The sequence below is a fragment of the Molossus molossus genome, unplaced genomic scaffold, assembly GCF_014108415.1.
Source record: "Molossus molossus isolate mMolMol1 unplaced genomic scaffold, mMolMol1.p scaffold_m16_p_19, whole genome shotgun sequence".
Taxonomy (NCBI): domain Eukaryota; kingdom Metazoa; phylum Chordata; class Mammalia; order Chiroptera; family Molossidae; genus Molossus; species Molossus molossus.
In genome coordinates, this window is record NW_023425354.1 from 15,153,951 (window position 1) to 15,225,417 (window position 71,467).

Genomic DNA, 71,467 nt, shown 5'->3' on the forward strand with positions numbered 1-71,467 from the left:
TCCAGGTCATAAAGTTGCCATCTGCCAAAAACAATCCTCCCTCCACACTGGCCTTCCATGGCTTGAGTCAGTTCATGGATACATACTGAGCTCTTCAGTAATCCAGATACTCAAAGTATTACCGCTTCGGGGGCTCATGTGGCAGGGTAAGACACTTTCTTCTGACATGTAGATGGATTGATTCCTGAGGATAGCCCTATAAGCCCACTGCCTCTCCAGCCTACATTAGTTGAGTGGATTCATTGAAAGAAATGAGGTCTTTGTCCTCAAGAAACTTGTGATCTGACCTGGAGATGGATTATACATGGAAAGCCAACATTTCCAGGAGGTGAATGCTGAGGCACAGAGAATGATAAAGACAAGAGGGTGGAGAGGCTGCAACAGGATGGGTGGTCAGAAATCCGGCTAGAGGAGGGGTTGGGTTCTGAGCCAGCTTGGAAAAGGGGACCGATCACTTCAAGGAGCCAGCACAGGTCCACAGGTCTGAGAACACACAGTGTATTTGCTCACCGTGAGTAGGATCGTGACTTGAGCCCATGGTTGGGCAAGCAAGCAGAGGCTCCAGGTTAGGGAGTGGGAGGTGGGCTGATCCAGGAAAGATGCGTTCCAGGCCAAGGAAGCAATAGCAAGGATTATGGTTCCTGAGTAGGAGACATGCATAGGGTGGCATTTTAGGCAGGTGAATTTGAAGGCAATGTGCCTGGAGAGGCAGGTGGGCCAGGGGGAAAACACTGAAGGCAAGAAACTCACTCAGAAAGTTCCATGACGACCACTAACAATCAAATCCTGGGCAAAGCCCTTCATTCCCCTTCTCATTTAACCCTCCTTCAACATGGTGAAATACCTAGAGTGGGCATTATAGTCTCCATCAAACAAAGAAACGGCGGCTCAGACAAATAAATGGATTTGGCCAAAAAGACCACATTGAAAAGTCACACTCAGGCTCGGTGTATCAAATCCTGAACTCAGTGGTCCAGGAAAATGGGGAACCAAAAGGAAGAGACAGACACAAACAAGGAAGGCCCCCTGGGGGTGAAGTATATTTAGAGGAAAGCAGAACTCATTTGACCAAACCTCAGAAGTTTTCACACTTAAATACTGATCTGGTCCAACTGACGCTGAAATGCCCAGGCTGGGAGTCAGCAAGGCCTGAGTTTAAGTCTTCGTTGGCCACTAACCCACTGTGTCACTTGGGGCCTCCGTTTTCTCATCTATAAATTATGACACCTGCCACAAGGGACTTGTAAGGGATAAATGAGATCATTAGAATTAAGAGCCCAGAGAGACCAATTTCTCAATCAGTCCCTCAAGTATAAATTAAGCCAACCCATTGCCCCATGTACCCATGATTAACCAGGAGACCACCACCCTCCCTTTGCAACTTCCCCAGCCTCCTGTTATCTCTGCCTTCCTCAGACCTCCTCTCCTTCCAAGGATGCCCACACACCCACCCTGATCCATGTGACCTCAAGGAGCAGGGGGCTCAGAGGCATCTCTGCAGCCTGGCAGAGGGTTTCCTAGAAACTCTGTTCTGAGCCCCACGAGCGCCTAATGACCATGGGAATCACTTAGCAAGAGGAAGAGCCAGACCTTTGCCCTGGCCCTGCTCACTAGTGATGGGGTTAGATGGGGTTAATCGGGAATTCTCTTTCCCTGCTCACGGCTGCTGGTGGGGGGCCAGCTCCCCAATGACCTGGGGACACATTAGTCAGTGATAAGTGGGGCTTTCCAGCCCCTTTTATCGTGTTTACAATACACTGGCTCTTTTTGGACAAAACACTGCTCCCCCCACCTTGCTCCTGGCTGTTATGGCTACATGAGACAATTTGCTGATGGACTTTCCAAGGAGGGCAGCTTCCTGGGAGACCCCTCCTCACCTCCTGCAGCACCCGGGGCAATATCCCCTCCACCTGGTGGGTCCCGCTAGGGACCGCAGATGCTTGTTTTTCTCAGCTCATTGCAGCCCCTGAGTTCAGAAATGTCATCCTTTCTGTCTGCTCAGCTTTAATCGAAGGGGTTGGGGAGAAAACCCAGAGGCAGTGAGATTATGTTTCTCTGTCTTTGGCTGAGTGACTAGGGGTTTGTTGCTGTTCAAAGTGGGTCTAAGAGGAAGGATGACACAGTAACTACCTGAAGGGTGGTGTGTGACTTCAGCCTGGACCTAGTTCCCATCTCTCACCGTCAGCTTGGGAAAGAAAGCAAGTCAATTTCTCTGAAGCTCAGCATGTTTGTCTAGAAAACCAGGATGGTGATGCCTGTCCTGCCTCCCACCACCTGGTCATTAGCACAGAATGAGAAACGGTTGTGAAAGGGCTTTAAAAGGAAGCATTTTGTTTAGCACTCTGCACTGATTTTAGTGACAACACTTTCAGCAAGAATGGCTCCACTGATCAGGCAGTGTATAATTGTCTGAAGGTCAACTTTCAAATAATTTTGGGCTTCAGAAATGGCAGGAAGGTGGAATAGTTAGGAGAGTGAGTTGATTAAATGGAGTCTATTTCAGGTCAACAGATATTTAACAATATGTACCAGTCACTGAGCTAGATGCTGGGGAAATGCAAAGATGAAAGATACGCCCAGCCGGTGTGGCTCGGTGGTTGAGCATCGACCCATGGACCAAGAGGTCACTGATTTGATTCCTGGTCAGGGCACATGCCCAGGTTGTGGCCTCAATCACCAGGAGGAGGTGTGCAGGAGGCAACCAATTGATGTTTCTATCTCTCTCTCCCTCTCTCTCTAAAAATCAATAAAAACAAACTTTTAAAAAAAGAATAAAAGATACATTTCCTGTCCTCAGGTTAGTGGACAGAGAGTTGTGACACCTGTGAGATATGCTGAGAGGGAGCACCAGGTACCAGAGGAGAATGGGGGAGGAGTTCTAACCCTTCCTGGGTGTCAGGGGTGCACTCCAACAGAGGTGAAACCAGAGTAAGACTACGAAGAGTGGGAGTTAATCAGGCTTGAGGCAGAAGAGAGGGTGTTTGGAGCACAGGGAACAGTGCATGCAGAGTGCATGCAAAGGCCAGAGGACACAAAGGCCCTTGTGAGAAGAGCTGCAATTCCTCTAGTTAGGATGGGGGAAATGGCCGGGGATGCAGCCAGTAAGCAGGGCTTTGACTGCCAAATGTGTTTCTTAGGCACCAGGGAGCTATTAAAAGACTTGACGTATATATGACATCAAATCTCTGTGTTAGAAAGATCTTTTGGGCAACACTGAAGAGGATGATTGGAAAGGGAAGGGAGTGGTTGAGGAATGATGAGAATCTTTCAATAGGCTCTCACGGTTTAGCTGAGGAAGTAAGACATATTCACAACTGACACCAACTGTTCCAGGTGGCGCTTGAGCATTGGCACAGGTGGGACAGACAATGGGACACAGGGGGTGGTCAGAAGGAAATAGGAACATAAGGTATGTGAGAGGGGGCGGAGCCCAGGGCTAAGGCAGTGTAAGTAGCACTGACAGTTTGGTAGAAGGGTTAAGAGAATTAGCCTATTCAAGTTGCTCAAGCTGGCCAAAGAGACACAACAGATTAATGCAGGTTCAGAGATATGAATTGTTTCCTCAAATTGGACAGACCAAAAAGACTCTTCAGAAGGATGTGTTCCCAGTTTATCAGGCTATAAAGGGAACAAACAGGTTAACTATGAATAGATCTGTCAAATCCTGGAACTGTAAAACTGTGGGGCATCTCTTAAAAAAATTTTTTTTTCTTTATTGATTTTAGAGAGAGAGGAAGGGAGAGGGAGAGCGAAAGAGATAAAAACATCGATGAGAGAGAACATCAATTGGCCACCTCCTGCATGCCTCCAACTGGGGATTGAGCCCACAACCTGGCACGTGCCCTGACTGAGAATCAAACTGGTGACCTCTTGGTATATGGGTGGACGCTCAACCACTGAGCCACACCAGCTGGGTGGATCCCTTGAAGTTTAAATAAAAGAAGAAAGCATGAAGTCATCATAGTAATTTCCCTGAAATATTCTTGGTTCCATTACTTGAGGCTCAAAGCCCTCCAGAAAGTCCCCAAGGCCACAAGGTGGAGGCAAAGCGTTTTTCCTGTCTGCAGTATGACTGCTTCACCATTCCAGCTTCATCTTCCTCTATGGCAGAAATCATCTTCTCTAGCCAAGAAGAACCATACAGACTGCCTCTTGGGACTAGCCACACCTTCCCAGCTTTACCTCTCTGCTCACCAGGAATGTCCTATGCCTGCCTCTTCATATGTCCTAATCCTTCTTGTATTTTAAGGTCCAGCTGAAACCCCATCTCTTCTGGAAAGTCTTCCTTTATCATCCATATTCAAAGGGATCTCTTCCTTTTCTGCATTCTAACAGAACTTAATTGTCTTTACCACTCACTCAATACACAGTCATACCTTCTCTTGCATTGTTACCTTTTGATAAGCCCTGAACCCCATCTCCCCAATTAAATGTTAAATATTTTGAGGTTGGGTATTTATTGCTGCATAACAAACTACCCCAAAATTTAGTGGCTTAAAATATCATGAATTTTACTATATCTCTTGATTTTGTGGGATAGGAATTCAGGCAGAGGCTCAGCTGAGCAATTATTCGGTTTGATGTAGAGTCTGCAGAGGTCACTTGGTGGGATTTAGCAGGTGGATAGACTAGTACAGAGGGTACAAGATGTCTTCATTTACATTTCTGGTGCCTTGGCCAGAAGATTGGGCTCGGCTGGGCATGTTGACTGGAGCACTTACAGACATGGCCTATCCAGCATGGTAGCCTCAAGGCAGTCCAGTTTTTTCCAAGATGACTCAGGGCTACCAGAAGGAGTGTTCCAAGAGGCTGGTTAGAAGCTGCAAAGCTTTTTATGACCTGGCCTTGGAAATCCCAGACTTTTATTTTTGCCACATTTTATTGGTCAGGTAAGTCACTAAGACCAGCTCAGATTCAAAGGGAATGGAATTAGATTCCACCTCTTAATGGGTGCAATAGCAAAGAATATGAGACCATCTTTATTCTACCATCCACTATTGTCCTGAGACCCAGAAAAGTAGAGTCCCTGGCCCAGGTCTTGGGCCTCAGGGGTCCCCACACTTTAAAATACTATTTTTGAATTTTTTAAAGCCCCCCTGCAGTGGTTGGGATTGTCGCAGTCTGTTTCTTCTCTTCAGAGTACTCTCGAACCCTCTGCCTCATTCATGGGGTTGGCCAGGTGCCATGAAAAGCTTTCAGGGCTCATGCTTATGGATTGTCTAGGGCAACCTGGCAAGCAGATTGCTTCTACTGGCCAGCACAGTATTTTTTTTTTGTGGCATTGCACAAGATTAGGCCACCAGAATGGTACCGCCATGCTAATTTGGAACACTTGCTCTTCTCCAGAGAACTGGTTCTTTCTATCAATTGTAGTACTTATTCTATCTGATAATATAGCTGGAGGGCATGAACAGCCCTCCCAACAGACAATGAGAGATGAGATTTGAAGGTTGTCTTACTTGTATTCCTACCCTTAATATCTGTGCCTTGTAACAGTAGGTGCTCATTAATAAATAAATATTAGAATAAGTGGAAAAATAATATTAGGGAAAGAATGTACCCGATAGACAGTCTCTTGAGACACAAAACTGGGCGGGATCCAGGATACAGGAAAATAGTAGCATCAACTTCTCAAAGGAAGAGAAACGTCTCCTCCCTTGGGAGGAACCACAGATAAGCCTAGTGGGATGGAATGAGTTAGGCCTATGTGGAGAGGCCAAAGTGTCCAAATCCTTCAAGTCCTAATTCAAATGTCACCTCCTACATTGTCTTCCCTGAATCTCCTACCAGAGCCAACCCCAGCCCGGCTCAACATGTTTGGACTTTCTACTCTGTAGACGTTTATTTGTATACATATCTTATTTCCTTTCCTAGACTTCGACCTCTTTGAGGGCAGGAGGAATCTAGTTTCCTCTACAACACGCATAACACATAATTAACCACTCATTCAACGTGGGTTTACTGGATGGATCAATAGACTACGGGTAGGTGGGATATGTGGACTGGCAAGTAAGCAGACAAACTTGAGATCGGAGAAGCTTGTGCTAGAGACTCCAGTGAAGAACTAATCTCCAGACCCAAAATTAAACAGTTCAACGCGAAGCCTAGCACTCACCGACCCTAGCCTGCCTCCTGCAAAGAGGAGCAGGTTCCCGCCCACTCGCCTCCAACCTCGCTCTGAGGACCTCACGTCTGTACTCTGAGGCTGCCCTTGCTAGTGCCTGACTCAGTGCTGATGACAGCCTCCCGCCCAAACCTATACCTCCTAGTCCCCCATCTGAGGCCGAACGTCTAACTGCAGTTAACCTTCTTCTCCCGGCCTCTTTTCTCCATTTCTCGTAATCACCACCAGTAAGGCGTACGGGAGACAGCCTGAGCCGGTAGGGTAGAGAGGGTCCTGAGACCGGAAGCCCAAAGCCGGAAGAAGGGCTGTGGGGACGTGTTCGGAGGAAGCCGGCGCCGGACCCGGCCGGGTCGGCGACATGGAACCGCTGTACCAGCAAACGCACAAGTGAGGGCCGCGTCGGGGCACGGGCGGGGCAAAGCTAGGCCGGGTGAGGCCGGCCTCCTGGACTGGGGCCTGGGGCGTCCGCCATTGTGAAGGCTGAGTTCTTCCGCCGGGGCGCTGCTGGGGGCAGCTCGGAAGTGCTCAGTGCCTGGCCGGATGCCTAGGTCAACGGCGAACCGAGCATCTGGCCTGGGGCCTGAGACGTGGTGCGCGATGGCTCCTGGGATGTTCGAGGCCGTGACTACCTGCTGGGTAGACTAGCTGAAGGGAAAGTCGCACCTACAGCTTATAATACTTTGTCTCGTACCTGCCAGCTCAGTGCTCCGGGTTGGTAGAGCTCGTGGAGAGACAGGGCCCTGCACATAGGAGTTTACCGTTGGGTTGGAGAGTCGGCGAAGGTACGAAAAAGGAGCTAATGTGTGGCAGGATAGGATGGAAGGTAAAATAAGCAGCACAGGATAGAATCAACTTAAGCAATTTAGAAGAATCCATCACTGGGCTCTTGTCAGAAAAAGTTTCATTGTAGCTCGCAGCTCCTGAGTGATGTCAGTCCCCACCCTTGATTGACCCTAATCTTGTTGCTACATTGTGATTTTTTTCTTTTATTCTGATTTGATTTACACTAAAGACCTTATTTTTGTGGCACAAAGAAATTGCTGTACAAGTAGCATTCAGCATTACTACATGTTCATACCTGGTTACAGGTTAACATTAAGGAGATCACATTTTGATTTAGCGTCTCATAATTGAGATTACTTGGTAGTGTTCTTTATTAATATTGCCGTGCATTTTGGGAACTTGTTGAGATATGTAGTTGAGTATGGTAATAGGGATTATACCCATCCTTTATTTGGAAAGAACACTTATAATTTATTCATTTTTATTGTGGTAAAATATACATAACAATTTACTGCTTGAACCATTTTAAGTGTACAAATCAGTGACATTAAGTACATTCACAATGTGGGTAAACATCACTGCTACTCATTTCCAGAACTTTTTCATCAGCCTAAACAGAAACTTGATTAACCCGTTAAGCAGTACCTTCCCATTCCTCCTTCCCCAAGCTCCTGGTAACCTCTGTTCTACTTCCTGTTCTGAATTTACCTATTCTAGATATCTCATATAAATGGAATAATACAGTATGTGTCCTTTGTGTCTGACTTATTTTATATTTAACATGTTGTCCAAGTTCATCTATATTGTAGCATGTGTCAGAGTGTCATTCCTTTTATGGTTGAATAATATTCCTGTGTGTTTACACAAACCACATTTTTTTTTACCCATTCATCTGCAGATGTATGCTTGGGTTATTATTCTACCTTTTGGTTATTATGAGTGATGCTAATATGAACATTGGTGTAAATCTGTTTTGATTCTCGGTTTTCAATATTTTGGAGTATATATCTATACCAATCCTATTTAACAACTTTCAAATTTATGCTGTAGTTTTTTTCTCTCAAATTTTTATTTATTTTTGTTACAGATGTTTCTCCTTTTTTTTCACCCTAGACACCCTTCTTATGCTGTAGTTTTGGTCTGATGAAAATACTTAAAATTACACTTATAGGACCTGCAAATGAACTAGAATAGGGATCCACCTCCCTAATGAATTCTCAACAAAAGAAATGCTTTCGAGCATTAAAAATAAGGATGGTGATCCTCTTACCCTTTTATTTTCTAAGTGTATGGGTTTCTTTCTTTTTACTTTATAAGTGTTTGGGTTGGGTGGGTGAAATATAGAACCTACTTTGTAGTGATATTAAAATGACAGAATTTGCGCCCTGGCCGGTTTGGCTCAGCGGTTAGAGCGTCGGCCTGCGGTCCTGAGAGACCCGGGTTCGGTTCCCGCTAAGGGCATGTACCTCGGTTGCAGTTTGTCCCCGGCCCTGGTCGGTTGTGCGGGTGGCAGCCACTCGATGTGTTCCTTTCACATTGGTGTTTCTCTCTCTCTCTCTGTTCCTCTCTCTACCTGAACAAAAAAAAAAAAATGGAAAAATGTCCTCTGGTGAGGATAAAAAAAAATAAAAAAATAAAAAAATAAATAAAATGACAGAATTTGCTCTTACACTGGAGAGCCCTATTCTCATATAAAATTACAGGAAGGGATTTAAAAGACTAGACCCATGAGTCAGTTGGAAAAGGAATGAAAGAGGAAACTTTGCTCATGTTTTAGGAAAGGGTAGATCTTTTACAATAGTGAGACACAGTGGGCTAAGTGTGCCTTATAGTTTGTACAGTCTCATCCAGTTAGTTGATTTGGTTAAAGGTTGCTAAGAAGACTGTGACCAGTTTATTCTCAAGAATAATTTTATTTAGAGAGTTTCAGACTGTGCCTGTTATCAGGGTAGCAGGTAGTTTATCACTGAGAAATCCAAGTAGCTCAGTCAGGGAGAGAAGGAATACTAAATGGTGTCCCAAACAAGATTTGTGGAGTATAGATCAATCTATCATTGAACTTGATTACAGGGCTCACCAACCTTTTCTGTCAAGGGCCAGACAGTAAATATTTCAGGCTTTGTAGGCCATGCAGTGTCTGTGGTAGCTACTCAGCTCTGCTGTTACAGCACAAACGCAGGCATAGACAATATGTAAACGAATGGATATGACTGTATGCCAGTACAACTTTATTTACAAAAACAGGCAGTGAAACCAGATTTGGCATACCACTGTTAGGTCCTCTACTGTGCATCCATCCATTCATCCATTCATTCATTCATTCATTCATTCCGCGAATATTTGTTGAGTACTATGTATTGGGCACCATTCTTGGTGCTGGCAGTATAGCCCTCCCTCAAGGTGGTTCCCTTCTTTCATGCATCAGTATATATAGTTTAATCTGCCTTTATCCTCAAGTACTAAACCAGTGGGAGTTCTGGCTATAGACCTCTGCCTTGTTTTTCCTCATCTATAAAATAATAGTTTTGAGCTGGTTAAACTATAAGGCCCCTTTCAGCTCCATAGTAATGGTGATTGAGTGTCTTTAAAAGGAAATATGGAGTCCTGGGAGCATCAGAAATTAGCTTCTGCAGTTGTAGAAATTAATGATTGTAGCTGAATTGACATAATAGGAACTGAACATATTAATTTTATTGGACCTTTGAACCCAATTTGTGGTTATCACTTGCCATGTCCCTGAAAGTACATTGGAATTAGATAAACATTTTAAAGTTATGTACCTTAAAAGCTCCTGAACTGCCTGAACAGTGAATGGAGGAAAGCAGAATAAACATTTTGTATTTAATGTATTACAATGAACTTGAAAGAGAATCCCAAAGCCAGGCTTCTGTTTTTGAGATCCCAGTGTTGGGAAGGTACCTCACTTGCCCCCTTTGTAGTCCTAGAAATTCTGACTCAGTAGGTTTGCAGCACAAGAAGCTCTTTTTTTTTTTTTTTTTAATTTTTTTCTTTATTGACTTTTAGAGAGAGAGGAAGGGAGAGGGAGAGAAAGAGAAACATCGATGAGAGAGAACATCAGTTGGTCGCCTCCTGCATGCCCCCCTCTGGGGATTAGGCCCACAACCTGGGCATGTGTTCTGGCCGGGAATCGAACCGGTGACCTCTGGTGCATGGGTTGACACTCAACCACTGAGCCACACTGGCCAGACAAGTACCTCTATTTTTTAACAAGCTCTTCAGGTGATTTTTTGTTTTTTATCCTCACCTGAGGACATTTTCCCATTTTCCCTTCAGAGTGGTGGGGAGAGAGAGAGGAAGAGAGAGAGAGAAACATCGATGCGAAAGGGACATATCGAGTAGCTGCCACCCGCACGACCCAGCCAGGGCATGGGACAAACTGCAACCGAGGTATGTGCCCTTAGCGGGAACCAACCTGGGTCTCTCTGGACCGCAGGCCGATGCTCTAACTGCTGAGCCAAACCGGCCAGGGCTCTTCAGGTGATTTTTATGAGCAGCTGGACTAAAGAACTTTACCTTATGTCAAGACCAGTTTTTCCTTTTTTTTTTTTTCCACCTTTTGATGAGAGGCTAAATATTGTGTAGGAGAAGCAAAATGGGAGAGGTGAAAATGACCAGATGGTTTTACCACTTATTTAAGTAAAGTTAAAACAACAAACTTGTATGATGCTGTATAGGGTACATAGCATTTTCATAGTGCATTTGGATCTACTACCCTTTAGATAATTGTGATTGTTAGTGTCCTTATTTTACAGTTGGGGAAACTGAGATTTCAAGGAGTTAAATGACTTGTTCAATGTCCCTCAGCTATTTTACACAATGGAACTAGAACTTCAACCCAAATCTTTTTTTTTTTTTTTTTAGTCCTCACCCGAGGACATTGTTGCATTTATCTTCAGATAGAATGGGAGGAAGAGAGAGAGAGAGAGATACATCCACATGAGAGAGACACATTGAGTGGCTGCCGCTCACACGACCCCAGCCAGGGTTGAGGACAAACAGCAACCGGTACGTGCGTGTCCTTAGCGGGAACGGAATCTGAGACACTGGTCTGTGGGCTGACGCTCTAACTGCTGAGTCAAACCAGCCAGGGCCAACCCAAATCTTTTAACTACAAAATCATGTGTCCTTCTTATGGTGGTCAGAGGCAGCATGGATGGAATTTTAAAAAGCAATTCTGTTTTAACATGCTTCCCAGATCTTCTACTGACTCTTTTAAAAAAATCAGCAACAGTTACCCTTGCTTACTTGCTCCTAGGTTTCTGCTAAGTTATCACCCAAACCCACCCCGGACACCATGCTAGACAGGGCTGACTTCTGATTTCTAGTGTCCACACTCCCAGGTCTTACTAGTCTAGTGTATCATCTGTTTCTTACGAGCTTCGAGTGTGTTGTCTGAATTCTCAGTTCAGTTTATTATTATTTTTTTTTTAATCCTCACCAGAGGACATTTTTCCATTTTTTTGTTCAGACAGAGTGGGAGGGAGAGAGAGGAAGAGAAAGAGAGAGAGAAACATCGACGTGAAAGGGACACATCGAGTGGCTGCCACCCGCACGACCAACCAGGGCCGGGGACAAACTGCAACCGAGGTACATGCCCTTAGCGGGAACCGAACCCGGGTCTCTCAGGACCGCAGGCCGGCGCTCTAACCGCTGAGCCAAACTGGCCAGGGCCTCAGTTCAGTTTAAAACAGATTTTCCACTTGGCACATACTAGTTCCCACCAAGCATACTTGCTTTGTTGTTTTGCATATATTTCCTCTGAGGCATGAAATGTAGAGATTGGAATCACTTTATTGGCTATATTTTTTCTAGTTCATTCGAAGCAAAAAGAAATTGGATGGGGAAAGTCAGTAATGTTTTCCTGCAGCTTCTTAAAGTTTATCCTTTTTAGCTTAGAAAATAGTAAAAGCCAACTGAAGAGTGTTGCAGGGTTTTGTGGGTCTTGGACTCATCTCTCCCACTGTCCTCATAGAATTTAAGAATTGAAAGGCACTAGCAAAATCTTTCATTTCTTCTCACTCTGGTCAGGAAAACCCTTTGTAAAACCCAAGACAGTCCATGTACCCTGTGTTTAAACATTCAGGAGTTCCTTTTTTTTTTACTTGAAGAGATAGTTCATAATTGTTTTCATTTTTGTGTGTTGAAATGAAATCTCATCTTGAAATATGTACCTTTTAGTCCTGGTTCTCCCTTGAGGAGCAGCAACAGAGAGCAAGTCCATTCCTCTTCCTACAGGTCAACTCTAGATCATCTGAAGAGCACCAGCCGCTCCATCTTACTTTTATTTTCTCTTTTCTTTTCCAAGAGGCTTATTATCACTAGCTCATTTGACTGTCTCTCTTCATGATTTGACTTCTAAATTCTTCCCCGGTCATTTTATTCATCTTCTGTTAGGGAAAACCTTTTATTGATTGATAGGGTTTCTTTAACAGATGGCTCCCAGAATTGAATGTCATTCTGTAGAGTGCATTTGACTTTTTTTTTTTTCAATCTAAAGTCAGAATAGCCTTGGCTGGGTGGCTCAGTTGGTTGGAGCATCATTCCAAACACCAAAAGGTTGTGGGTTTGATTCTCGTGCAGTGCACATACCTAGGTTGTAGGTTTGATCCTCGGTCAGGGTGCATTTGGGAGGCAGCCAATCAATGTTCCTCTTCTGACATCAATGTTTCTCCCTCTCCTTCTCTTTCCTTTCTTCTCTCTCTCTAAAAATTGATAAAAATATATCCTAGGGTGAGGATTAAAAAATAAAAATCAAACCATGGACAGTTTGGCTCAGCAGTTAGGTGTCAGCCTGTGGACCAATGAGTTGTGGATTCGATTCCACATCGAGGGCACATACCTTGGTTTTGGTTCGTCCCTGGCCCTGTCGGGTCGTGCAGGAGGCAACCAGTCGATGTGTCCCTTTCACATTGATTTCTCTCCATCCCACTCTATCTGAACAAAAATGGAAAAATGTCCTCGGGTGAGGATTAAAAAAATAAAAATCAAACCTGACTGGTGTGGCTCAGTGGTTGACCATTGACCATGCACCAAGAAGTCACCAGTTCGATTCCCGGTCAGGTCAAATGCCCAGGTTGTGGGCCTGATCCCCGGTGGGGGGCATGCAGGAGGCAACCAATTGATGTTCTCTCTTATCAATGTTTCTATCTCTCCTCCCTTCCGCTCTCTCTCTGACATCAATAAAGGGGAAAAAATCAAGTCAGAATACTTTTTAAAAAAAATACTCACCCGAGGATATTTTTCCATTGATTTTCAGATAGAGTGGGAGGGAGGGAGGGAGGGAAGGCAAGAGACATTGATGTGAGAGAGACACATCAATTGGTTGCCTCCTCCATGACCCTCTCCAGGCTGGGGATTGAACCTCAACCGAGGCATGTACCCTTGACTGGAATCGAACCTGCCACTCTTTGGTTCAAGGGCTAGACCGACACTCCAACCACTGAGCCAAACCGGCCAGGGCAGTCAGAATACTTTTTAATCCCTGTTTTAGCCTAAGTGAAAAAATGTTAATGTTTTGTTGTACAGTATCCTAACCCCTCATTCTAGCACAAAATCATGTGCAGATCTCAAAAACATAAGTTAATTTTTTTCCAGTAGTGAACAAAACAGAACCAAAGGCAGTGCTATGGTGGAATACTGGAAATCAATTTCTCAGTCTATAATATTCATCCAACCATATTTACCATAAGATACCATGAGGAACTATGAAATGCCTCTTGAAATTAACGTAAATTTACTGTGTTATCCTCAGTATATTGCTCCTTTCCTGCTGTAGGCACAGCTTGGTTTTATTTCCCACTTGTCCATAGACCATTGTGATTGTGTATCCCACTTACTTGTTGAATAAATGAATGACCGAATGGCTGAGTGAGTAAATAAATTATCCTTATTAAACTCTTAACATCTGAAAAAATCTATTATATTTAGTTATTTTATCTATGAAACATTTCAAACATAAAAATAGAAGATAATATAACTTACGTGTTAGGACTTAAAGTTAGTAGTAAAACTGAATCCCACATTCATTATCTTCCCTTTCAAGGATCTATTCCTAGAAGTGGAATGCTGGGTCACAGGTTATTGTCAAAAGCAATTAAAAGTGTTTCTATCAGTTTATAATCCTACCAGCCATGTATGAGAGTTCTAGTATCCTCACCTCTTTATCAATGTGTGTTATCAGACTTCAAAATATTTGCCAATCTAATGGGAGAAATGTGATATCTCCTTATTTTTAAATTGCATTTTCATGATTACTAGTAAAGTTGTGTACCTTTAAATATATTTATTGACCATTTGGTTTTCCTTTTTTGTCAGTTGCCCTTTGCCCTTTTTAAAAAAAAATTGCTGTTTGATTTGTAGCGGTTTGTTATATATTCTGGACATTAGTCCTTTGTTATCTCCTGTAGATATCTTCCAGTCTCTGCCTGTCTGTTTATATTTTATGGTGCCTTTGGTGTAAAAAATTTTTTTGTTTTAATGTAGTCAAGTGTATCAGTCATTTTTTCCTGTGGTTTGTGGGGTTTGGAGGAGTAGTTTTGCTTTTTGTCTTGTTTAAGAAATCTTTCTTTTATCTGAAGTCATAATATGCACTCCTTTATTTTCTTCAGAATGTTTTATAGCCTTGCTTTTTATATTTAGGTTTTCAGCCACCTTGAGTTTATTTTTGTATATTACCGAGGTATCTTTTTTCTACATGGATAACAAACTGAACTGTCAGCATTCATCGTATAGTCCATTGTTTTCCCACCAAGTCCCCAAATGTGTAGGACTGTTTCTGGCCTTTATTCTTTCCTCTTGCGTGAAGGTTAGGGTTTATCTATCTGTCTGTCCCTCCCTTCATACTACTATATTGTTTCAATTATTATGTCTTTGTAATATATCCTAATAGCGTGTAAGACAAGTCATTCCTTTTATACTTATTCAGAGTGTCTTGGTTATTTTCATACACCCCTCCCCCATTTTAAAAATTTTGTTCCTGTTCTTGTCAATAATGCCACCAGTTTTCAGATTTGCTCTATTAAGCAACCATTGAAAATTTACCTCCCTGCCTATATCCAGGCCTTCAGTAGAGTTTCTCCCTTCGATCGCCATTACCATCCAGCCCCCTCTGTAGCTCTTTCCACAGTTACCCTGATCCAGATGTTTGTTACTTCAAGCTGTATTCCTACATTTGCCTCCGTGTCTCCATGTGCCCCATTCGAAAATGTCTGGACTTAACAGCAGTCTGGTCTCTCAGACTCTAGTCGTGATTTCTAGTTGTCTCTATTAGTGATTTCTAGGGGACGTGAGTCTTGCCCAGGAGCACTCTGGGAATCCTTAGAACTTTTGGTGCCATGGGTCGTGTTTAGAGGCCACAGGGAAATCCTGGAAAAGACTAGAGAAACCAAATTTGGGCTTCTGGTTCTCATTGGTGCATTTGAGGTCACCGTTTGTGGTACTCATGGTAGAAGATGGTTGCTGACCTTTCCCTCAAGAGTTGGGGATGAAATAAGAGCTCAGCAGGTCCCTTTCAAGTGGCTCTAACATGGAGAGACTATAAGCACCAGGAGGCAGTTGTTGGGGGTAGTAGCATAAGCAATTCCAAAGACTAATCCAAGGACCACGAGGAACAGTTCTTAGGGTCACCTTGGCCAAGCCTTGGGGAGCCTTCAAAGAGTGCTCTGGAGTCTTATGTCTGGGACCATGCCAGAGGTCAAAGGTATAGTGTCGTGTTTCCAAATGAGATGACAGTTGCCTCATATTGCCAGGGAAAGATGTTTACCAAACAGGAGGTCCCTTTCTTTGAGGGACTTCCTCTGATAGTCCAGCTAACCCCCTCATCCCTCTATCTCCTCTGACCTCAACTCTCTTCCAGGCAGACTGGTCTCCTTGTAATCTACATGACATGCTTTGCATGCCTTTTTGCATATCATTTTTTTTTTTTTTTATATCTTCCTTCACCAAATCACGTCTCCCTTCAAAATGATGTTCAGAACTCCCTTCACCCACAAAACTTCTCCAGCCTACTCTTTTTCAGCCCCAGCCGTTTTGTTCACTTGTTTTTGCTTGGTACCACTGTGCTTAGCTCCTCAGCTTTCTATCTGTATACACTTACATGTTTCAGTTTTCTCTTAAATCTTCTTGTCTATCTGGCTTGCCGTTCCTGATTACTTTGTTTCTCAAGGACAAGGATTCTCATTCTCCCCCTCCCTCTCCCCCTCCCTCTCTCCTTCTCCCTCCCTCCCTTTTGCTCTCCCTAGTACAGACCAGTGCTCAGCACATTGGGTCAAACAATGGAATGGGATTGGCTGGGTCCAGTTAGAGGTTTATCGCTTGCTCTGTGACCCTGAACAAGTTACATAACCTTTCTGGACTTCAGTTGTCTTATTTATAAAATGAGAATGATAATACTTTCCTCATAGGGTGTTGACTTTGCAGAATGTCTCAGATGTAGTAAGCACTCAATAAATGCTGCCTATCAGTATTGCTATTAATATTAATATTAATATTAAAATATTATAAACCATGCCAAAACATGAGCCTGAAGTGCCACAAATTTTATAGTCCAGTGGTGCTGTCAGTTTAAATCAGTTATATGTTGGCATCAGAAAAATTGTCTTTCCTGACTGAAGCGCTGTTGATTACTCCTGTCTCACCCATTTCCTCCCTCTTCCTTTGATAGGCAGGTCCACCAGATCCAGTCTCACATGGGACGCCTGGAGACGGCAGACAAGCAGTCTGTGCACTGTGAGTAATTAGCTATGGGGACCAGAGTCCTTTCTCTGATGACACGGTGCTAATGGGCTGGGTTTCCTGACTGCATTTCTGCCTCAGGGGCTTAATGATTCAGCTTGGAATGAGTTCTGTTGTTAGGGTGCAGAAAACCCTATGGCACAGTCACTGATTTCCCTGATTGTGTCCTTTGGAATCCTGCAAGCCGCATTCCCCATTACCCCTCCACTCAACCTGACATGGCCCTGTGAGAATGGAAGTTCTTTCCTCCATCTGTCTTAATCTAATTACCTAGTCCTTAGAAGAATGTGCTCCATGAAAAGTCAGACATGTTTAACTGGAATTGGTCATTTCTTCTGAGCTGAGAACTGTGGCTTTTTAGGAGGATTATTCAGAAATGAATAGCAATATTAATTAGTTTAGTTCCTACACCCCGGTTTCTTTTGAGAAGAGGGCTGCTTTGGGTTTTTTAGTGTCTTTTCTATCATGGGAAAAGGTCCTTCTTCTGAGTCGGTCACGCAGACGCTGCTGGTTACCCACACACTGCAGAAGCTGCCTTCTCGCCTCGCTGCTTGGCTGTCGCCGTGCCCGTTTCTCCTGTCTCCTTTCTGCAGCTCCAGCAGCATCTTTTTTTTTGGTCCTGTGCCCCACTTTGTTCTAATCTTATTTGTTAGCTAACCTACAGAGGTGACATTGCTGTCATTTCTTTACGGGGTGAGAAGCAATCTGGATGCCTTCTGTTGTGCACAGTTTTGTTTCTGTCCATTGACTTTGTTTGCCTTCCCAACAATCTCATTGTTACATGATTAGAAATGGAAAAGAGGTCATTTTGATAGTTTATCACAAGGGATAAGGATAATGACTGTGTTTATCATATCTTCACCTCTGTGGATTCTTTCCTGGGCCTTTCCTACTGATATTTGGTCTATTTTGGGGACTCAAGCTTCAGCCCACCCATTCTTATAGAAACCCTTAGGGGAACTCTTCTCTATGTTTCAATTACAATCTTTCCCTTTGTACTTTTGTTTTAACCTCATTACTGTAGGGAATTCAATTGGCAGTCTTTTTTACTAGATATTTATAATCTATATCTGAGAATAATCTCAAAGGAAAAGAATGTTCATTCTATGTCAGAAAATACTGACTTTTGCTTAAAATTTTTTTGTACAACCTTTAGCTATTCACTTTATTTTCTAAAGGCAGGAAATTTATTTCTACAGATTTTTAGAAAATAGCTTTATTTATTTATTTATCCTCACCCAAGGATATTTTTCCACTGATTTTTTTTAGATAGAGTGGATGGGAGGGAGAGAGAAACATCACTGCGAGAGAGACACATTGATTGGTTGCCTCCTGCACAACCCTGACCCGGGCTAGAGGTCAGACCTGCAACCCAGGTACGTGCCCTTGACCAGAAATCATTGAACCCGAGATCTTCAGTCCCTAAGCCAATGCTCTAGCTGCTAAGCCAAACCAGCTAGGGCTACCCCCAGCTTTTAAAAAATTGGCATTGTTATGGCATTAACAGCTATATATACATATTTGAAACAACATTTCCAGAGTCATGTAGTATTACTTGAATATTTTTCCATTATTCAATAGTGTATGCATTTTTCTTCTTTTGAAATACATAGTTTTGAGTCTCTTGGGTATAGGAAAAAGATATGTTTGATTGCCATTCTAATTTACGTTCATTATCTCTTTTCCAGCAATTATTCTTTTTTCTCTTTTGTGCAGTGGTAGAAAATGAAATCCAAGCAAGCATAGACCAGATATTCAGCCATCTAGAACGTCTGGAGATTTTGTCCAGCAAGGAGCCCCCTAACAAAAGACAGAATGCCAAACTGTGAGTGCTCAACACCCCAAGTCCTCAAGTTAGGCCTTTCTCCCAGGGGAGGCTATTGAATAGTCTTAAAATCTATTTACACATTGAAAAACTGAGACTATGCAAAAATAAAGTCCTCATAAAGGGCGCAGTTCTATTCTTTCCAAATAAAAATTCTGTGACGTTAGTGGCTCAGAAGTTTTGTGTCTCTTTACCTCATTGATGTCATTTTGGAATTTTGCCTCCAGTACTGTTTTTCTGCCCAGACCCATGGCCACTTGAAGCCTAATACTGCCAGTGAGTTTACTCTACCCTTTGGTTCCCACTACATTCTTGGGTTGAAATAGATCTTACTCTTAATCACTTCAATCAGTCTAATTATAATGAAATACCGATCTAATGTTTGATAGTCCCCATGAAATTAAAATGAAACCACTCTCACCACCTCCACCCCGGCCCCAGCTCCCAAAAGTTTTATGAAACTTTGTTGGTGCTTTACTTCAAAGATGCCCTTGGGCTTCTTCCAGAAGAGTGATATAATCCATAGAAGGTCAGGAAGAGGTCATCGAGCCTGTTTCCTGTCACCTGTTCTCTGTCATGCATCCAGAATCAGAGACCAGCAGGTATTTAAGTAAAGCTGCTGGAATCTCGTGTGCTACAACCCTACTTTAACCACAAGCTACTTCTTTATTTTCACCATCATTGATCAAAATCAGATACCATGGAGTAGTATAGGAAGAAGTAAGGAAATGTCTTCTTTCCTGAGTACAAAGCCTGGTGACCTCACATTGTGCCACCCTGGGTTTCTGGAATGTAATATCTCTCTCTATCAATTCCAGTCGGGTTGACCAGTTAAAGTATGATGTCCAGCACCTGCAGACTGCTCTCAGAAACTTCCAGCATCGGCGATATGCAAGGGAGCAGCAGGAAAGACAGCGAGAGGAGCTTCTGTCTCGCACCTTCACCACCAACGTAAGCCAGGCGCTGGGGTGGGAGACTGCAGGTACTAGACGGCTCGTTGGAGCTGGAGCTCAGGTCTCTGAGCATCATCCTTTTAGGTGGTGTCTGAAGCAGACTGATGTGGAGGAGACCAACTGGAAATGACAGTAGACCTTGTGCATTGCTAGACAGGGAATCTCTTTTTCTAATACAGAAACCTGAAGAGGAAGCAGTTAACTTGAGGGAATGGGCAGGGGTGAAAATTACCTGGTTTGACTGGTCTGATGCAGAGAGGTCGTGGTTGACATGGTGGAAATGTTTCTGCTGATCAGATAGAGACAGATGATTAGCACTTAGACCATTTTTAGTGAGGGCAGCATTTCAAAGCTGCCTTCGGGCAGTTGCCATTTTGCTGTGTATGTGTGTGGTTCCAGTGTCAAATGCATTAAAATGTTTTTGTCCCTGGTCTGAGCAGCAATTTTGGAGGAATTTGTTAACAGATATTTTGTTTAAGATGGATTGCTTGACTTGAGTGTGTTTGAAAGTGGCCTGTTGGTTTGCATGTTTGATTTTGTAGAACATCTTGCTCCTGCCCTTTGGTCTCAATAGGATCATTTCCTGCACATCGCTATAGGACATACTGACCTTTTTTGTGTTCTGCATATTATCCACCAAATGAGGTGGAGTTGCGGGTGGTTTTTGTTTTGTTGTTTGTTTGTTTTACAGAGCAGTTTATTTTCTAAAGAGGTCTTAGCTTTCTAAGCCTGCCATCAGAATTCAAATCACTTCCCACTTTGCAGATGTTTAATTCTCTTTGCTATGTCCACACTTGCAGTACATTTCCCCAAATGTTTCAGACTGTGCCTCCTAGTTTCTGTTTCTCTAGAGCAAGCAGTCAAATAACAATGACTAACATTTCAAAGGTGTGATGAAGACGTATTGATGGTATAGTGGTAAGCACAGCCAGTTTTCAGAAGCATAATGAACGAACTGTATGACATGCTGAAAGATGTTCTCTGGGCTTTTGATGGTTATTTAGATGTTTTTTAGGTGGGGAATGGTAGCTCAGGATTATTTTGTATCTTACCAGCCTGCGTGATGCTGTGCATACAATGGGCCCTCTTTAAAAATTGGCTTACTAAATTAACTTCCTGGTTATACTGTGATCAGGGACTATCATACATTTGTCTGAGAGATAATGGTTCATCAGCTGTGCCCTTTCAGGTGGGAAAGTAAGAAAGATTTGTAGTAAAAGGCATTCAGTAAATGCTTGCCAGATAAATGAAGAGAAGTCTCTAACTGATTCAAATACTGCAGTCTCTAACCCACTGAGCATTAGCCATATGCTGCCCACTGTTTAAGGTGCTGAGAATGAAGTGTGTGAAAAACTCCTGTGTTAGTAAGGGGGTTGAAAATGCATGCATGAAAAACGACTTTGAACTTGAGCACCAAAGAAAAGGTGGTTTAGCCTCTTTGTGATGAATTAAAGTGGTAAAAATGGCTCTGGCCAGTGTGGCTCAGTTGGTTGGAGCGTTGATCCGTACACCGAAAGGTTGTGGTTCGATTCCTGGTGAAGGGCACATAGCTAGGTTGCAGTTTCGATCCCTGGCCCTCTTTGGGGTGCGTGCGGGAGACCAATCGATGTATCTTTCTCACATTAATGTTTCTCTCTCTCTCTCTCCCTTAGCCTCTCTCTAAAATCCATGAACACGTCCTCAGGCAAGAATTTTAAAAAGTGGTAAAAATGGCCTTGGTTGGCAGAAAAGTTTGTAGTCATCAGGGGGCGGGAAAGAGAACAGTATCACAGCCGGTCATGCCTTGCTTCTGTGTACAGTTCCCTTTCAGTGTAAACTTAGAGCCGAGGATTGGTCTTGATGTTCCTCCTGACAGGATGGCTAAGAGCAGGCTCTGCACTCATTACTGAGATTCATGCCCTTCTGGACTTCGTACCAGCTCCCTGAGATCTTGAACAAGTTATGCCACCTGTCTGGGCTTCAGTTTCCTTGTCTCTAAATGGAGATAATACGTTAACTACCTCATAAGGTTAGGATGAGGATTAAGTGAGCTTAGGGTAACGAGTATGCAAAGTGGGAAGTACTTGCTCAGTATTAATTTTTGTTTTCTTTCCTTTTTGTGCAGATTTTTCTTGCCTGCTCAGGAGAATAGTCCCATCTGAGCGTCATTTGGCTGTCAACAGGAAAGCACTGTCTCTTCTATCCTTAGTCAGTCTCATTCTAATTGGAGGGATAAGCTCTAGATAAAATAGCTAAAGAACAAAAGCAAACATTTAATGCTGTGTTAAGGGAAAACCAAGTAAAGGAACATTTGGAACAAGTTAGGTTAGTGAGCAGTCAGAGAAAGACTGAGAGAAGCCCATTGAGGTCTTGAAGGAATAACGTTTTTCCAGATTGGGGGTAACGATAAGAGGCAGAAATTAGTAAGACTTGTGTAGTGGACGTCTGAGGAAAGTGAACAGAGCCTACCCCAGATCTTTGCTTTGCTTTTTCCTCTCTATCAGTTTCCCTCTGATTCTTACTCCATTCCCTCTGGCTGTTCTCTGGCTTGGCCTTGGCCAAAAGGCAGAGCAGCCAGATACGTGGGACCGCAGGAGCTGACCAGCAAGTAACGTTAATCAAGTGCCTGCGTTTCTTTCACAGGACTCTGACACCACCATACCAATGGATGAATCACTGCAGTTTAACTCTTCCCTCCAGAAAATTCACCACGGCATGGATGACCTCATTGGAGGCGGGCACAGTATTCTGGAGGGACTGAGGGCCCAGAGACTGACCTTGAAGGTGGGGGCCCTTGAGGACAGGGAGAAGACCTCTTGTTTTTGCTTCATCCAATAGTTTGATGTCTTCATTTACATTTTGATTACAGATCCCCAAATTGTGATGTGAGACAGCCCTTTAGTTTGGGATCCTTCCTTTGGTGTCAAATTATTATGAGTCCAAAGTAACCTATTTCCCTTTGCCAGGAGGTATTTCTTGTGCTTGCAATGAATCATAATGTGGCATCTTTTGGTATCCAGGTCTTGTCCCACTTACTGAAGGTGACTGCTGCTCTGAGAGGAACCAGCCATAGACTAAGAAATTCTGTTATTGAATCCACTTTCGTAAGCAGGAAGACGTGGCTGTACTTTGGCACCTCACTCAGGTGTTTTCTCCTAAGGGCCTCTACCATGGACTGCCTTATAACCAAGACCTTTCTGTACTGTGGTACTGAACCCCAGGGGCTGGGTCTTAGGGCTGCCCTGGTTGTTTAGCAGCTCATAGCTTCTAGAGCACATGCTGGTGATCCCCAGCAACTCCTCACTCTCTCTAGCCCCAGGTATTGCTAGAAGCCCTGCCCCATTGGCTGAGACTCCAACCCCCAGGACTAGTTTACAGAAACATTACACAGACTCTGATGTCAATCGTGATGTTTCAGCCTCAGCCCTTTTCCTGTATCAACTCTGATGGATAATGGGGTGTGGACTGTGCCTATTATCAGGGTGTGGTTCCCTGTGAACGAAGCACTCCCAGCCACTGAGCTGTGAGAAACAGTCACTCGGAAGCATGAGCTTTATCTTAGTTTTTGTTGGACCATGTTGAGGTGGTCAGCTCTGAGGGACTTCAGTACATTTCTGCCACTTTTACCAGGGAGAAGGTCAGGCAAGCCACCAGTGACACTTAACCTCCTGCTGATGGCTCCGGTGCTTTAGATAGTCCAAAGTGTGGTCTCCAACAGCTTCACAGGTGCCCCTCTTTCAGAACAGCCACCTGCAGTAATCTAAACTGATACATGTTGATTAATTCGCCCTTTCTGTAGAAAACGGCTGGCCTCATTCCTGTATCTCAGGGAAACAGTAAAACCCTTTTAGGATAGGACTTAGCATGTCACACTAATGTCAACCAGTGGGGGTTAGAGCTTATTGTTAAAGCAGATGTTGGCTTCCTACTGCAATCTGGAATCGCTGAGGAGTGCGAGTGACTTCACGCGAAGTGAAGTGCCAGAAAGCCTGGCGAGGCGGCCCTAACCCTGCTTCCTCTGCGGGCCCACCACTGCCTGCCTCTGCACCGAGTCCTTGCGCCCGTCTCCCACTCACCTCTGGCAGGGAAGTTTGGGGGCTTTAACCATTTGAAATTAACGTGGGAGAGAACATGAAGGAGCTGGGCCATGATTTGGGGAAATTCATGGTTGAAAATGTATATATTTTTTGAAATTTATGGTCATTTTAAGGTGATTTTAGAAGCTTGATACTTGAACTTCAAATGGTGAGGAAATAATTGGTGCTTTCAGAGCTGAGCATAATCTTAGTGAGAGTCTCATATTTACCATCACCGTTGTGGAAAACACATCAGTGATCTCCTGGCAGTAATCAAGTTTGACTTGCAGGATCTCTCAGTGAGGCTTTGAAATCATTGTCTGGGCAGAACATAGGTTTGAATTCCTGTCCACAGTGCCTCGTGTCGTTCTCACTTCTCTTGCCTCTTGTCTCAGTTGTTCGATAATGTGTTGTTCGTTATAAAAATAGGAGTAGGGCATTAGGTAGATGCCGTCCTTACACATGCAGCTGGTGATGTGTGTAGAAGTAACTTAGGGTTTGCCCAGCATTCATTTATATTTGTAGCTTCATAAGAATTTGAATGTGACTAAAAATGAAAATTAGCAGAGAAGGAAGGGCAGGCTGGGTGATTTGGGCTGTTGGTTTACAAATAAAAACCCTTTTTATTTTTGGTGATGGGTGGTGATGTTTATATGAGGGGTTTTAGGTCATTGTGTTGGTCTCTGTCAGTTGTGTCGTGTCTTTGTCGTTCCATCTTGACCACTTTAAACTTTCTCGTAAACCTGGACACTGACCCACATGTTCGGTCAGAATCCTGATAGCAAGGATTTTGGAGCTAGGGAGCAGAGACTGTTTTAATATAAAATATATATTATATTACATATTAGAATATACAATATTTTAATTCATAATTTTTTATTGAGGCATCATGTACACACAGGGAGGTATACAGGTCTTATTTGTATAGTCATTGAATTTTGACAAATGCATGTGTACCTTTGTAACCTACACCATATCAAGACATGGATCATTTTCATCACCCCAAAAAGATCCCTGGTGCCCTTTCTTTAAAAAAATTTTTTTTTCTTTATTAATTTTAGAGAGAGAGGGAGAGAAAGATAGAAACATTAATGAGAAAGAACATCAGTTGGCTGCCTCCTGCATGCCTCTCACTGGGGGTTGGGCCCACAACCTCAGCATGTGTCCTGACCAGGAATTGAACTGGCGACCTTTTGGTGCATGGGTTGATGCTCAACCACTGAGCCACACCAGCAGGCCCTGGTGCCCTTTCAAATCGGTCTGCTGTATCCCCAGACAACCACTATACTGATTTATATCACCATAAATTAATTTTGCCTGTTACTGAACTTCATATAAATATATTCATATTACTATTTTGTTGTGTGGCTTTTTTCTCAGGAATGTTTTCCAGGCTCATTCATACTGTTACATGTTTGTAATTAGGTCCTTTTTATTGCCAAGCAGTATCTCATTGTCAGATGTATCAAATTGTTTATATATATATCCATTCTCTGGTGATGGACACCTGTATTCTTTTCAGTTTTAAGATAGTGTTTTCTTTTAGAAGATTTATTATAGTTTTGGCTTTTATGTTTAATTCTATAATCCAGATTAAGTTTTGTATATAATATGAATCGAGGATCATTTTTTTTTTTTTTTTTTATCCTCATCCGAGGACATTTTTCCATTTTTTTGTTCAGGTAGAGTGGGAGAGAGAGAGAGGAACAGAGAGAGAGAGATAAACATCGATGTGAAAGGAACACATCGAGTGGCTGCCACCCGCACAACTGACCAGGGCCGGGGACAAACTGCAACCGAGGTACGCGCCCTTAGCGGGAACCGAACCCGGGTCTCTCAGGACCGCAGTCGACGCTCTAACCGCTGAGCCAAACCGGCCAGGGCGAGGATCATTTTTTACACACATATATGCAAATGCAGATACTTATATATGATTTATACAAGACATATATGTGCGTGTGTGATACATACATGTGATATTTATTATATAACCAGTTCCAGCACATTGGTGGAAAAGACTTCTCTTTCCCCCTTGTGTTGCTCTGGTACCTTGATCAAAAGTACCTTATGAGAGTTATCTATTTCTGGTTGATGCTGCTTTCTATATGTTTCAGGCATGATCAAAAGACTATTGTTGGTAAAGCCCTGTCTCACAATGACTTTCACCTACCTTTGTTCTTTCTCTTCTTGTCTGCCCCAGGGGACTCAGAAGAGGATCCTTGACATTGCCAACATGCTGGGCTTGTCCAACACAGTGATGCGGCTCATTGAGAAGCGGGCTTTCCAGGACAAGTACTTTATGATCGGTGGGATGCTGCTCACCTGTGTGTTCATGTTCCTCGTGGTGCAGTACCTGACATGAGCCAGCTAAGCCCAGCAGCTGAACGACGTTCCCACTGCCTGAGTGTGTGTGTGTGTGTGTGTTGTGAGCGTGTGCGCCTGTGAAAGAGAAAGGGGGCCCAGAGGCCATGTTTTGAGATGTATGTCCATCTAACTGTGAAAACCACTCAGAAGTAATTGTGATCTGTAACCTAGTTGGAGTTTCAAACCTGCTCTGTTTTGCACGGCATCTTAGAGGGGAAGCTAGTGCTACCACGGTTCATAGTGTGTACGAAATGAAAGAAGTCCCTGTTCTCTCTCTCACTCACTCTCCCTGGGGGAGGAAGGGGTGAGGAAGGAAGGGGAAAGGAAAAGAATGGCTTTGGTGTTTTGTTCACATAGATGATGCGTGCCCTGGGAAGGCTTTCATGGCTACCTGTCCATATTTTGTCATCATCCAGTCTTTCTGGCTCCTAATAGATAGGCTGGAGCAGAAACAGAGAGAATGAGGGGAAAGAGGTCTTTTTTTCCTGTGCCCATTATAGTAAGTGGATTCACACGTTCTTGCTACTAGCCACCTCCCCACCCCCAAAATGACATGCAGATGACTGACTGCCCATACTTGTCATCCTTCCCCAGAAGCAGCTACCTAGAGGAAACAGGCATTTGGTGCTGTTGCCGACAAGATTTTCCACATGACCGTTGTTGGATGTTTCTCCTTTCTAAACTGAGGCCACTGTTATTCTCTGGGAGTGCTCAGTCTTGAAACTAAAGACCCAAGTTACTGATTTTTTCTTTTTGGTAGTTAATAGAATGGTTGGCTTTTAAGGTTCCAAAACTGCGGCCTGGCACCCATGCCCAGGCTTTGTTGGGCCTTTGCCCCTTAGAAAGTAACTGTGAGCAAAGGTTAGTAATTTATCAATAACAGTCTCATCTCTAGTTTTAGCATCTCTAATGCTTTTGCTCTCTTCCCTTCCCTTGAAGTATATTAGCAACTGCCGGCCAAGCCGCCAGTCCAGCCAGTGTGGGTGGATGCCACCCTAAAATCGTCTCTGGTTGTCCTTGTGAGACTCTTTCCAGGGACCAGGAACTTTTTCCTTCTCTGACCAACCCTGGATTAAGACTGTACACTACCTGGTGTATTGTGGGATTTACTGTAAAGCCAGTCTGTCTATATTGATTAATTGCTAAAAGTACCAGAAAGACCTGGTTAGCATATTTTTTCATCAATCACAGGCTCTCCCAGCCCTATATTCAGTAGCCTTAAGGCAAGACAAACTAGCACTCAGAATTTCCCAGAAGAACTTGAAACCTGGTCAGTATTACCCCTACCTTTGATTGTCTTGCCCCACCTATTGTCTTAATTTCTTGTTTCTTGGACTGTCTTCTGTCTCTTTTCTATGTGTTCCTCCATTCCACCTCCCTTATTTACCTCCCACCTGCTTCTGTAGCAGTGTTGGTCTTTTCAGTGAGGTCTTGTTGCATAGATCCCCTTTTGGTAAGTGTTTCTTAATAGTCATGGATTTTTAACATGAGTTTCCTGGGTACTGATTTCAGTCACACTTTTGGTGGGATCTCTATTGCTCTGGGCTCTGGGTTTCCAAGGAACAGGGAATCTATGACCCCTTCATAAAAGGATTGAGGGCCCTGACAGAGTGAAAATGGTGGCCTGGAGGGTGGAGAGGGGTTGAGGCATCTTCAGGCCTAGATCTCACTTTGGGGAGGTACAGTTTGAAATTTCCTTCACACCCAGCAACCCTGCCATCCTCAGGACCCAGCACAGGACTCTTAGCAGTCCATTAAATGGATTTTAAAACTGCACAGACCTGGCTGTCCTATCCCCTGAGCACTTGAAGATCTTGCCAGACAGTGCACTTTGGAAGGAGGTATACATGGGGCAGCTAAGCCATTTGGACTTGAACTCTAGGAGACCAAAACTTCCCCCACCCTGTCCTCCATTGGCTGATGTGACATCTATTTGTAGTGATACACCAAGAGTAACGCCTTCCCCTACCTTCAGAGCCATCCTCTGTGCTTTGTAATAAAAATTGTGGGCATTTTGTGGGTGTTTACCATCTTAGGCTAGAGAACAGCAGCTAGGGAAACTTACCTTGGCCGGACTAGGTACTTCATTCTCCACAGTCCCCAGTGTAGGGAAGGGTCCTAGGCCAGGTAAAGAGCACCACCTAGTGGAGTCAGGGTGAATTATCAGGTTGAGCTGGTGTAAGAATTTCCAAGTTAGCCTCTGTGGCCTTGTACATACAGGTTTTTGGTACACGGTTTGCCTATTGTGGTTTAAGACAGGTGGGAATATCTTCTTTTCATGGAATTTAACTCATGTGACCACCTTAACAAAACCAAACTCAAAGACCAAGTAAGTAGGAGAGTTGATTTTTATAGACTTCATTGCTGGGTTTTTTCTCCTAAGTCTTCTGCCCTAATGAATTTACATGGGGTTGATTTGCAAATTTAGACTTAAACCCATTGTTTTTTCAACACATCAGTTGAATAAAGTTGAGATTTATTTTATTTAGAATGCTATGTTTTGCCCTGGCCAGTGTTGTGGCTCAGTGGTTGGAGTGTTGGCCTGTGCACCAAGGGGTTACAAGTCTGATTCCTGGTCGGGGTGTGTGCCTGGGTTGCAGGTTCAGTCCCCCACCCGATGTGGTGCCGGCTTCGTGGAGGAGGGAGGGCCGAGTGCCGATGGACTAGCGGCCTGGAGGGTGGCACTGACGTGTCCCTGGGAAATCAGGGAGGGGAGCTGGTGCGAAGGGGAGAAGTGTGAGCTCAGTTCTCAGCTGGCTGGGTTTTGGGGTAGCCTATGGAAAGATGGAGAGGTATTGGGTGGGAAGCTGGAAGGGGAGGTGGAGGAAGTCCAGGAGGCCCTGGCACGAGTGCAGATGTCGGGATCCTCAGCTGTCATTCTTCAGCTAGAAGTGTGGGAGGGATCCCTGCTCATGCCCAGGGTTCTGGATCCAGGAGCCCCTGCTTAGGAAGGGGGGGAAGAGGGTGCTCCTAAACCAGCCTTCCCTCCAGGGTCTGGTTTCAAACCTCCTCCTTGGTGTAAGTGTGCAGGAGAAAGGATATGTCAGAGCTCTAGGGACCCCATCTCTCAGGAGTGCCCGGCCACCTGGACTCCCCAGACCAATCACCAAATGGGTGTGAGGCAGGTGCTGCCACATACTCTGAGAGCCCCTTCAGCTCATTTTCCTGCTGTTGACGTGCTAATGAGACCTAGTGGAGAAGCTTGGCTCTCTGGAGGACCTTAAGTGATTGGAATAGCAGGCCTGGTATGTAGCCCAGCTCTGCCCCTTATTAGTTGTGTGACCTTGAGCAAGTCACATCACCTCTCCAAGCCTCTGCTCTCTTAACCATCTAGGGATAAATGATGCCCATCTCACAGGGTGGCTGAGAGCCAGTGAACGCTGCAATGTGTTTAAAGTGCTTAGTGTGTCTGGCTGGGTGGCTCAGTGAATTGAGCATCGTCCCATGGACTAAGAGGTCCTGGCTCAATTCCTGGTCAAGGTACATGCCCAGGTTACAGGCTCAATCCCCCAGTAGGGGCTGTGCAGGAGGCAGCCAATCGTGTCTCTCTCACATCAATGTTTATCTCTCTCCCTTCTCAAAAAAATCAGTGAAAACATTTTTAAAATAATAAAGTGCTTAATGCACAGCCTGGGACAGAAAAGATGGCAGCTGAAGTTTTGTCATTGTTAATTAGCGTTGCTTAAGACCTGGGTCTCTTCCCTTATTCATCTGATGTGGTCGTTAAGGACTAGCCAGCATTCACTAATCAGACTTTATTTGTGAACAGGTACAGCGTCTACAGTGTCATGGACATAATACTGAATTTGGCACCAGAAGACCTGAATTCAAATCCTCACTTTATTATTTACTACTGCTTGCTCCCTCTCTCAGCCTCAGTGTCCTCATGTGTGAAATGAGGATGGTAATAGTGACCTCCACAAAGCTGTAGTGAGGACAAAATGATAAATGCTGTGGATCAGTAAAGATGCTCTGTGCTGCTAGTAACAGCAACCCAGCTCCAAGTAGCTTAAGCAGTAAGAACTGTGGAGGGTAGGCTTGCGACTCCTCGGTTCCCTGAGAGCAGTGGAACTCGAGAGGAGTAGGAGAGGCCAGAGTGATGGGAGAGAGGTCTAACTGGGATTGTCACTCACTCAATTCATTCAGTAAATACTCACTGAGCCCTGGCTAGTTTGGCTTGGCGGTTGGAGTGTCAGCCCATGGACCGAAGGGTCTTGGGTTTGAATCCAGGTTAAGGGCACATACCTGGGTTGCAGGTTCAATCTCCGGCCTAGGTTGGGGTTGTGCAGGAGGCAACCAGTTGATGTGTCTCTCACATTGATATTTCTCCCTCCCTCCCTCCTACCCTTTCTATCTAAAAAAAAAACTCAATGGAAAAATACCCTCTGGTGAGGATTAACAAAAATACATACATACATACTAATTGAGCACCCACTATGTGCTGGTCATGGGACTGGGCCTTGGAGCACAAACCTGACTCAACAAGGCCCCCTTGTGGTTTTTGGAGATCTGGAATGAGGACAGCATGGCTGGGATGGCTCGTCTGCTCCATGGTATCTAGGGCCTCAGCTGGAAGATTCCAAGGCTGGAGAGGAGAATCGTCTGAAGGTTCATTCACATGTCTGGTGTTCGGTGTTGGCTGAGCTCCTTGGCTGGGGCTGCCCACTGGAACACCTGCACAAGGCTTCGTGTGGCCAGGGCTTCCTCACGGCATGGTGGCTGGGTTCCCAAGGTGAGTGGCCTGAAGGGGAGCCAGGTAGGAGCTGTATCCTTTTTATGACCAAGCTTCAGAAGTCACGTGGCATCTGTTCTGCCATATTCCTTGGGCTATGGCAGCTACACACACCCCCCCACGCCCCCAGACACACCTCTTGGAAGGAGTGTCAGTCAGTGTTAAGAGCACATGGGATGGGATAAATCCACGGGTGCAGCCATGTTTGGAAAGTAGTCTGCCACACTCCCCCTGGACACTGCACACGTCTAGCTCACAACAATAAAATGCACAAACTCCATCACCACAGGTACCAGGTGGCATCTAACTCACCTGAGACACTGGGGAGGCTTTTGAGCTGATTCTCAGCCCAGTCAGAGTTGACCAGGTGCACCTGGGGAAGAAGGTCTCAGCAGAGAAACTGTGAGCATGGGGATCCCTGTGGCTGGGGGCCAGACCCGGGGTGTCTAAGAGCAGGCTCATTACCCTCTTCCTCTGTTCTCCACCCCTCTGCACACTGTAGGCACATAATAAATACCAATTAAAATTTGTGTGAACAGTGTGTCAAAGGAAGTCATATCCCAGAGTGATTCCATGGGGCCTGGAGGTGGTATGGGATGAAGACGGAACTTGAGGTCCTTCGTCTCAGTTGCCAGCTTTCCAATATTCTTCAGCATCTCTGAAAGAATCCGCAGGAGCTGTTCACAGTACCTGAATCACTTCTTTCCTTTCCTCGTCCCCAGCAGGATTCTTGGGTCCTCTTCCCTGCCTACTGGACCCCAACCCACACTGCTGCCCCAGGAAGGGTGAGGAGGAGGTAGCTGGCTGAGGACAGGATGTAGGGAATGGGGAGTGAAAGGGCCAGGAAAGAGTGAATGAGGAGGAGGGGACAGAAGGAGATGGGAAGGGGGATGAGAAAACTGAGTGAGTGGCCCTGGCAGGTTTGGCTCAGCAGTTAAGAGCGTCGGCCCACAGACCAGAGAGGCCCAGGTTCGGTTCCTGCTAAGGGCATGCACCTTGGTTGCAGTTTGTCTCCGGCCTCGGTTGGGGTTGTGTGGGTGGCAACCACTCGATGTGTCTCTCACATTGATGTTTTTCTCTCTCCCTCCCTCCCTTCCTCCCGCTCTATCTCAAGATAAATGCAAAACAAAACAAAACAAAAAATGTCCTCTGGTGAGGATGAAAAAAACTGAGCAAGTGTATGCTCTGCCAAAGCCCAACTCCCACACTGTAAATTACTTGTTCCTTGTCTCAGGGAAAAGCCCCATTAAAATGGCACCTATTGGAAATGGAGAAGTGCAGCAAGCAGCTTATCAAACCTCTCCAGGAGCTTAGGGGGCATCCCTGAGCTCGGCAGGACGGCCCTGAGCAGCAAAGGCCAGCAGGATGGGGCTGCTCAGGCATCTTGCCAGTCTCAGATCCTGCGCTCCAGCATGGACCAGTCTCTGGGGCACCTGTACTGTGGTGGGGGAGTTCAGTGGGCTAAGATGTGGGGCTGATGAGATAAAAGTGTCAGGTTCCAAATTCCAGAACACAGGAAAACGAGTTGGAAGGGGTCTTAAAGATTACCAAACCTGACCTGGAAGAGAGTCACTTGCCCAGGGTCACTCAGCCAGTTGGTAATAACAGATCTGGAATCAATATTAGTTACCTGCTCCCAATCCAGTGCTTCTGCCATTCCATTCCCCCTGATGCCCATGGTCATTATCATGCCAGCGTGTCCTAACCCTACTCTGTGGCTCTTACCCCAGCTACATTCCCATGGCTTGTCGTACCATATTCCTGCCAGACACAGCTAACTCAGGGTGGCAGGAGCCATGCCAAAGGCTTTTCTGGTTTGGGGACATCTCCCCGGACCCCTTAGATATTGATATGGACTGGCACGCACATTACCAGGGTGTGAAGTCTCTAAGAGACGCAGACAGAGGTGGACAGAGCCCGAGCACGGCTGGAACAGTGGGTTCCAGAGGTGCCTGCTTGCCACTCACAGTGAAGTCTGGGGGTATGTGCCATTGTCCTTATGGGCTACCAGTTGGATCATGTCTTATCCACCCAGAGTCAGTTTCCCTGGCAACAGCAAGCTCCCCACTCATCATTTTCGTCATTAAAGATTCCCAACTGAGCTCTCTGAGCCTGGGCTCCTTGCCCAGCTGCCACACCAACCCCATGGCTCCAGGTCTCATGATGAATTGAACTGCCAACTAGAGCCTCCTGAGAGGTGCCTGGTAAGTGGCATAGCCCTTGAAAATGACCATATAATCATCTTAATTAGGAACTTGCTCCCATGGCTCCCTCTTGCTCCATGTCAGAGCTACCTCTCCTGTCCCCCTCTGCCCAACAACCTCACAGGCCAAGATAATGCTAATCAAGCCTGCTCCGAAGCTGGCTGCTAACCCAGGGGGAAAGGAAAGTGCCCAGGAGGAAACCCAGCGTCCATGGCCATGGGTCAGGAGAACACTCAGGGCTGGCTGTCAATCCCACTTTCTAGCTCCCCCAGCCTGCCTGGTTCCTGGCCTTTGCACAGTGCTTTTCCTTCGGGGCTTTTGCCTCCTTACTCGTGCTCTCCAGCCATCACCTGTTTCTCAACCCAGCTCCAAGTTCACTCCCACCAGGAAGTCTTCCCTTTAAGCCATTTTTCTCCGCATCCTCAGCGTGGCTATATTTGATTCCTGCAACATTGTATATATTGCATCAGGGAGAGGAGGAAATTCCTGAAGCTGTAATTTTTGCTGAAGCTATTTTCTGGTATATTTTCTTTCTGTTCTGGAAAGTTCTTGTAAGTGGGTGTATGTTGATTATCTGCCCAGCATCTCCTCTGAACTACAAGCTCGTATGCTCTTCTGTTGGTAACACAATCTCTCCTTCCCGTGGAAAACCTGCTCATGAGAATCAGCTAGGGCTGCCTCCTCCAACAGGGGGAAGCACATGAAGCAGAAGTGGCCGATCAGAGGCCAGTCAATAGGCCATAATGGTTCAGTCTGGGTTGACCACATGACCCTGCCAATCAGAATCTTTCCTGGCATATAGACACTGCTGGCTCCCTGAACCAATGTCTGTTCTTTCCTTGGTTCTCACTAACAAAACCCTAATTTTATTGGTCTAGCAGGAAGCCCAGTCGAAAATACTTACCTCTCCAGAATTACTTTTAGCTAGAGGTATCACTTGGTTCTGGTCAATAAGATTTGGGAGAAGTTGTTGGGAGGAATTTCTGGGAAAGGGTTTCAAAAGGAACAGACGCTAGCATCGCCCCTTTAGCACTAATCTTAACTGATCACTGTCTTGGTGAGATGAAGACATCTCAACCTGGATGCTTCTATTCCAGCTGTGTGGAGACGTTGGCCAAGAATAATGAAGCCCTCCAAGGAAGCAAAACCAAGGAAAGGAGAGAGAAACAGAGGTGTAACAGTATCATTAAGCCTCAGGATTGAGCCATGCCTGAAGCCTCAGATCCTCCCAATTTGGGGAGCCAGAAAATCCTTTTATCCCTTTATTACTTAAGCAGGTTTACATTGGGTTTCTGTCACTTTCAGTGAAAAAGTGCTGAAGGAACCCTCCACAAGACCAAAACCATGTCTTAGTCTCTCTTTCTCGCCTCCCAAGCTACCCACATTATAAGATATTAGGTGCAAAGCTGGCATGCAATAAATATTAATTCAAATAGACTTTGAGGCCCCCAGAATCTTATCGCTACAAGGGTCAAATAAGAACTTGAAAAGACCAGCTATCTGAATAGACACGTTAAGGAACAAACTCACCAGTTCTCTATGGACATCTCAGATCAAGTTCATCTCTGAGATAGTGCATGGCTTGGAATCCCTTCTCTGCACCAAACCATCCCTTCAATACTTACCTCCTTCAGGAAGCCTTCCAAGCCAAGTCTTAACTCCATCATCCTTTCTAATCGTATGATTACTTACTGTAGTTAACACTTTGGTTAGATACATCATCTGAGCATAGCTGTGTGTGTCTCATCCCTCCCACCCCACCTCCTGCCAACTGACTGAAGAGATTTTTAGAACAGGAACCATAGCTCCACGATCTGACTCGGAACTTTCTGGACACAGAGGCTCTAACTCCTCTGTTGGATTGGGGATCCATATGCTGCCTGTCCTCACATCAGGCTAGGAACTGCACAACCTAGGATCATTTCTACACGCCTCATGAAGCCTCATCAGCAGGACAAGAAAATATGGCCTGAACTACAACCCTGTAGAGATGGAGAGTGGGAGGAAGAGGAGGAAGAGTGAACAGTTCTCCAGAGGGTCCATCTTAACCTTCAGGGAAAAACTGATTAGCAGCCAATGAGATTAGCCCTCCGAATCTGTTATTAAACAACTCTTACAATATTCTAACTTATCCTGTTCCCTCCTGTGTAGCAATATATACAGAATTTTCTCCCCACATAAGGCCAGAATTCTGCCTTACCAGCTTTCCTATTTACCTCATTCCTTGACGGTTGTATAGTGATGAATCCCTTATCGGGAAGTTGGTCATGTATGAGTAGACACGTGGGGGTGGCCATGTGTTTACTGTCTTGTGGCTCCTGTTGGATGATAGCCCTGGAGTAGCCTGTGTAGCTGACATCATCAGTGGGACGAGACAACACCATCCTCTATTCAACACGCTATTTTCTTTGTATCCTCCCCACCCCTGCCCCATGACAACACTAAAGCCTTTTTAAAAAATTTATCTTTTTTGTTGAAAGTATTAAAGATGTCCCCCTTTCTCCTCCATATTGACCCCCTCCTCCCTGCTCATGCCTCCCTCCTGCCACACTGTTGTCTATGTTCATTGGTTATGTATATATGCATATAAGTTCTTTGGTTTATCTCTTCCCACCCCCCAACCTTTCCCTCTGAGGTTCATCAGTCTAACAACCAATTTGTATTTCTTAATCCCCTCACCTCTTTTGCCATCCCCCTACCCCCTTAGTGATGAAATCCTTTAGCTTTTTCTTCTCTGGGAAGCTCTTTATATGTACATCAATTCTAAATGATAGTGTTGCTGGGCAGAGTAATCTTGGTTGTAGGTTCTTGATTTTTATCACTTTGAATATTTCTTGCCACTTCCTTCTGGCCTGCTTTTCTCTTGCTGCTTTTAAGATTTTCTCTTTTTCTTTAACATTTTGTATTTTAATTATGCTGTGCTTTCGTGTGGGCTTTTTGAGGTTCATCTTGTTTGGGACTCTCTGTGCTTCCTGGACTTGTATGTCTTTTTCCTTTACAAAGTTAGGGAAGTTTTCTGTCATTATTTTTTCAGCTAGGTTTTCAATTTCTTGCTCTCTCTTTTCTCCTTCTGGCAGCCCCGTGATGAGAATGTTGGTGCACTTGAAGTTGTCCCAGAGGCTCCTTACACTATCCTCGTTTTTTTGGATTCTTTTTCTTTTTGCTGTTCTGACTGGGTCTTTTTTGCTTCCTTATATTCCAAACCAATGGTTTGATTGTCAGCTTCATCTATTCTACTTGATTCCCTGTAAATTATTCTTTATTTCAGTCAGTGTATCCTTCACTTCTGACTGGTACCTTATTGCGCTCTTGAGGTCCTCACTGAGTTCCTTGAGCATCCTTAGAATCAGTGTTTTGAACTCTCATCTGTTACATTGATTATCTCTGCTTTGTTTAGTTCTTTTCCTGGAGTTTTGTTCTGTTCTTTCATTTGGGACATGTTTCTTTGTCTCCTCATTTTGGCTGCCTCGTGTTTGTTTCTATATATTAGGTATAGTTGCTATGTCTCCTAGGCTTCCTAGAGTGGCCTATTGTAGTAGGTGTCCTGTAGGGTCCAGTGGCACAGCCTCCCTGGTCACCCAACTGGGCCATCAAGGTGCACCCCTCACGTAGACTTTATACCCTTCTGTTGTAATTGAGTGTTGATTGCTGTTGGCACATCAATGAGAGGGTTTTACTCAGGCTGATCAGCTGCAAGGACTGGCTGTGCCCACTAACCTCTGACCACCTTGGAGGATCAATTGTGCAGGGGCCCAGCACACAGAGCAAAACTCACTTTAGTAGGGTTCTGGTACCCACTGAGTCTGCTCACTGGGTGTGTCACTTGTGGAGCTGGTTGGGGGAGAGGCATGCTTTGAAGCTGTCCACTGGGTGTGCTGGCTCTGGGGTCTCCCTGGAGGCACAGGCCAAGGTCAGCCACTGCCTGTGTTCTACTCGGGCCACCAGACATAAGCTACAAAGCGATCTGCAGATGGCTGCTTCTTGTGCTGGGCTTGGAGGTGCTCAGCAAAGCCAAGCTGTGAATTAAGGCTGGCTGCTCCTAGTGCCAGGCCTGGGGCCACTTAGCAAGAGGTATGGGTCTTGCTCAGGCCAGATGCTGCTTGTTTGAGAGAATTTAGGAAAATCTAAAGCATGAACCAAGACCAATCCTATGGTAAAGCCACTGGAAACAGCTTGGGTGGGCCCAAAAGTTGGGGGCAGGGCCTCAGGGAATCAGCAGGGTGGGGCAAACAGTGTGAGCCAGGTTGATGGAGTCCCAGATATGGCACCCATCTGCCAGCCCCATGGGGGAAGGGCTCACCAAAGGAACAATGGCCTCTGCCAGCACGTCTGTCTGGGAGAAAGCTTCCTCTCCAGCTCTCAATCTAGATGCCAAACAACTCAGTTCTCCGTATGTCTCTGGTGCTTTTTAAGCTGCCTTCCCAATGCTGGAGCCCAGAAAGAGTAAGTCCGAGTAAGTCTGTGCACGGGCCCTTTAAGAGGAATTGTCCGGGACTCCCTCAGCCTCAGCCTCCCTCAGCCTCAATCCCCACTGGTTTTTACAGCCAGAAATTATGGAACTTCTCTTCCTGGCACTGGAACCCTGAGCTGGGGCCCTGGTGTAGGATGGGGATCCCTCATTCCTCAGGAAGGACCTTCACAGCTGAGGTATCCCTCCTGATTTTTATCTGCCACACATGGGTGTGGGACCAGCCCATCTGTGCCTCTGCCCCTCCTACTAGTCTTTTTTTTTTTTTTAATCCTCACCCGAGGACCGAGGACATTTTTCCATTTTTTGTTCAGATAGAGTGGGAGCGGGAGAGAGAGAGAGAGAGAAACATCAACATGAAAGGGACACATTGAGTGGTTGCCATCCGCACAACCAACCAGGGCCGGGGACAAACTTCAACTGAGGTACGCGCCCTTAGCGGGAACCGAACCCAGGTCTCTCTGGACCGCAGGCCAACGCTCTAACCGCTGAGCCAAACCAGCCAGGGCTCTCCTACCAGTCTTGATGTGGCTTCTTTAATTTCATAGTTGTAGGACCTCCATTAACTTGATTTCGGTGGTTCTGTAGTTCAGTTGTAATTTTGATGTGCTTGTGGGAGGAGGCAACATTGTGTTTACCTACACCACCACCTTGAATGGCAGTCAACACTAAAGCTTTAAAAAATATATTGATTGATTGATTGATTGATTGATTGATTGGTACATGCCCCTAGCAGGAACCAAACCCGGGACTCTCTGGTCTGCAGGCCAACGCTCCAACTGCTGAGCCAAACTGGCCAGGGCTTTAAATAATTTTTATTGCCCTACCAGTGTGGCTTAGTGGTTGAGCATTGACCCATGCACCAAAAGGGCGCCGGTTCAATTCTCAGCCAGGGCACATGCCCAGGTTGTGGGCCAAATCTCCAATGGGGGACATGCAGGAGGCAGCCAGTCGATGTTCTCTCTCATCGATGTTTCTATCTCTCCTTCCCTCTCCATTCCTCTCTCTCTCAAATCAATAAAGAAAATAAGTAAATAAATAAATGAAGATAAACATTCCAGGGCTGGTTTAAGATATTTCAAAGCACATAAAGAAATATGACACATGGATTTGAATCCTGTTGTATGGTCAAGGCTAAAAGAGGAGCATACTTTGTTGGTATTTAGATTAATTTTTGTAGACTAGAATGTTGGCTTAAGTACTAGCATATTAAATTCCTAGTATAAAAAATAAAACTCATTCATCTGTTGAATACTTTTGTAAATAATATGACGATGGTACAAAGACACTGGTTGATATTACTAGCTTAATTTTCTAAAATCATAGATTTGAAAGGGTTTACCTACTCACTAGAGATAAAGTGTTTTCCTTTTACGGAGAAACATTTTAATGAGTATGTAAGGTATTCATATGACATGTTACTGTAGGGATGACAATTTGTTAATACAAAATTGAAATAATCTAGTTTTGCTTAAGCTATAGGTATTTGGCTGAATAAGGCTTTTATTGTTAAAATTCAGTTATTTCAGCCTTTAGATTTTATGACATACATTGCCAAAACTTTGAGGATTGTATAGAAAATCTGTTTTGAATAGGCATTTAGTAAAATCCTCATAGCACCTTGAAATCAAGCATTTGCTAATTTAAAAAAAAAATCATAGTTGAAATAGAACAGTCCTTGCATTTAGCTGGTATGGGACTTCTGAGAATACTTAGCTGGAATTTTGAAATTTGGAACCTCTGATTATGACTACCGAAAGCAAAGGCTCTGGTGTTGTCCTGGGCTTGCAGAAGTCTATCTTCCTGGGAAATATGTGAGGAAGGGATTCAGTATTGATGCTAAAGATTCCAGAAACCTGATTATAACAAGAGATCTATCCGATGAGACCAGTCTTGGAATCAATTTCTGTTAAAAGCCATTACTATGTTAGACACTGGGAATAAGATGCAGCCCCTTCTCTGTGGGGGTTCACATGCTGGAGGTTGTGCCAGACAATGAACAAGGAGTAAAATAAAATAGAAAAATAAAAAGGGCTGTGCAGGAAGCAAGTTGGGTGTCAGTTACAGTATTCCACAAAAGTATTTCACGTGCGGCTTTCACTCCCTAAGTGTCTTCTCCATGTGCGCACAGGGCAGACCTCAGAAAAGTGGCCCTGTTCCTCTTCTCCATTAATGGCGTGTTGAGCCCGGGTGGGAGGGGGACATTTTCCCAAACCGCTGTGACGGGATATTCACTTGGTTTCAGACTCTCCTCCCCAGAATGAATTGCTCACGCTCCAAAATCCCATCTAGAGAAATTCTGGAGTCTCACTGATTCAGTGGTAGCCCCTGTCTAATAGAGTGGTGAATTAAGAATCAGACATGGAGCCCGTGCCGATGTCTAGTTGGTTGGAACATCGTCTGTGCACCAAGGTGTTGTGGGTTTGATTCCGAGTCAGGGTACACGCCTAGGTTGTGGGTTTGATCACCCTGTTGGGATGTGTACAGGAGGCAACCAATTGATGTTTCTCTCTCTCCTCTCTCTCTCGCTCTCTCATCAATAAACACAACCTTAGGTGAGAATTAAAAAAAAAAGAAAAGAATCAGACATGGATATTGAGAATTGCAAGGAAAGGGCAACCTTTTAGAACTGTGAAGTGTGTCCCCCTCCCCGCCGCCCTGACTGGTGTACTTCTCAGGTCAGCTACTTGGCTTGGAAGCTGTATGGCCAAGGGGAGGAAGAGTGTCTCTCAGGTTTCAGCTGTGAGGAGGCGCTCAGATTGCTGAACTGGATGGACTAGTACTGCTGAATTTCCCGGGGTGCCAGGCCTGTGGCTTCCTTAGGAAGCTCTGTGGCACCCCCCAACTCCCCACCTCCTTTAACATCCCCCATCCCACCATCCCTGGGCTGCTGGAGTCCTGGGCCACCCAGGTGTGCAGCCCAAATCCTGCCTCACGGGGAGGGGGGTGGGGAGGCCCAGCAGGAGGTAGTTGTCCCCTCTTTAGGGGCAAAGGACCACTTGGTCCCTGGCGATTCTGGGAGGAAGGCTCACTCTTCTGCAGTCACTCAGCCCAAGACTAATAAATGTTGTCTAAACAAAGATTGGAACCTGAGGCGGTGGCGGGTGCTTGGTTGCTAAGGGGCACATGCATGACAGGGCTGCCAATTGTGACAGAGCTGCCAATTATGACAGGGCTGCCAATTGTGACACAGATGGCAGTTGTGGGGCTCCTGCTCAGCACATGGTGCTGACACCACCCTTGTCTGGGTTGCTTGTTGCGCCCCGCTCTTCTGGGTCGCTCTCTGTGCCTGCTCTCCTGGGTCGCTGCTGCACTCCGCTCTCATGGGTCGCTCGGTATGTCCCGGACCTCTGCCTGTCATGTCCGGGTTGCACCTGTGGGCCCCACGGCTCCTGTTCACTTGGCAGATGTTATGGCTGCAGGTCCAGGCAGCTCAGCCTCCAGAGCTGGCCCTTGATTCTGTCCTTCCAAAGGCTTCTATGGATATCATAGCTCAGCCTGAGGTGACAGTCTCACCTCTAGGTTTGAGTGAAGCCCGATTTCCTATAACAGCTCTAGTACCAGGGATTTTGATAACATCAGTGCCCCAGAAAATGAATGAACCATCTGCAGGAGACAAGGCCTCAACTCTTCTTGCAAAGTGCATTGAAGAGGTCAAGCTTCCATCCCAGCAGGGGACTCCAGCTCAGCCTTGTTTGGTGGCTGAGGCTACAGCCCTGCAACTGACCACAACTTCTCCAAAGTCCCCTGAGGTGACAATTCCAGCTCAACAGCCTGTTCAGGCTCAGCTGTCAACCATTCAACCATTCCACCTGGAGTTCACCATCACTAAGGAGCCTTCTTTGCAGACTGCTGTTACAGTCCTGCAGCAAACCACAGCTCTTCCCAACCCCCCTGTGGTGACAGTTCCACTTCCACAGCCTGTTCAGGCTCAGCACCCAACAGTTCAACAGTTGTACCTGGAGGTCGCTGCAACTTCAGATCCTACTGTGGAGACTGAGGCCACAGTCGTGCAGCAGACCAGAGCCCCTCCCAACCCCCCTGTGGTGACACTTCCACTTCCACAGCCTGTTCAGGCTCTGCGCCCAACAGTTCAACAGTTGTACCTGGAGGTCACCCCGACTGCAGATCCTGCTTTGGAGTCTGATTCTGCAGCCATGCAGCGGACTATGCCTCCGCCAAACCCCCCTGAGGAGACACCTCCACTTCCACAGATTGTTCAGGTTCAGCAGGCAGCCTTGCCTGCAGGCACAGTTACCGTGACTCAGGAACATCAGTCAGTTTCTCCAGTGCCACACCATGCCTCCAGGAACTTATGTAAGCTGTGTACCTGCTGTAACGGGACGCTGTCGTGTACTGGTCTCAGCCCAGAGCAGAAGCTCCACAGCGTACCTGTGCCAGAGCGCAGCAACTTCAAGGGCTCCGTCACCGTCCTGTGAGAATTGCCTTTCCTCCTTGTTCTGCAGCCCCTGACAGGGCAGCCTCTTCCTCGGGCCTTCCTGGGTGTCTGCATCTTCCAGCCCACACTGACCGACTCTCCGTGTTTATCTCTGTCAGCTGTTCCGTATCTGCACTCTCCTCCTTACTGTTGCTCCCCCTTCACCAGACTTTTACTTGTAAATGCCCACATTGTTTTCCTGACCCATATTTTAGCCCCATCACTTCATTCCTGAACCTCCTCTGTCCTCCCACTTTCACTCCGCCCTCCTTACAGCAACATGGCCCTCTGCCCATCTCCCTGGTGTGACACAACCAAGTGGTTCAGAGTAGAGGTTCTGGAGCCAGAGGGACTGGGCTTGAACCCAGGTGTGCCATTCATCAGCGTTGGGATTCACTTTCCTCATCTGTCAAATGAAGATTATGATAGCTTCCACCTCATAGGATTGTTGTGAGATTTAGACGAGTTAATATATGTAGAGTGCTTACCTCAGTGCCTAACGTGTGTGTTAGCTACCATATTATTATCATTATTCGATTCCTCAGTCATGTCCAGGACTCATCCTCACCCCCTGGCTTTCTACCTATGTCACCAATTTTGTGCCCAAACCAGGGCTAAGTATGTGGGAGCCACAGCAGTATGACATTGTCTATGGAACATGACAGTGGTAGGTGGAAGAGGGGGAATATGCATTAAAAAGGTGATAGGTAATTAAGTATTAAAAGAGAAACGGGCCAGAGGTGCTGTAATTCAGCAGAATCTGTAGTCACTGGGGTGTGGGAGTCAGGGAAGCTGCATGGACAAGCTAGGACTTGAGCTGGGACTTACAGGGTGGCTTGGTTTGTTAAACTGAGATAGAGTAGTGAGTATAGATCATGGCTGCAGGAATGATCAGCACTTAATGGACCAGTCTGGTTGCAGAGAATTGGTTTAGGAAGCAGTGAAAAGTATGATTATGCAAACCCTTGGCTGTCAGCTATGGGGGTTTGGAATTACACTGAGACAGGGCGAGCCACTGCAAGTTTGCAAGTGAGAGAGACAGATGATCAAAATAAGAGGATTCTTTTCGATTCCATAGGTAGAGTGATCTCAGGAGGAAAGCTCGACTCAGGGAGACCAAACCAAATGCTCTTGCAAAATCTAGGAGTAAAGTGAGAAGCCGCTGAATCCCAGTGGTTGTCATCAGAGTAGAAACTCCTGGGAACACTAGGAGGAGGGACTGACGAGATTCAGTAACTGACCGGAGCTGGGGTGGGATGTACAGGAAGAGAAAGATCAGCTACGACCCAGGGAAACTTCTGTCCCGGGCGATGAGAAGGGCGGTGCTATAACAGGAGGTCGCACAGCGGTTGGGAAGGAGGGCCAGTTGGAGGGAGGCGAGTCCAGTTTGGGCAGCGTTTATTGGTGAGCATAGAGCAACCAGAGGCTTCTGCTTGAGTGGAAATGTCCACTAGGCAGAGGGGCAGACGGGTGTGTGTCTGACTTTTTCTGATATCCTTAAAAAATGTGTATGTAAACCGAATAGGTAAGTTGTTGCTGAGAGAGAGGGCAAAGCTAAAGGAACAGATTCTCAGTCATCCACAGAGTTAGTGGTTGAAACTGAACCTCGGGTATTTAACAACCTCTTTTAAGCACTTGTAATTCATGGACACATTCTCACTTTGTTGTTTTTTAAATGTCACAGAAGTACATGGCATCTAATGTGAAAATCCCACCCACCCTTTCTACCACTCCTGTTACCATTTTGGTGAGTGTCTATCCTTCCAATCCCTCTCTCTCTTCTTTCCTTTTGCATTGTTCCTCTGAAGAGGTCGTACTTTCCTCCTCCCTCGGTGAGCTGTGCTTCTCCCTGTCGGATGTGTCCAGGAAGCTTCCCTGCCAGTCCTCTCATCCCTCACTGCCCGTCTTCCCAACACCTGCGGAGATTCCACAGAGGGCACTGAGCAAAGCTTTGGGGCGGCCTGGCATAAGGTTTCTTCACATTTACTTGCTGAGACTGATACATTTTTGCATTTTTCTGTTGAATTATTCTTCTCTCATTAATTCACAGCAGGAGTCACTTAGACACAAGTGACTTTGGAGCAAACACTCAAGGTTCCGCACTGGCATTACCCATCCAAGAGGGTGCAGCTTCTGAGGCGATGCCTCGCTGCGGTGCCCGGGCCCCGCTGTGTCTTTGTTCGTTGTGCAAACTGGGAAGCTGCAGTGTGGAAGTTAGAAAGCGGGTGTTTTCTGCATTTCAGTGTCCCCACAAGGTTGCCATGATTGTTTGACTTATTCTGTTCATTCTCTTCCCACCTATTCAAGGATATTAACTGTGTTTCTTCACAGAAAGTTACAAGGGAACTCTATTGCTTACATCGATAAAGATACATGGAAGTCATACCATTTGGTTGAGAAACTGTGAGTATATTAAAAAACCCTAACTGCGTTGTAAGATTCTTCTTGGTCCAGAATTTGGAGGTCATAGTTCTGAGAAAAGGAATTTCCTCCTCCATATCCCAAATTAACCTCTATTGATTGCAGTTCTGTTTATTTAAAAATTAAATTTGCTAGGCTCTCTTTAAAATAAGAGTCAATTTAAACTTATTTTCCATTATAGTAAGTAATACATGATCGTTTTCTCAATATATAAAAGTGACATAACAGGTATAGTGAAAACCCTGCCTGTGCCCTCAGCCCCCACCCTTCCCCCCACCCTTGAGGTAACCACTACTCTAAGTTTCCTATCCATCCTTCCAGACCGTTTTCCACGCATTTGCCTACATACATAATTACAGATAGCAAAGTAGGTCTGTTTGTGATTTTCATATCTTTTTAAAAATTTTACATAAATGGTAACATCCCACAACTTGCTTTTTTCACCTCATGATATATCTTAGATTTGTTTCCTTCTTGGTACATAGAGGGTTACCCAATTCATTTAAACTCCTCATAATATTCTGTAGTTTAATAAACCCCTATTGATGGGTGTTTAGATTATGTCCAGCTTTCTTGTTACGTGTTGCCGCAACGAACATTCTTGTACATGCATCTTTGGGAACATGAGTGGGTATTTCTGCACAGTAGATATTGAGAAATGGAACTGTTGGGGTGAAGACTGTATGGATGTAACATTTAATTGCCCTCAGAGAAGCTGTGCCAAGGTACACTCCCGTCGATGGGCCCTGGCAGCTTTCATTTCCCTCTGCCCTCCACCACTGGGCAGGCGCCATCTGGGGGCTGACCCGGAGGGCGAATAAAAGGGGTCCCGTCTGAATTTGAATTGTTCTGATCACTTGGGAATTTAAATATCTTTGTATATCTATTGAACATTTGTATTTCTTTTCTGAATTTGCCCTGTCCTTTTTTTTGCTCATTTTTCTTTTTTTTATCTTTGTTTATCTTTATTTATTTTTATATTTGTTTATCTTTATTTATTAATTTGTCAAAAAGTCAGTTTAGGCACATAAGTGATTTGGGAAAAAATATTTACATTCCAAGTAATTACCCGCATTTTTCAAGACAGTTTATATGTCATATTATCAGTTCCACTTGAATGAATATCATAAATGACTTCTGAATTAATAATGAAACACATAATAGTCATACTAATCTAAAAATAGGGTTTATGACCACCCTAAAATATTCCTCCCTTAGTCTGATGCCTTATTGGTAAGGAAAAAAATGCTAGAACCTGGCAGTTGTTGTCTTTTTAAACTTACAGTTTTTTGGGAGAGTGTATATAGTTTATATTTTTATGTTATTATCTGGTGACAAAAAATGAAAGTCACCTGGCACAAGAGAAAAATAACATTAGTTCCTTTAAGGAGTAGAGGGAGTGGGGTAGTCTGAAAGATGATAGGAGAAAAACTTTGGATTGTGTGCTGTATACATACCTTTGGAATTTTGAGACATGAGAATCAGTATTACATACTTTTAAAATAAAATGAAATTTAAACATCAACTTAGAAAATACTTGTGTTTGGGAGTTTATACTCAATAACATGAACCTGGTAAGGTTTGAATTTCAAAGTCAGCTTGAGATTAATACCTTGTAAGGGAGAGGCTCCTAACTTAGGCAGGATTTCTTAACTTCTGTTTTTTGTTTTCTTTTTCCATGTGTCTCTTTGGTAATGTGTAGAAACCTATGTTCATGAGGACTAGGTTTTTAAATGATTTATAAGTTGAAATATAAAGGAAAATAAAGAAAACCTATTATTGAAATACAGTTTTCAAAATATTTTTTAAAAATATTGTTGAGCCCTGGCCGGTTTGGCTTAGCGGTTAGAGCGTTGGCCTGCGGTCCAGAGAGACCCATGTTTGGTTCCCGCTAAGGGCGTGTACCTCGGTTGCAGTTTGTCCCCAGCCCTGGTTGGTCGTGCAGCCACTCAATGTGTCCCTTTCAAGTCGATGTTTCTCTCTCTCTCTTCCTCTTTCTCCCTCCCACTCTGTCTGAACAAAAAATGGAAAAAATGTCCTCGGGTGAGGATAAAAAAATATATATTGTTGATATAGTAATAAATATGCTTCTCTTAACAAATTAAATAATGAGCTATAGTGGTAGGTCGAATAGCTGTTATAACTTCAAGGTAGTGATGAGAATGAATAAATGATATTTTGAGATATCTGCAATGAATATGTGATATGAAAATATCTGATATTTCTGTTGGAGATACAGTTAACTACTGTACTGCTAATCTACTATGCTAATCCACATTCACAATGCAAGGCAATGCTAATTTTAGTTAGAGGTTTGTGAAACGAGAGATGTAGTTTTATTTCCCGTCTAGGCTTGGCCCCCTGAATTCAGTCCATTCCCTCCTACTCACCGACCTCTGCCCTAAAGGGATGACCCACAGGTGGAAACTACATGCACACTCTGCACGGATTCAGGAGAGCGCAGTTCTAGGGGAAGGGCCATCGCTTTTATGAAATTCTCACAGGGCTCCTGTCTCAAAAGATTAAGAGTCACAAATGTGGGGGAGAAGAAAGACATTTCCTTTCCTGTAAAGCCGAACTTACCCTCATGAGTGATACTCCATGGATGATTTGTGTTCGGGAAAAGTGGTATGCTGAAAATGATGCCTGCCATCTGAATTCATTGAACAAGTATTTATGGAGCATCCGCTACATGCCAGGAACTGCTTACGTGCCAGGGTTATGGGCCCAAGAACAAAATAGACAAAGTACCCCATTTCTCAAGGGGTTTACACGTATTTAATGTAAAATTGTATATATATATAGAATAAATAGATCGATATAATTTCAAGTATTGATAAGGTCTTAGGAGAGAAAGGAAGCTGGAGAAGGAAAGTGAATCAATTCTAGAAGGGCCTGGTGGTTGCATTTTTTTGTATAGTAAGTCTTCCAAAACAACCCTGAGCTCTCTCAACTTTCTAGAATTTACACAGGTAGGACTAACATAGACTCAAGAACGAACATTGTGAAATCCAGAAGCTGACCTTCAGGAAACGAAGCCGCCCAGGAGTCAAACGTGGATATTTCTTAAATGTTAGTTCTTGCCTGGTTTTGATATTTTCACAGTGTGCAAAAATTTTAGACCTGGCTTCAATGCTGATTCCCTATTGTTTTAATTTTTTTTTTTACTTTGGTCAAAATGAATATTTGAAGTTCTACAGATCAGTGTATTTGACAGCAGTCAGTTGCTTACTTGAAGGTCCTCTTTTGGGGGTAATTTTTTGGTGACTGACTCATTCTCAGACTAAATTTTCCTCCTGGTTTAATTTATTATTGTTACTTAAAACGTTTTACTATCCGACTTCCGGTCAAGATGGCGGGTAGGTAAAAGCGGTATCGCGTCCTCCCACAACCACGTCAAAGTTACAACTAAACTACAGAACAACCGTCATTCAAAACCGCCTGAAATCGAGCTGAATGGAAGTCCTACAACTACGGAATTAAAGCAGCAGCCACATCCAGACTGGTAGGTGGGGCGGCGGCACGACGGGCTGGTCCCACACCCACGTGTGGCGGATAAAAATCAGGAGGACACCTCGGCTGGGAAGGTCCTTCCTGAGGACTGAGGGGTCCCCGTCCCACACCAGGCGCCCCGCTCAGGGTTCCAGTGCCAGGAAGAGAAGTCCCAAAACTTCTGGCTGGAAAAACCAGCAGGAACTGAGGCTCAGGGAGGCTGAGGCGGCTGGAGCCCCAGGCAGATCCTTAAAGGGCCCGCACACGGACTTATCGGACTCTCTCCCTCTAAGCTCGGAGGGGAGGCAGCTCGAGGGGCGCCAGAGACATACAGGGAAGAACTGAGCTGTCTGGCACTGGAGCGGGGGCTGGAGAGGGGGCTTTCTCCGGGACAGACGTGCTGTCAGAGGCCTTTGTTCCTCTGGTGAGCCCTTCCCTGGGGCTGCAGACAGCCGCCATATCTGGGACTCCAGCAACCTGGCTCATACGGGTAGCCCCGCCCTGGTGACTCCCTGAGGCCCTGCCCCGCCCCACTTTCAGGCCCACCCGAGCTGTTAAGTAATACACAGAAACAAACACAGGGAGGCAGCCAAAATGAGACAAAGAAACAGGTCCCAAATGAAAGAACAGAAAAAATCTCCAGGAAAAGAACTAAGCAAAATGGAGATAAGCAACCTAACAGATGCTGAGTTCAAACTGTTTATAAAGATGCTCAATGAACTTAGTGAGAACCTCAGCGAACTGCTAGCCTCAAGAGCATAAAAAAGGACCAGTCAGAAATGAAAGAGACACTAACTGAAATAAAGAATAATTTACACAGATTCAATAGTAGAGTAGGTAAAGCCAAGAAGCAAACCATCGATTTGGAATATAAGGGAGCAAAAGACACCCAATCAGAACAGCAAAAAGAAAAAAGAATCCAAAAAAAATGAGGATAGTGTAAGGAGCCTCTGGGACAACTTCAAGCGTGCCAACATTCGCATCTTGGGGGTGCCAGAAGGAGAAGAGAGAGAACAAGAAATCGAAAACTTATTTGAAACAATAATGGCAGAAAACTTCCCTAACTTAGTGAAGGAAACAGACATACAAGTCCAGGAAGCACAGAGAGTCCCAAACAAAAACAACCCCAAGAGGCCCACACCAAGACACATCATCATCAAAATGCAAAAGGTTCTCCCTGGCCAGTTTGGCTCAGCGGTTAGAGCGTCGGCCTGTGGTCCGGAGAGACCCGGGTTTGGTTCCCGCTAAGGGCACGTACCTCGGTTGCAGTTTGTCCCCGGCCCTGGTTGGGCGTGTGGGTGGCAGCCACTCCATGTGTCCCTTCACGTCGATGTTTCCCTCTCTCTCCCTCCCACTCTATCTGTGCAAAAAATGGTAAAATATCCTCGGATGAGGATAAAAAAAAAATGCAAAAGGTTCAAGACAAAGAGAGAATCTTAAAAGCAGCAAGAGAAAAACAGTTTGTTGCCTACAAGGGAGTTTCCATAAGGCTGTCAGCTGATTTCTCAAAAGAAACTGCAGGCCAGAAGGGAGTGGCAAGAAATATTCAGAGTGATGAAAAGCAAGAACCTACAACCAAGATTACTCTATCCTGCAAAGCTGTCATTTAGAATTGTTGGCCATATAAAGACTTTCCCAGACAATAAAAAGTTAAAGGTGTTCATCACCACCAAACCGTTATTATATGAAATGTTGAAGGGTCTCTTTGAAGAAAAAGATAAAATATATGAACAAACAAAATGGCAATGAATACATATCTACCGACAATGGAATCTACAAACAAAATGAACAGGCAGAACAGAAACATTCTCATAGATACAGAGAACATTTTATTGGTTGCCAGATGGAAGGGGGGTTGGAGGAATGGGTGAAAAAGGTGAAGGGATTAAGAAGAACAAATTGGTTGCTAGACTGACAAACCTCAAAGGGAAGGAGGGTTTGGAGGGTGGGAGGAGATGAACCAAAGAGCTTATATGCATATATACATGGCCAATGGACACAGACAACAGTGTGGGAAAAGGCAGGAGGGGGATGGGGGTGACGAGGAGGGGGTCAATAGGGGAAAAATGAGGAACATCTGTAATACATTCAACAGTAAAGATTTAAAAAAAAGTTTTACTATTCTGTCAACAAACAACTTCACAAAAGCAACCACATTAATGTAAACTACATACACACACTTTGGTTATTCCCCCTCTTACCATGAACTTCATACTCCTTCACCAAAGAGTCTGACATGAGCGCCAGCCAATTAGAGAAGCTGTTACAAAGAGCTGAGGATTAGCCCTCATTTCTTCTGTCCTTGTTGAATCCTTGTGAGGTTTATAGTTGTAAGTTATAATTAGTATATACAACTTTGATTATTGTCTTGATTTTTTTATATAACATTATTTCCTATGACCTTTTTGTGTATCATCCATACTATACACATAGTTTTGTTACGTTATATGGGGAGGTAGAGTTTATTCCAACTTTTTATTCTTACCTAAAGGATCACTATAGACATCGTTGGAAATACTGATAAGTTTTTTTCTTTTTGGATCATTTCCATGGAAATATGAAACCATTGCCTAAGGAAGATGAGAAAACAAATCAATCATAGCATCACCTGTGACCATTCCTCCTTCATATGTATTGTGACTATCACTGCTGTTCCTTCTAATGTGGTGAATTTGAAGTTAAGGTCAAGTCATTTGATACATTCTTAGGACTCCAAGAGTTGTTTGTGGTAGTTAAAGTTTTGATGTTTTTATTTTAATGGTCTTTTAAAAATGTATGTTCTGTGTCATATGAACAACCTTATAACTGAACTGTCCTGAGTTGCAGAGTTTCTGGGCAGTAATGCTTTGCCACAGCTATGAGTAAAGAATTAAGCTTTGAGGTGGAATGATGCCAAGAGATGGAGTTAATATAAGTATGTGTCCAACAGACACTGTGAGGGACCCCAGAATGTTTCAGATGCTGAACTGGGTGGAAGTAGTCTCACTGGCGACACAGCACAGTCTCTAATCCCCATGCTCCTCAGGGTGTACAGCTTAATGTCACTGCAAGGGTGGGGATTCTCCCAGCAAGAGACACTTACCTGTGACGTTTTACAGTGTCTCCTGTACTGGCTCTCTACCCGCCCTCAGCTACTCTGGGAGCTCTGGTATGTGCCTTTCTGCTCATCAGGTATAAGACAGGAGTGCAAACTGCCCCACCCCCCACGCCTACCCGAGCGCGTTCCCAGGGGTTACCGCGAGACCAGGTGAAGCAAAGGCCTTCACGTTCCTCGGGCAGCCCTGGTGTCAGGCTTGTCTGTGGCTCATTCCTGTTCCTCCCTCCTTCATTACCGAGAACTCACTGGCTGGGTCTCTCGGGTTTCTAATTTATTCAACTGTCATTTCTGCTCATACACTGAGGTTGTTGTTTTTTCATGAATGATAACACTTCATTTGTATAATCTTGAGTTAATTCTTTCTATGGATGTATTGTCTGCTTACGTGTCTGAGGATGTTCGTTGTGCTATTTTGAAGTCCCCTTGTGCTTTCTCTGTTAACTCTGATTCATTGGCCATAAGCTCATGTGTTGGTTTTTGTTTCTGTCCTCAGTGGAGTTGGCTTTCTCAAGTTGTTGTTCTGGCTCCAGGGCAGAGGTGAAATGAACTGCTGGGGCTTCTTATTCCAGTGGATTCCCCTGGGAATCGGGATGAGGTGGAGGGAGGTGTCTTCTGGGGGCTCATTGGGGTGTGTGGGGGGGTACATACCCTTTCTCCAGGGTTCTAGGACCCCGCCGCTTTCCAGTACTGGTTGCTGCCCCTGGAGGGACACACCCTCTGGTGCCTGGTCCGAGGAGGGCAGAGGTGGGCGAAGTGCTGCCAGCTGCTCCTGCTGCAGCGTCCCGACTACTCCCCTGCAGGGCGCTCCAGGGGCTTCCGGTAGCGCAGCTCTTGGGAGCTGCCCCCGTGCTTTGAGCGAAGTTTGTGATTTTTAAATGATATCTTTTCCATTATTTTTAGGGATTTGGGTGGAGGTTAGAGGTGTAGAGACTTGATGTGTTTCAATCTGCCTTCAATCTTAGAAAAACAATATTGTCTCCCTATTATATCCTAGGGAAACTCAGGCAAATGTGTATCAAGACACAGGTACCAGAATGTTCAAAACAACATTGTAACAACTAAAATCTAGAAAAATCTTATTATCCAGCAGTGGTAGAGTGAATAAATAATGTGTGGTATGGTCATACAATGGAATACTATTCATTAGATATATAATGCAAGCCACATGGTAATCTTAAATTTTCTGGAAGCCACTTAAAAATAAAAGTAAAAAGAAACAGGGAAATAAATATTAATATATTTTATTTTACTCATGCAAAATATAATTTCAACACATATTATGTAGATTATTCATTATTCTACATTTTTTTCACTTTAAGTCTTCAAATATACAATGTATTGTCATTTGTACATGAAATCAATAGAAAAATTGTTGAAGAATTTACATTCTATTTTCCATGCTAAGTCTTTGAAATCCCAGTTTGGTTGCTAAATTCTTAAATATTTTTAACTGATATTTTAGAGACAGAGGAAGGAAGAGAGAGTTAGAAACATGGATGTTAGAGTGAAACACCAATAGACTGCCTACTACATGCCCCTTACTGGGGATTGAGCACAAAACCTGAGCATGTGCCCTGACCGGGAATTGAACCAGGACCTCTCAGCCGATGGGACAATGCTCAATCCACTGAGCCACACCAGCCAGGATAGTTGCAAAATTCTTTGTCAGAGAGACTTGACCTGTATTTAGATCTTATGAATTTACAGTAGAAAAAGTAGCATCAAGTCTGGCTGGTGTGGCTCGGTGGTTGAGCATTGACCCATACACCAAGAGGTCACCTGTTTGATTCCTGGACAGGGCACATGCCCAGGTTGTGGGCCCGATCCCCAGTGGAGGGCATGCAGGAGGCAGCCAGTTGACGTTCTCTCGCATCGATGTTTCTATCTCTCTCTCTCTCACTTCCCCTCTCTCTAAAATTTATAAAGGGGAAAAAATTAAAAAAAAAAAAGTAGCATCAGGTACCCAGATTGTTGCTAACACCCTTGAACTGGAGTCAGAGAAAGGGCTGTGATTGGAGGGGGCAGCCTGTGGACTTCTAGGACACTGACAGTATTCTTTCTTGACATGCGTGGTGTTATATGGGTATCTGTTTATCTTGTATACATTCTATGCACATTTTAGTTCTCAGAAGAATTGTTTAATGGGGGAAGTAATCTAGTGACTTCACCTGCAGCGCTGATCCAGGTCTGTATGGGGCTTCCATAACAGGTTTTGGGGAAAGAGAGGAGGAAATGACAGTTCTGCCAATGTTGGTACCACCAGGAGCAGGGTTCTGACAGAGATGTTGTGCTCTAGAGAGTAGACATTAACTACATGATTTGGTGGCAAGAGTGGACAGGTGTGTGTGTGTGTGTGTGTGTGTGTGTGTGTGATGGAGATAGATGGACACAAAGACGACGTGAGAAGAAAGGTTTAAATAAAGAGCAGAGATCACTATCCTTAAATCAAAACTAAGGTATTTCAATGGCATCACTATCCAGGTTTCCCCCAAATATTTCTGTACAGTAAATAGTTGTATTATTTTGCATTTTGATCCAAAAATAACCTCTTCATTTTTCAGAAATCTCAGTGGAAATAAATTGCAAGAAATACATAAGGAATCATTTGCAGGCCTATTATCTCTCCAGTATTTGTAAGTTAATTATATTTACTTATGAGTTTTTTAAGTTATATTATCTATAAAATAAATAAGGGGTTCAAATGAGATCATCTCTATAATTTCTCCCAGCAGTGCAATTCTACAGTTCTGTAAGTGCGTAGGGCTCCAGCCCTCTCTAGCATTTACTATCTCCTATGCATTTTCAGTTTTGTAATCATGTAGACAAGATGCAGGTAGAAAAACTCTTCAGTTAGAGAGGAAAGGTGGTAATGAGGTCTGAGTAGTTATATACACATAAATGACTTGTTATATAAGTACTCATGTACCAGCTGCTTATATTTATATTTAATCTAGGGCCCGTGGATCAAATCGGACCTATGTATGTTTGTTTGTTTTTCTTACAGCACATAAGAATGATTTTTATACTTTCCAAAGGCTGTAAAAGAGCCCTGGCCACTGTTGCTCAGTTGGTTAAAGTGTCATCCCGTACACCAAAACGTTTCTGGTTCAATTCATGGTCAGGGTATGTACCCCAGTTGCAGATTCAATCAACAATCGGGGTGTGCAGGAGGCAACCAACTGATGTTTCTCTCTTACATCAGTGTTTGTCTCTCACCCTCTCTCCACCCCCCCACCCCAAGATCAATAAAAAAATAAAAGGAGGGGACTGAAAAAGAAAAAAGAAAAGAAATAAAGGATATTGGAGACAAACTATCTGTGATCTATGAAGCTTAAAATATTTGCTTCTGTCCTTTACAGAAAAGGTTTTAAAATGTTGATTTAGTAAAATAAGAGGAATTCTGGTGAACTCAAATTGGCTCCTGTAGGAAAAGAAAATATAGAACACTCAATTAATTTGAATGCCATTAACCTATAATTTTTTTGTAATTTAATCTAAATTAGATTAACATTTACATATTAAATGTTTCACTAAGAAGATGAATTATGTTAACAGTATTATTAAGAACATATTAAGTTACCAAGAGAACATCAATGCTGGAATTGTTATATAGCAATACTGAAAATAAATGTTTAAAATGATGTATACTTAGAAATGTCTACACTAAGTTAGCATATCAGCAATGCCCCTAACTTCACTAATTACAAAATAAAAATCCTCCAGCCTCCCTGTCAAGGAAGAAATGCTTGCCTAGTGATTGTATTTATTTAGAGATAGGGAGATGACCTTTACTATGAAAACTCAATTATGGTCCTTTGTCCATCGCATCCAGAGCTGCGTGTGTCATTAGTCCTTATTAAGCTAATTAATGATGGTTTTTATCAAATAGCTTAATTTTGCAAATGTAGAAGGCTTACGGGAGGTGGGTATAAAGAGCCTCATGTGACACTAAAATAGTCCTTTGGATTATCAAACCTTTCACGCCTCGGAGGGACAACCAGTTCTGTGCTGGTCTTCTCGGGGATCTGCCGTCTGGGTTCCAGTTCTTACAAACAGTGTGGAGGGAACAAGTGAGGTAACTAACTGCTCCATAGATTGGGTCATTCATTACTCCTACTGTGAAATACCTTGTAAGCTAGTTATTTCACGGTAGCATTAGTATTCCCATTCATTAAAATGCCAATCAAGCCCTGGTTGGTTTGGATCAGCAGTTAGAGCGCGGGCCCAAGGACCAAAGGGTTGCAGTTGCTGTTTTGGCCATGGGCACATACCTGGGTTGTAGGTTTGATCACAGCCCTGCAGGAAGCAACCATTTGATGTGTCTCTCATACGTGGATGTTTCTCTCCCTCCCTTCCTCCCACTCATTCTAAAAATAAGTGGAGCCCAGCTGGTGTGGCTCAGTGCTTCAGCATCAACCCATGCAACCGGGATGTTGCCAATTAGATTCCCGGCCAGGGCACATGCCCAGGTTGTGGGCCCCATCCCCAGTGGGGAGCATGGAGGAGGTGGCCACTGGATGTTCTCTCTCATTGATATTTCTTTATCTCCCTCTCCCTTCCTCTCTCTTTCTAACATCTACAAAGAAAAAAAGAAAAGAAATAAATAAATAAAATAAAAATCAATGGATAAAATGTCCTTGGTTGAGGATTAACAACAACAACAACAACAAAAACTAATCAATAAACAAGCCAAAAAAGAATATGCCAAGCCCTGTACCTAGTACTGTAGGCACAAAGATGGGTAAGACAGGGCTTCTACCCTTCTAGTAACTCATGACCTCACAGGGAAAATAAACATATAAGCTTCTTCCATAGCGCACAAGGCTAAATGGAAGACAACGTGCTGCAGAGGCACACAAGAGGGAGCCATGAAGTAATAAAATGACATTTCTTTTGAAACAGTTATTTTTCTCCCTCTACGTCCCAGCTATTTGTTTATTTTATAAATATTTGAGTTTGCGCCTGTTCACATAGACAATGCAGATGAGCAGGACCCAGTCCATACTTTCAAGGAGTTTATGCTCAGAGGAAACAGGATGCAAACTTAACTGTATGGGAAAGAAGAAACGGATGTGGGCAGTGAGAGATGTAAATTGGGTTTTGGCACAGCAGAGGGAAAAGAGATGTTACCAGAGCGATGCTGTTTGAACAGGACTTTCAAGGGCCCTTGGAGATCATTGCACAGACATTTGGGGGTAGAATAAGCTTGCAGAAGGAGCGTGGGGAAAGGCAAAACACAGGATCAATGCCTGTAGAGTGCCGTAGGGAGAGGAGGAGAGGAGAGCCAGTTCTTCTAGGGCTTTGGATGCCAAGCTGCAGTGTTAGCACACCAGTGCTCCAGGACAAGCTTCAGTCTAAGACAGAATCACGTGGAGGGCTTGTTGAAACTCAGGCTGCCTCCCCACAGGTACTAATCCAGTGGGTCCAGAGAAGGGCTGAGAATTTGCATCTTCCGTAAGTTCCTGAATGATGTTGGCTGGTATTTGAGAACCACGTCTGGACTGTTAATCCGGTGACTGTGTGCAGGATGGATTAGAAAGGGGGAGACTAGAGATGGAAACACCAGTCAGAAGACAGTTAGACCCACCCTGGTGAACAGTAGGGGCTGAAGTGGAATCAATGGAAATAAGACAGTCAGCTATAGACAAGAGAGGGTATTTTTAAATAAAAATCCAGCATCATGTTGTTCTTGGCTTTCCCACCGCTGTACAACTAAAGCAATTAAACTCACGGATTGTTAAAGCAATGTAAAACAAAAAATGTATTTCTATAATAGAATGTCATTCTGAATTAGTTCAAGTTCTATATTAATTAGAGGAGTAACTTTCTTTCAAGTATGTGAAAAGGCATCTTTTATTTCTTCTGGAACTGAATTGGCCTAGAAAAACAGAACTAAACCAGGAAGGTGTATACACTTGAGGCCATTTCTTTTAATATTAGAAATTTATAATTATATATGAAGATAGATAAAGACTTTGAGCTCATAATCTAAATTTGATGAGACCACAGAAGTCATCTAATCAATTCAAGATCTAATCAGGTCTGCAGTTACATGTTTTATTTATGAAGGTCATGAAGGTGAGACCCTTAAGAGAGGCTAGGGCAGGGTTAGAGGCTCTGGAAGGGTCAAATCACATTCCTAAGGTTAAAAGTTTAGACTAAAGCTGCGTATTCAGTGTTATCATTCTAACCTCTACCAGTTATTCCTGCTAATTAGATATCTAATAGCTAATTGAGGCACTATTTTTCCTTTACTTTTTCCAGAGATGTATCCTGCAATGAAATAAAATTTATACAAAGGAATTCGTTTGAACCATTGCCTTTTTTGAAATATTTGTAAGTTATAAATATAACTTCATTGTGTATAGAAATTTTATAAAACTTAATTGTAAACCTCCTTATTTATTTTGAAGTATATTAAAATTTTATTGGCAGAAAGCTACTAGGTTCTGCAGCAAATCCTTGTTGTCTCTAGCGCAGACTCGTGTGAGAATTGTCTGAGACCGGAAGGAAGCATGCCACAGCAGTGTTCTCACCAGGGTGATGCTGCGCCCAGGTGAACTTGGCAAGATGCGAGAGATTTTTGGTTGTCAGGACTGTAGATGTGCTACTGGCACCCAGTGGGCAGAGACCGGAGTTGTTGTTCAACATCCTACAAGGCACAGGACAGCCCCCGTAACAGAGTTATCCAGCCCACATGCCATAGAGTCGGAGTTGTGTTTCCCTGTTCTAGAGAAATGCAGATCACTTAGTACAGGTGTTTTGGAGCATGTACTGTTCGTATCTAATGCCACGTGTGAACATGGAAGCATGACTCATAAGCAAACATCTCCCACAGTGAGACTGATTTAGTGGAGAGAGGGAGTATTGAAGTTGTTTTATCATATATAAATTAGAATCACTGCTAAAGGATAAATATCTGAGAGAATATTTTTCTCTTCTTTCGCGTGTGTCTTTTTTTGTAGAAATCTTGGTTGCAACTTAATCGCAAAAGTGAGCTTTGGAACATTTCAGGCCTGGCATGGAATGCAGTTTTTACACAAGTTGTAAGTAAAATGGAAGATGAACACATGTAAAAACCTATGTGTAAAAACACCGGAGAGTGATTGGTTGTTGGGTGTGAGCCCAGTTTGAACTCTGAAAACTATGGCTTAAGAGGCTTTCTTTTTTCAAATGAGGAAACTAAGGCACAAAGAGGCCGAGAGAGCGGTCTAACTCACAGATGCCATGCTCTGCTCTCCCCGGTACTGATCTGTGGCAGGGGCAGCAGATGCGCCAGGCCCATAACAAAGTAGCGTTGTCATGGGAACCCCAGTGGTGCTGCTGCGCCCATGTATGAATAGTCCTTGAAATTCCACTTCTGAATTTAACTGTGATTCTGGCTCATGGGCCCAGTTCCCAGCTGCTTAAATGTACGCACCACAGAATGAAAGCACTAAGTCGAGCTCCGAGTTACCCGGGGGCACAAGGTGTGGGTGCTTCCTCAGCCAAGAGTCTCTTAAATGGTGAAGCAGAAAGAATTCCTAACCTGCCACAGGGCACTGCTCTCCTCAGTACCCAGAACGTTATTTGCAGAAAGTATGTGCCTCTGCAGTGAATTCTCTGTGGCAAAGGGAACCTTCGAGGTGTGGGAGAATATGCCGTTATGTGAAGGTGTGGTGGGAAAACATTCACAGAGAAACTGCATAGCTGTAGCCTCATTCCAGTTTCTTTCCTGACTTCTCCTCAATATAAAGTTGTGATGTTATTCCCTCTCAGCTCGAAAATTCTGCGATTTCTCTGTGATACAAGCAAATCGTGATGGGTTTGTTCAGTGGCTGAAAAGGATTTGAGACTCAAGGTGAAGATCATCCTCTAAACTTGTCTTTGGAAAAGACTGTCTTCCTGTCTTGTGGTTCAGAAATCCAATTTCACACGGTTCATTTCGGTTAGACGTGGCGTCAGGGTGGGTCTGGAGCTGGATGGACAGTTCCTGCCGATGCCCAGCAGCAGCGGCCTCCCCTCTTCCCGCGTGAAGTAGCTGATGCCTCACTTGGGGAAGGACACTGAGGGTCAGTTTGCTTTGGCCCGCGTCAGAGAGCAGGCTGGTGAGGTACCTCCACCACGAGGTTTGGTACTGAACTCGGCGCTCAACTTAATTCTTTTATTCTGTGGTGCATACATTTCAATACAATGTGTTAAACTCACCGCCTTTGCTAAGCATGTATAACACTGAGATTCCCCCCTAGAATCTGAGTCCCACTATAGTTGTGAAGGTAACGCAGGAAAAAAACCTGTGGAATCACAGTGGGTAAAAATGAATGAATTCATTCAAAAACATTGACTGGGTGTCGTGCCCTCTGTGTGGCAGCACTGTACTAAGTGCTGGGGATACAGGAAGAATTGGGCCAGAACTTTGTCTCCAAGAAACTTGTATAGTGAAAGGAGGAAGATGGATGTTGATGGGGTAACATCCGAGAGCCGTGCCAGCATCTCTGCAGCAGGCTGACGAGACAGGAGGGAGCCAGAGCGGGGCATGGGGTGGTTGGAAAAGATTCCTAATAGAGGAGGCAGCAACTTGTTTATCTGGAGTTTCTGGGTTCATCTTAATGACAGAAAAAGGTAATGAAAGAATCAGAGCTAGCTGGTGTTAGAAATAAATTGCTACTCCTATCATGTGATTTGACTAGAGCTGTACTTCTAAAACTACTCACAGTTACTGTCAAAAGATTGCCACAAACCGTAAGTGTGTTGGGGGCTGGGTCCTTTGTCTGGGGCCAGATCTTTCTCATGGGCAAAACTAATTTGCTTCAGGAAACCTTTGCCACAGTGAGATATAAACTCAGTTGCATCTCTTCCAAAGGCAGCTTGCCAAGGGAGGATGCCACCCCTCGAGTTAAGTCATTGTATCATCTATATCATGTCTTCCTGGGGTTTTATAAGTTGAAACCATGTTTCTCCTGCATTAAATAAGTTTGTAATAAGTGCGAGGTGGATTTATCCTGAAACGAATGAGTCTTAAGCTTCAGGGCTCTTCACTTGCATAGGCCCCTTCCAAGTTCTAGCAAGTGGGAGGGGCCTAGAACTTTCATATTCGTAGTTTTTCATCTTTTCATTAGGTTTTCCCAAAACAGATGACGTTCAGGCTCCATAAAACCTTGATTCACTCTGGGTTTCAGGTAATTATAGTTCAGTAAGTTTCTTAAATGAAGTATCTATGTTAGTGACTAACACTCAGTGATTAAGTTAGTAGTGTGATAGAGAGTCCATTATGAATGTGAAATCCACCTCAATGACATGCCAAGAGTGTGTTAATAACATAACATTGTGTGAGTGGTAGTCATACTCATATTTCTTCCAGATAAAATCAGGAGTGAAATGTATTATGGAAAACCAGCAGTGGTTGATAATCCTAATGTTAAGTATTCTTATTTTTTTCTGACTTTAAAGCGCTTCTCTGCATTTGCCTACACAGGTCCAGACTGACGGCTTATTTAAAAAACTTCACTGAGGTCACTTCATTGATTCTAACAATAGAAGCCCCATGATTTTAGAAAACGGGGGACTCTACGCTGTAGAAAGGCTCTGCCTTGTCCAGGTGGAGCACATTCACTGCTGGCTTGTCTGTGGAGCATCGATGTTGGGCAAGAACATAGGCACTAAGGGAGAAGAAGAGGAAAACCCAAGCCTGTCCCTGTGGAAGTATTTACCCCACTGGTGAGAATATCAGTGAGGTAGGTCAGGCCACACTGTGAAGGCCAATTGAGCTGCGGTCACAGAGACACCCTAATGTTCCCCTAGTCAACCAGCATTGATTGGTTCCCTTTAGACAGCTGTGAGCATACACGACACCACAGGGCATTGCCATTACTTTTTGGTATGGACTGGAATCCTGGTGGCTTCTTCTTAGATTCCGAAAGGCATAAACCTTGACAATGATAAAACAACAACTGGGGGTCTGTCCTTTGGGATGATTTAGGGTGGCTGTTTAGTTATAGTGGTTCAAAAGTTTTGAGATTGTCAAACCCAGAAGATATGATGATACTTTTCTCCTTCCAACTGCATCTTATTCTTCCCATCTTTATGATAAGGTATCTATCTTCTTTTAAAACCATAGTAATTCTTCCTCTGCCCATAATGTTCTCTAGTACCTCCATTCATTAGGTGCTTATTATGTTTGAGGCACTATACTTACTACTTTTACTTATTGTACAAGTCAAGAGAACGTGCCTAAAGCTCTTAGAGTAGTGCTTGGCACGTGGTTCATGCCCTTTACATGTTACCTCACACTATATCTCACCTCGTTTTCCCAGCAACTCTTGTGATGTACCCATTATTATATCCATTGAAACTCAGAGACGTTGGGTAACTTGCATAGGTTCACACTATTAATTAGTGGCAGAACCACTTGAAAGCTTTGCAAGTAATTTTCTATTCTTTTTGACTATTTTGAAAAATGCTACTGTGAACATACAAGTGTTCACGTACAAGTGTTTGTATGGACATACATTTTAAATTCTTTTGGGTGTGTACCTAGGAGTGAAATTGCTGGGTCATATAGTAACTCTATGTTTAACTGTTTTCCACAGTGGCTTCACCATTTTGCATTCCCACCAACAATGTGTGACGATTCCAGTTCCTCCACATCCTTGCCAGCCTTTGTTACTGTCTGGTTACAGCCATCTTAGCAAATGTAAAGTAGTATCTCATGGTGCCTTTGATTTGTATTTTCCTAATGACGTAAGACATTGAGGATCTTTTCATGTGATTATTGGCCATTTGTATATCGTTTCTGGAGAAATGTCTCTTAAATCTTTTGCCCATTAAAACATCTATTTATCTTTTGATTAAGTTGTAAGAGATCTTTATATACATAGGATATTACGGATGTAGGCCTTTCTCAAATATATAATTTGAAAATATTGTCTTTCATTCTATGTGTTGTCTTTTTATTTTCTTGATACTGCCCTTTGAGACGCAAAAGTTTTTCATTTTTATGAAGTCTAATTTTTCTTTTGGTTTGTTGTGTTTTTAGTATCACATCTAGGAAACTGTTGGCCTAATACAAGTTCATAGAGATTTACTCCTTGTTTTCTTCTAAGGGTTTTATAGCTTTAGTTCTTACATTTAGGTATTTGATTCATTTTGAGGTAATTTTTAAAATATGTTTTTATTGATTTTTTTAGAGAAAGAGGAAGGGAGAGATAGAAACATCGGTGTGAGAGAGATACATTGATTGGCTGCCTCCTGCATGTCCCCTACTGAGGATTGAGCCTGCAGCTTTGGCTTGTGCCCTGATCGGGAATCAAACAAGGTACCTCTCAGTCCAAGGGACGACACTCAATCCACTCGGCCACACTGGCCATGCTTGAGTTAATTTTTATATCTGATAAGAAGTGTAGGGAGAGTTCAACTTCATTATTTTGCAAGTGGATGTACAGTTGTCTCAGTACCATTTGAAAAGACTATTCTTTCCTTATTGAATTGTTTTGTAACCCTTGTTGAAAATCTACAAACAATACATGTGAGGGTTTATTTCTGGACTCTTATTAATTTGTTCCATTGATATATATGTCTAGCCTTATGTCAGTACCGCACTGTGATTGCTGTGGCTTTGAATTGGGTTTTGAACCCAGGCCATGTAAGTACTCACACATTGTTTCTCTTTATTAAGATTATTTCGGTTATTCTTGGTCTCTTGAATTGCCACATGATTTCAGAATTAGCTTGTCAATTTCTGGAAAGAAGTCAGTTGGGATTTTGATAGGGGTTGCATTGAAACCATAGATCAATTTGGGGAGTAGGGCCATTTTAACAGTGTCATCTTCTGATCCATGAACACAGCATATCTTTCCATTTATTTATATCTTCTTTAGTTTCTTTAAGCAATGCTTTGTAGTTTTTCGTATATGAGTCATGAACTTCTTTGGTTATATTTTTTGCTAAGTATTTCATTCTTTTTGATCCCATTATAGATGGAATTGTTTTCCTGATTTCATTTTTGGATTACTCATTGCTGGTATATAGAAATACAGCTAATTTTTGCGTATTGGTCTTATACGCTGCAACCTTGCTGAACTCATTTATTTAGTGCTAATAGTTTTTTCTAGATTCCCAGTAATATGTCTCATGTTCTCCAGTTTCCTGGGCACATGTTGGAGCACTTTAGAGTCTCTCTGAACATCTCATTTCTCAGCTTTTTCTTTTAAGCTGTTTTTGTTAGGCTATTTTTGCACCAACTGTTATCCGTTGCCTCAGCAGCTGCTATGTTAAAACATTTACCTGCGCCCTGGCCGGATTGGCTCAGCGGTTAGAACGTCGGCCTGCGGTCCGGAGAGACCCGGGTTCGGTTCCGCTAAGGGCACGTATCTCGGTTGCAGTTTGTCCCCGGCCCTGGCTGGTCGTGCGGGTGGCAGCCACTCGATGTGTCCCTTCACGTCGATGTTTCTCTCTCTCTCCCTTCCTCTCTCTCCCTCCCACTCTATCCATACAAAAATATGGAAAAATATCCTCAGGTGAGGATAAAAAAAATAATAATAATAAAAAAAAAAAAAACATTTACCTGCAATTTTTTTTTTTTTTTTTCTTCACAAAATTCCCCCTGGGGAGAGAGGTTTTTGGTGCTAGACAGCTCTCAGTCAGGTCAAAGACACATCTGTCAAGTGATGTCTCCAGGGAACCACCAGACAGGTAAATGACAGTTTTTTGGGGAATGAGATTTTGTTTCATTCTGCCCTCTGAGATACGGGGTCTGTGGGATGGAGAGCAAAGGTCTAGGGTGAGTTGCCCTGGCCATTTGGTTCAGCAGTTGGAGCATCTGCCCACAGACCAAAGAGTTAAGGGTTTGATTCCAGTCAAGGGCACGTACCTCAGTTGAGGTTCTGTCCCCAGCCCTGGTCAGGGTCGAGCGGGAGGCAACCAGTTGATGTGTCTCTCACATTGATGTCTCTCTCTCTCTCTCTCTCTCTCTCTCTCTCTCTCTCTCTCTCTCTCTCTCTCCCCCTCTCTCTATCTGAAGATAAATGGAAAAATATTTTCAGGTGAGGATTAAAAAAAACCTAAACTCTAGGATGAGATAAAGCAAACAGATCACTGTTCTTACAGAAATTAATCATTTCTCTTGAATGAATGTCCCCTGGATTCCTGAAAGTCTGTTGGTGAAATTTTCAGGGTTTGAAAAAGTTGATTCTGGCCATTTTTGCCATTGTTTTTTTGTTGGTCATTTAGGGATGAATTTTCAGGTGTCCTTATTCCATCATTTTCACTGATTTGCCTACAACATGGTTTTAAATCTCTCAAGTCTCAATGACTACAAGCTAGTTAAATATTTAATCATGGGAGATGATTAGGAAACTGGAACAAAAACAAAAAATGTAATTCTCATAGAGGCTTTCTGAGATGGGTACATGAAATTTGGAAAGGTATTTCTGTATTTGGTGGTCTCAAGATTAAGGTTCAAGTAACAGTTATTTTAAACTGCTTTTCTTCATAGAGGTTAAACACAGACTTTGGAGTCAGAACTGAGTTCAGATTCCAGCTCTGATTCTTACTAGCTTCACAACCTAGGACAAGCTCTATAACCTCTCTGTGCCTCAGTTTTCTCATTTGTAATAATAATATGGGGTAATAACAATATATATCAATAAGGTTATTATGAGGATTAAATGTGAAATGTTCATCGCAGATGCCCAGCAGGCTAATAAATATTAACTCTGATAATCATCTTTATAATATCCTGCAAAAGTACACTAATGATTCTTGAGTAGAGTTAATCCAAAAATAGATGTTCTTTTCTTTCGCCTTGTTTTTTATTTTTTTGCTTGTTTATTTTGAAGAATTGAGTAGAAATTTTATTTCAGCATTTGTAATAAAAATGTGTCAAAAAAACAAATTTATTCATATTATTGATATATAATCAAAATGTTATTTATTCATTAAACAAACGTCTAGTAAATGTTAGGCATTAACAGCCCAAGAAATTGACAAGTAAACATGTGATTACATACAATGTAACAAAGCTTGTGATACAAGCATACACATGGGAGTATGTGATGGGAGTATGGCTTTCACCAGTTCCTCTTAGATTTATCCTTTTTTTGGCTCCAAAACCAAGAAATTGGTACTACTTTTCTCTTTAACTGGGTGGTTTAAACTGGAATTTTTTAAATTTATGGAGATGAAAGAAAAGCACCTTGAATTATGGAAGACACTGGAAATAATATTTCCTGTAGAGCAAGAGCTTCCTATCAGCCTAGTCACTAATAGGGTTTTCAATCTAAAAAGTTCCTCGGCACACTTTTATCTTTTTTCTTGTTTTTACATTATCTTCTCCACTTTATCATTTAGCGACCTTGGTAATTCCCCCAAAAAGAATGCATTACAAATTCTAAGGCTGACCCATAGGTAAAGACAGAAAGTGATTTTTTTAAAAAACTTTTGAGTTTTGTACCAACAAAATGAATATAAATGTTTATGGCATTTATTGAAAATGTAGATCATTTTAATTCCATTGCATTTTTCAGAATTCTCAATGCTAATCCTCTGACAACTGTTCAAGATCCATATCTTTTTAACTTGCCAGCTTTGAAGTATTTGTAAGTATTGCAATCATCTCGTGGCTCATGAGATGATTTCTGCTCTTTTCTTACTTTAATCAAAGATAAGTATTTTGCATTTTAACTAAAAAGTCATAACTTAAATTTTAACTGGTTTATTGTAAAAGAGTTATTGGCACAGAAAAATAATTAAGAAAGAATGCACTAGGGCGAGACAGTCAGCAGAGGAAGGGAGCAGGGTTGAAGAACACATTTGGATATGAAACATGTAGATGTATTTAGGAAAAACCTCTGATCTCAGAAGGAATAAGTTGCACATTATGTATTTTTTAAAAGAGTAATCAAGCCCTGGCTGGTTTGGTTCGATGGTTAGAGCGTCGGCCTGCTGTCCAGAGAGACCCGGGTTCAGTTCCTGCCAAGGACATGTACCTTGGATGCAGTTTGTCCCCGGCCCTGGTTGGTCGTGCGGGTGGCAGCCACTCTATGTGTCCCTTTCACGTCGATGTTTCTCTCTCTCTCTCTTCTCTCTCTTCTTCTCTCTCCCTCCTGCTCTATCTGAACAGAAAATGAAAAAATGTCCTCGAGTGAGGATAAAAAAAATAAATAAATAAAACAAAAGAGTAATCAAGTGGTGAATGCAGTTGAGAAAGACAAGTAGGATAATGGTAAAAATAACAAACACAAAATTTTACTGTTCACCAAGGTCATTAATTTGATGATGCAAATAAATTTAAATTTCTTCAAGAAGAGCTCTCTGAAATTATCATCTATGCCAAGTAAATTCTTGAGTTGGCTATGCCAAGTAAATTCTTGAGTTGGCTTGACAGAGAAGCCAGAATTGAAGTAACCAGATGTTGTTAAGTGTCTTTTTAAGTATAGAATTTTTGTCTTTGGGTTCACATCATGCATGTTTGGGCCTTCTCCTACAGAGACTTGGGAGCAACACAAGTATCCCATACAACAGTTGATAAGATCCTCACGGTGTCCCTAAGATTGGAAAAACTGTAAGTTGATTTTTATTTTTACATTTATTTTGGCTTAGTTGTTACTTTAGGTTTGCTTTATCATCTTCTTACGTCAGGTTTATTGAGGTGTAATATTTTAAAATTAAATTCACACGTTAAATTTACTAAATTAAATTAAAATTAAATTTACTCTGACAGGTGTTGCTCAGTGGTTAGAGCATTGGCCCAGGCACCGAAGGGTTTCAGGTTTGATTCCTCATCAAGGGCACAAACCTGGGTTGCAGGTTTGATCCCTGGCCCTGGTCCGAGTCACGTGGGAGGCAACCATCCATGTGTCTCTCTCATATTGATGTTTCTTTCTCTCTCTCTTTCTCTCTCTCTCCCCCTCCCTCCATCTCTTGTACTTTCTCTAAACAAACAAACAAAATCAATGAAAAATATATCCTCAAGTGAGGATTAACAAACAAAGAAAAAAATTAGTGAGTTATTTGTTTTTCTTTATTGATTTTAGAGAGAGAGGAAGGGAGAAGGAGAGAGAGATAGAAACATCGATGATAGAGAACATCAGTTGGCTGCCTCCTGCAGGCCCCCCCCCCACTGGGGGTTGGGCCCAAAACTTGGGCATGTGCCCTGACCTGGAATCGAACCAGAGACCTCTAGGTGCATGGGGCAACACTCAACCACTGTGCCACACCAGCTGGCAGTGAGTTTTGATATGTGTAGTGATGTACCACTATCACATTTGAGATACAGAACACTTTGTCATCCCAAGGGCCCCTCATGTTTCTTTGCAGTCACTTCCTCCTCCCAACACCAGCCCCTGGCAAGCACCACTCTGATTATTGTCACTGTAGTCTTGCCTTTTCCAGAGTGTCTTGTAAAAGAAATTACGTATAGTGTAGGCTTTGTGTTTGGCTTTTCACCTAGCATAGTCCTTTTGAGATTCATCCATATTGTTGCATCTATCAGTAGTTCATTTCTTTTTATTGCTGTGTAATATTCCAATTCTGTGGATATACTGGTTTGGTTATGCAATCATCAGTTAATGGATATTTGAGTCTTATATTTTCATTGCTTTGGGGTAAAATACCTAATAGTAGGAATGCTGCATTATATGCTAGGTGCATGTTTACCTTGTTAAGAAACTGCTAAACTGTTTTCTAAAGTAGTTGTACCTCCCTGGCCGGGTGCTCAGTGCTTAGAGCATCAGCCCGCGGACCAATGAGTCATGGGTTTGTTTCCAATCAAGGGTATGTACCTTGGTTGTGGTTCATCCCTGGCACTTGTTGGGATCATATGGGAGGCAGCCACTCGATGTGTCCCTTTCGCATTGATCTTTCTCTTTCTCATTCTCCCTCCCATTCTATCTGAACTAAAATGGAAAAATGTCCTTGGGTGAGGATAAAAAATAAATAAAAATTTAAAAAATAAAGTGGTTGTACCATGTTGCCTTCCCACCAGCAGTAGATAAGAGTTGCAATTGCTCCACATTTTCACCTGATTTTAATATTTCTGGTTTTTTAAAATTAGCCTTTCTTGTAGGAATATACTTGTATGGCAGTGTGGTTTTAATTTGCATTTCTCTAATAGCTGATTATGTGTAATGTCTATGTGAAAATATGTTTTTCAATGAAGTGTCTGTACAAATCCATTTTTAATTGGATATTTATCTTATTATTGAGTTTTAAGAGTGCTTTATATAAGTTTGTTCTCTCAGATATGTGTTTAGTAAATATCTTCTCCCAGGTTGTGCCTTGTCTTCATTCTATTAAAAGTATTTCTGAAGACCACAGTTTTTAATTTTTTAAATAATATGTTTTTATTGTTTTTTTTTCCTCACCCAAGGACATTTTTCCATTTTTTGTTCAGATAGAGTGGGAGGGAGAGAGAGAGAGAGAAAGATAGAGAGAGAAACATCGACTGGAAAGGGACACATCGAGTGGTTGCCACCCACACAACCCATCCAGGGCCAGGGACAAACTGCAACCGAGGTACATGCCCTTAGCAGGAACCGAACCCGGGTCTCTCCGGACCACAGGCTAACGCTGTAACCGCTGAGCCAAACTGGACTGGGCTATTGATTTATTTTAGAGAGCGAGAGAGAGATAGAAATATTGATGTGAGAGAGACATCAGTTGGCTGCGTCCTGCATGCCTCACATTGGGGATCCAGCTGGCAACCTAACCATATGCCCTGAATAGGAATCAGACCAGGACCTCTCAGTCCATGGCAAGATGCTCAATCCACTGAGGCAAACTGGCTGGGCTTAATTTTAAAATTTTGATGGACTCTAATTTTTTTCTTGTATGGTTTGTAGGGTTTTATTTGTGTGTGTGTGTTTTAACTTATCTTTATTGTTGACTGTATTACAGATGTTCCTCCTTTTTCCCCTATTGACCCTCTTCTCCCCATGCCCGCCCCTCTCCTGCCTTTCCCTGCATTATTGTCTGTGTCCATTGGTTATGCATATATGCATATACATTCTTTGGTTTATTTCTTCCCACCCTCCCACTCCACTTCCCTTTGAGGTTTGTCAGTCTAACAACCAATTTGTACTTCTTAATTTCTTCACCTTTTTCACCCATTCCTCCAACACCCTTCCCATCTGGCAACCAACAAAATGTTTTTTGTATCTATGAAAATGTTTCTGTTCTACCTGTTCATTTTGTTTGTAGATTTCATTGTCGGTAGATATGTATTCATTGCCATTTTGTTTGTTCATATTTTTATCTTTTTCTTCAAGAAGACCCTTCAACATTTCATATAATAACGGTTTGGTGGTGATGAACTCCTTTAGCTTTTTCTTGTCTGGGAAAGTCTTTATATGGCCATCAATTCTAAATGACAGCTTTGCAGGATAGAGTAATCTTGGTTGTAGGTTCTTGCTTTTCATCACTCTGAATATTTCTTGCCACTCCCTTCTGGCCTGCAAAGTTTCTTTTGAGAAATCAGCTGACTGTCTTATGGGAGCTCCCTTGTAGGTAACTAACTGTTTTTCTCTTGCTGCTTTTAATATTCTCTCTTTGTCTTGAACCTTTTGCATTTTGATGATGATGTGTCTTGGTGTGGGCCTCTTGGGGTTCTTCTTGTTTGGGACTCTCTGTGCTTCCTGGACTTGTATGTTTGTTTCCTTCACCAAGTTAGGGAAGTTTTCTGTCATTATTTTTTTCAAATATATTCTCAATTTCTTGCTCTCTCTCTCTTCTCCTTCTGGCACCCCCATGATGCGAAATTCGGTACACTTGAAGTTGTCCCAGAGGCTCCTTACACTATCCTCATTTTTTTGGATTTTTTTTTTTCTTTTTGCTGTTCTGATTGGGTGTTTTTTGCTTCCTTATATTCCAAATCAATGGTATGCTTCTTGGCTTTACCTACTCTACTATTGAATCTCTGTAAATCATTCTTTATTTCAGTTATCGCATCCTTCATTTCTGACTGATCCTTTTTTATGCTCTTGAGGCCCTCACTAAATTCACTGAAGGTTTTACTAAGTTCATTGAGCATCCTTATAAGCAGTCTTTTGAACTCTGCATCTGTTAGATTGCTTATGTCTGTTTTGTTTAGTTCTTTTCCTGAAGTTTGTTCTGTTCTTTCATTTGGGGCATGTTTGTCTCCTCATTTTGGCTGCCTCCTTATGTTTGTTTCTATGTATTAGGTAGAGTTTCTATGTATCCTAGGCTTCCTAGGGTGGACTATTGTAGTAGGTGTCCTATAGGGTCCAGTGGCACAGCCTCCCTGGTCTCCCAGCTGGGCCCTCCAAAGCACCCTTTGTGTGGACTTTACACCCTTCTGTTGTAATTGAGTCTTGACTGCTGTTGGCACATCAATGAGAGGGTTTTACTTAGGCTAATCAGCTGTAAGGACTGGCTGTGTCCACTATCCACCGACCTCTGACTACCTTGGATGAACAGCTATGCAGGGACCTACCACACAGAGAAAGACTTACTTTAGCAGTGCTTTGTTACCCACTGAGTCCACTCCTTGAGTGTGTCACTTGTGGAGGTGGTTGAGTGGTAGTGCTTTGACATTGTCTGAAGCTGATCACTGGGTGTGCTGACTCTGGGCCTGGTCAGCCACTGCCTGTGTTCTACCCGGGGCCACCAGGCATAAGTTACAAAGTGATCTGCAGATGGCTGCTGCTTGTGCTGGGCTTGAAGGTGCCCAGGCAAACCCAAATTGTGAACCAAGGATGGCTGCTGCTAGTGCCAGGCCTGGAGCCACTTAATGAGAAGTATGCTGCTCGCTGAGACTAGATGCTGCTTGTTTGAGAGACTTTAGGATAATCTGAAGCAGGATCCAAGACAGGCCAATCCTGTGGTAAAGTAACTGGGAATAGCTTGGGTGGACCTGAAAGTTGGGTGGGACAGGGCCCCAAAGAATCACCAGGGTGGGGCAAATAATGGCAGCCAGGTTGATGGAGTCTCAGATATGGCTGCCATCTGCCAGCCTTGTGGGGGAAGGTTTCATCAAAGGAACAAAGAGCTCTGACAGCACGTCTGTCCAGAAGAATGCTGCCTCCAGCCCTCGCCCCAATGCCAAACAACTCAGTTCTTCCCGTATGTTTGTGGTGTCTTTCGAGCTGCCTCCCCCATGCTGGAGCTTAGAGGGAGCAAGTCCGAGTAAATCCGTGCGCGGGCCCTTTAAGAGGCGCTGCCTGGGGCTCCGGCAGCCGCAGTCTCCCTGAGCCTCAGTTCCGTTGGTTTTTCCAGTCAGACGTTATGGGGACTTCTCTTCCTGGCACTGGAACCCTGAGCTGGTGGCCTGGTGTGGAAGGGGACCCCTTACTCCTCAGGAAGGAGCTTCCCAGCCCGTGTTCCTCCTAATTTTTATCCGCCACACGTGGGTGTGGGACCAGCCCGTCCCCTCCGCCCCTCCTACCAGTCTCAGTGTGGCTGCTGCTGTAATTCCGTAGCTGTAGGACTAATTCAACTCGATTTCAGGTGGTTTTGAATGATGGTGGTTCTGTATTTTAGTTGTAATTTTGACGCAATTGTTGTAGGAGGCGATACCACGTTTACCTTCTCACCATCTTGACAGAAAGTGTATGTGTGATTTTTTTTTTTTGGTAAATTCTCACTGGAGGGTATTTTTCCATGGGATTTTTTTTTTTTCCAAAATATTTAGAGAGTGGAAGGGAGGGACAGAGAAACATTGATGTGAGAGAGACACATTGATTGGTTGCCTCCCACATTATCCTGACCTGGAGCCGGAAATTGAACCCTTGACCCTTTGGTCAGCTGGCCAATGCTCTAACCACTG

The 71,467-nt window shown here is 43.7% G+C and overlaps 2 protein-coding genes across 6 annotated transcripts in view; both read left to right on the top strand.

Annotated features, from left to right (window-relative positions):
* Positions 1-6,416: 6,416 nt before the first annotated feature.
* Positions 6,417-28,341, top strand: GOSR2 (golgi SNAP receptor complex member 2). 5 transcript variants are annotated; one of them, XM_036268872.1, is made up of 6 exons: positions 6,417-6,511; positions 16,590-16,654; positions 18,377-18,485; positions 19,304-19,436; positions 22,061-22,201; positions 25,694-28,341. In XM_036268872.1, the coding sequence occupies exons 1-6, from the start codon at positions 6,483-6,485 to the stop codon at positions 25,853-25,855; spliced, it is 639 nt and encodes a 212-aa protein (XP_036124765.1). In that variant the 5' UTR covers positions 6,417-6,482; the 3' UTR covers positions 25,856-28,341. The 5 variants fall into 5 exon arrangements, with proteins under 5 accessions (XP_036124765.1, XP_036124768.1, XP_036124764.1 ...); XM_036268871.1 differs by having other exon boundaries at positions 6,429-6,511; positions 16,594-16,654; positions 18,349-18,485; XM_036268873.1 differs by having other exon boundaries at positions 6,429-6,511; positions 16,594-16,654.
* A 15,695-nt stretch (positions 28,342-44,036) lies between these two features.
* LOC118634054 overlaps positions 44,037-71,467 on the top strand; it is a 123,540-nt gene continuing 96,109 nt past the window's right edge. Inside the window, exons 1-8 of the mRNA XM_036268368.1 lie at positions 44,037-44,102; positions 53,271-53,342; positions 56,974-57,045; positions 57,675-57,755; positions 61,278-61,381; positions 63,707-63,728; positions 65,211-65,282; positions 66,173-66,247. Coding sequence (XP_036124261.1) covers positions 57,736-57,755; positions 61,278-61,381; positions 63,707-63,728; positions 65,211-65,282; positions 66,173-66,247 — 293 coding nt within the window. The 5' untranslated portion in view covers positions 44,037-44,102; positions 53,271-53,342; positions 56,974-57,045; positions 57,675-57,735. The remainder of the gene's footprint in view (positions 44,103-53,270; positions 53,343-56,973; positions 57,046-57,674; positions 57,756-61,277; positions 61,382-63,706; positions 63,729-65,210; positions 65,283-66,172; positions 66,248-71,467) is intronic.

Excerpts from the sequence above, each read along its gene's own strand:
- GOSR2 (XM_036268871.1), top strand. The coding sequence starts at position 6,483 with ATGGAACCGCTGTACCAGCAAACGCACAA. Across the intron at positions 6,512-16,593 it reads CTGTACCAGCAAACGCACAA|GTCCACCAGATCCAGTCTCA; the intron begins GTGAGGGCCGCG and ends TTTGATAGGCAG. Across the intron at positions 22,202-25,693 it reads CCCAGAGACTGACCTTGAAG|GGGACTCAGAAGAGGATCCT; the intron begins GTGGGGGCCCTT and ends TGTCTGCCCCAG.